Genomic DNA, 72,089 nt, shown 5'->3' on the forward strand with positions numbered 1-72,089 from the left:
TGAATCTTAGCTCTAATACGGCCGGTGGTGACTCCTCATCTGGATCAAGGGAAAGTTGATCCAGATTTTGAGTCACCACTGTCCTCATTTCAAAACACAGATATTCCCAGAAAGAGCTGGCACATTTGATTTGGCTTTAATCTTTTTTTTTCTGCTTTGTTCCCTTGTGGTAGCTGGTAAATTCTAGCAAACACAGATCAATAGCAATTGTCACAGCCAGTCGGGATAATCTACAAGCAAAAAGAACTTCCAGGAAGCCAACATAATTCTCTATATAAACCCTCAAATATTTGATTAATGTACCCTAGACACTGTACAAATAAGCACAATCCTGCATTGCCATCTCCAGCTAGATACAGAACTCTTTTGCTGCTAGTTAGCAATGAAAACTAAAAGTGCATATAATGCAATGTGTGTCCCACATCCTGATCAGCCATTTCTGATAGGCAGTCAGTATCACATGGAGTACTAACAGAAAGACTACATTAATGAGCATTCTTTTCCAGTTTTGAAAAATAACCAGAAAAGCAACTCATGTCCTAGGGATAATGAGTCAACCGTAAAGACTTTTTTCAGTGGTAAATAGAACACTTATTTGGAGCATATTTCTAAAATCTAAAATTCATACCTTCTGGAATGTCAAAGTTAACAGAATTTGAATAAGAGCCTTTGTCGCCTCTTTCTTGATAACTATGGCTGATGTTTTTAAAAAGTTATCCCTAAATATATCCGTGTATAAAATAATAGAGAATAAAGTCATTCTCTAGTTTTTGATAGAGAAACATCCAGTATAAGGATTAAAGGGTTCACTTTAGAAGCAAAGTGAAGGAAATAAGACATGTTCCATGTTCTAGTCTCTATCATAAGAATAAGCTGCCAATCTGAAGCATTTTTTGTTCTATTCTAAACAGAAAGTACAGCCAAACAACAATTCAGAAACATGCTACTTTTTCTCAATACCCATACATTACCCTTTTAAATCATACTTTAAACCATACTTTTGCTCCAGCTGGGCTCAGTGGCTCATGCCTGTAATCCCAACATTTTGGGGGCCAAGGTGGAGGAATCATTTGAGGCCAGGGGTTCAAGACCTGCCTGGGCAACAAAGTGAGAGCCACTCTCTACCAAAAAAAAATTTTTTTTAATTAGTCAGGCATGGTGATTCCTGCTTGTAGAACCAGTTACTCAAGAAGCTGAGGCAGGAGGATTGCTCGAGCCCAGAAATTTGAGCCTGCAGCAAGCTGTGATTGCACCACTGCACTCCAGCCTGGGCAACAGAAGACCCTGTCTCAAAAGAAAAAACAAAGTGTTCCTTGAAACAACGGGGAAAATTTCTTGTAAGGTCAGCATAAAATAAAGCACATGGTGTAACTTCCCCTCAACCAAACCACAAACAATTACAGCATAAACAACCATGTCTTTATAAAGAAACAACCAAAAATGTTACATTCAAAGTTAGGACTATAGAAAAAGGGACAATTTTTTTAAATGCAGCTTGATGTATTTTCTGGCATGGAATATCTTTTCCTGCAAGTCATCAAAATATGAAATACCATTTATCTAGTGGTTGGTTGCTATGTGCAAACTGCAATACTGCATGACATAAATCAGCTCATTCATTCTTTCCCAAATCCTATGAAAAAAATATTATTATTATCCACATTTTACAGGTGAGGAAAATAAGACTTAGAGAATCAGTTTCATGGCTAATAAATGATTAAGCCAAAATTCAAAACCATACTTATCTGACTCCAGAATTAAAGCTCTATTTGTTTTTTTAGCAAGTTCTCTTTCCCTATAGCTATGGATGTTTCCAAAAGAGCTGGCTTAAATATCTTTGCTCTTTTCTCTATATATTCACTCATTTAACTATTGCTTTTAAAAACATTTTCCCAAAATGAGTATGTTAGAATTAGAACGCTGTCTACCTGTAAGACTTTACGACTCTTGCTGTTTCACACATCCTATACTACTTCTGCATGTATGCATCATGTATCCTTAATTTCTGCCTCTCTCTCTCTCTCTCTCTCTCTCTCTCTCTCTCTCTCTCTCTTTTTGAGGTCTCACTCTGTTGCCCAGGCTAGAGTGCAGTGGCATGATCTCGGCTCACTGCTGCAACCTCTGCCTCCTGGGCTCAAGTGATCCTCTCACCTCATCCTCCCAAATAGCTGGAACTACAGTCCATGCCCAGCTATATTTCGTAGAGACGAGGTTTCACCATGTTACTCTGGTCTTGAACTCCTGAGCTCAAGTGACATGCTTGCCTCGGCTTTCCGAAGTGCTGAGATTACAGGCATGAGCCATATCTCCTTAAATTCTAACTGAGAATTTCTATTTTGAATACCATGCTCTGAATTCATAACAGGTAGTATATAAGTTTAGGCAGTCATTTATTTTGGCCTCAGTTTTTTTAAATCCTAGAAATAAGTACATTTAAATGCTCTCTGGTCTACACTGTACAATTCCAGGAGTCTACAAATAGGCCTAAATGCCATCATATTATCAATTATGCCCCCAAAAAGCTCCTTCCCAATGTCCCTGTTTGTCAGTGGGTATTTAAGCAGAGGTTCCTGATGGAAACGAGGAAATGAATTTCATGAGTATCTAGCCAAAAGCAGGTCAAGCAGAGGAAACAGAATGTGAGGTTGGAGCCAGACTGGTATGTTCAAGAAACTCACTAAAGGCCTTAAAACTGGAGCAGAGAAAGCAAAAGAAAAAAATGGCACAAGATGAGGTGCGAACAGGGCTAGCTGTGCAGATGTGCAGTCACAGAAGGCCATGGGCATTAAAGGGAAGCGCACTTTGTTTAATGCTTTGCCATCAGCACCTTGAAATGCTTCATAATATTTTTAATAAGAAGCCCCATATTTTATTTTGTACTGGGAAATGCAAATTATGTAGCCAGTCCTGGGTTTGAGCAGTAGCAAAAAGTCAATTGCTATAGAGTCTTTTAGCCATTGACTATTGTAATGACTTTAACTCTGAATAAGATGAGAAACCATTGAAGGGTTCTGAACAGCAGAATGACAAGTTCAGACTGTTTTTTTCTTTTAAATTACTCTGGTTCCTGCCATTAGGATGGATTTAAGAGGACAAGAGCAAAAACAGAGCGTTTCAGCAAGAAACCAATTAGGAGAAAATGATGATTCGGTCCACCACGGTGCAGTTGAATTGGAAAGAAATGGTCAGAATCCAGGCATATTTTGAAGATGAAGCCAAAAACATATGTTGATGGATATAATGTAGGCTGTAAAAGAAAAAGAGAAGTCAAAGGTGATCTCAAGGTTTTACACCTGAGCATTTGGAAGAAGAGAGGAAGACTGAAAGAGGCAGGCTTGGGGTTATGGGAATCGGAAATTTGGTCATAGATATGTTAAGTTGGAGATGTTTATTAGACATTCAAGGGGAAGCGTTAAGTAGGTAGGTAGATATTCAAGTCTGGGGTCTGAGAAAAAGGTTTGGCCTAGAGATTTAAATATTTAGAGCTGGGGAAGATGAAGAGGAACCAGCAAAGAAGAATAAGAAGGAGCAGCCATTGAAACAAAGGAATCAAGAGGAAGTATAACAGTACCCTAAGATTCAGAGAGGAAAGAGGGGAGCTTCTTGTGCATCAGTTAGCCTGTTTGTCAATATGCTGATAGGTCAAGTAAAATGCAGCTGGGGAAGTGTCTGACCACTGGATTTCGCAAGGCAGGGACTTGTAAAATGTTGTTTCACTGTACTATTGGGATCCTTATCCTTAGCATTTAAATACGAAACTTCAAGCATGTCAACTCCTTATTTACCATCATGTCAATATTCAGCTATTAATTTTGGTAATCCACTCTCTTTATACATTTTTAAAAATTTTATTATATCCAGCCTTTACCAATATTACAACCTAGTTCAGACCCCTGTTATTTCAGGACCAGATTCCTGAATACCCCTGCAAGCTGTCTCCTGGTTTAAGCTCATTAGCAACCTATCCTGCTTAGTCATCTGGAAACAAAGCTTTCCTCAGGAATTTCCCAGGCTCTTTGGCTCCTAAAAGAAACATATTACTGACAGGCTTTTCTCACCCACTTCTCTACCCCAGTGCACAAACACACCCTCACAATGTACAGCACACTCCTAATACTTGTCAACAGCAAAGGTCTACCTGAACTCCAAAGAACCCACAGTTAGAATTGCCACTTAGAGGAAATCCAAGAGGCCCCTTCGATTCATCAGAATTTGATGGACTGATCCAGTCTCTGTTAATCTAAAAGGAAGTGTGAGAGATTGAAACATATCAACAACACTGATTAAGTTGAGCAAAGGACAGATGCTTTCCAAAAAAAAAAATATAAGCTCATATACCTATTAGAATAAAGTAAACTTTTAAAAAACTGATGATATTTTACTGCAAGGACAAGGAGCAAATGGAACTCTCATTTACTGCTGGTAGGAACTGAAAATGGTTCAGCTGCTTTGGAAAATAGTTTGGCAGTTTCTTATAAAGTTAAACAAATTCTTAGCATAAGACCCAGCAGTCCCACCCCTAGGTATTTAGCCCAAAAAAACTAAAATATATGTCCACACACAAAAAAATCTAAAAGCGAATCTTTACAGCAGCTTTATTCATAATCACCAACAACTGGAAACAGCCCAAAAAAATGACCATCAGCTGGTGAACAGGTCAATCCTTCAAAAATGTTGTACATCCATAAAATGGAATCCTGCTCTAGAATAAAGAAGAACCAAGTGTTGTTCTTTTAACGACATGTATGCTTCTCAAAAGCAGTATGCTAAGTGAAGGGGACAGAGACAAAAGGCTACAACCTGAATGATTCTATTTTTATGACATTCAGGAAGAGGCTAAACCTGTACAGATTGAAAACAGATCAGCGTTCATTGAAGGCTGGTGGTGGGTGGAGGTGGGTGAGTCCAAAGGAACCTAAGGGAACTTCCTGTGAATTAACTTGATTGTGGTTGTAGTTCCATGGCTGCACAGGTTGTCAACATCATAAAATGTATGTTGAAAGTGATGCTTTTCACTGCGTACAAATATAAATAATACCTTCATAAACCTGATTTTAGAAATAAGTTAGAATAGTGAAAGAAAATGAGGGCAAGTACTTTGGTTTACTCACTGCTTTCTCCCCAGTACCTACAATGGTAACTGACACATTATAAGTATTTATAGAAAGGAAGGAAGATAGAAAATAAAGAAAGAGAAAAAGTGAAGGAAGGAAGTGGGGGAGGGAAAGAGGGAAGCAAACAAAAGAGAGAAAGAAGAAAAAAGAGAAAGGGGGATAAAGGAAGATCTAATTCTGGGTTTTACATTCTTTAGATTCTCTAATACATAAATTCTGAAAACAGTATGTAGAATGGGCCACGTAATATTTCTAGAATTTATTTATTAAGCATTTAATTCAGATTTCTTTTATAGTCTGAAGTAGAGCATAAAGGTTATGTTTTAGATTTTTATGGGGGTGCATATAGCCCTTTTTCCAAAGTGTAAAACACAAATAAGGATTATTAAGATCATGTACATTTCTACTTGCAATAATACAGATGCAAAACAGAAGAGGAAAACATGCCACACAAAACAGTTTTTTGTTTTGTTTTGTTTTGTTTTGATTGAGAGTCTAAAAGATAAGGACAAGTTTACCTTTGTGTCTAACTGCAGAATTTTCTATCTAAATTGCTTAAGCTAGAAGTTCAAAACCTGTCATTCAAAGATACATTTCTCCACAAAGAATCATGAAAGCAAACATTGGAAAGTTCCAGTAGCAAAAATGAAAATCTTAAAGAGAATTGCCTCTACTTGGCTTTTAAAACTTAACTATTTTAAGTTAAAGCACAAAAGCAGCATGGATTCCAACATAATGGACGCCTCCATTAGGAGCACACTTCGAGAATACCAGCAGCCACCACAGCTGAGACAATGAGAAAAAGAGCACACTAAAAGGCGCACGAAGCTTAATCGTCTCAATATCAATAAATGAGATCGAATTGGCATCTTACAAGATTTTGGAGATTATGTCATAGATTAAATCTTTGGTTTAAAATTGGGTTTTCTTCTTTTGATTAAATTATCTTCCAGGCACTTGGGCCTCGTGGAATTTCTGAGTGGCCCCAGTCATCTAATCACTTGTTATTACCAGCTTCAGTTTTTCGATGTCAACTATGACTGTCCCTATGAAGTCGAGTCACCCCCACTTTCTGGCAGATACTCGACAGTCTTTTATGCCAGATCTCTCCCTCAATCTCTGGATGGAAATAGCAACGCTTACCTTTCTGGAAAAGGTAGTAAGAAATAATACAAACATATAAATCATGGTTAACAAATTGTATAGTGGAACAAATGAATTGAATTGATTTTCTGCAGGAGAAAAAAATACAAATGGTAAGCAAATGTGAGAAAATATTGAAACCTTACTTGGAGGTTGAATGGAATTCTATTAAACCAGAAACCTTTCTAAGTGACATAAAATCACCTGGGCATGGGGGGTTATGTCTATAGTCCCAGGTACTTGGGAGGCTGAGGCAGAGGATTGACTGGTTGAGCACAGGAGTTTGAGGCTGCAGTGAGCTACGATCGCACCACTGCACTACAGTCTGGGTGACAGAGGCAGATCCGTCTCTAAAAATAATAATAGTAACAATAATTTTTAAAAAAATAAATGCTAAAATACAATATTAAGTCAAATACACAGAATTCAAAGTTAAATACTCAGCACACTTAGCTATGTCAATTTTTTAAACATTTAATATAAAAAGTATTAGACACATCCAAAAGCTGTAAAAGGAGGTCTCTATAGGTGATGAGATTATGTTTATTGGCTTTCAGGTTTTTCTTATACTTCCTTGTACATTCTAGGCTTTCTACATGAGAATAAATTGAAGACAGTATAAAAAATAATTTTTTAAAAAATCGATGTTTAGTAAAAGAATCTAGACACTAGAGTACATAAAGTAAGATTCCACTTATATAAGGCACAAAACAGCCAAAACCAAGCTCTGCTATTAGAGGTGAGGACAGGGGGTCCCTTTAGGCTAAAGAGAAAAGAGTAGCAGGGAGTATAAGGAGGACTGGGAGACGCTGGTTACTTAGATATACTGAGTTTTTGAGAATGAATAATTATTTTCACGTACGCACACTTTTCTGCATGTATATTATAATTCACTCAAAGTGATTTTAAGAAAAGATATTATAGTTCCCATGTCAGAAAGAGGCAGCAGTGGATATTTTAAAGATCCTAGAAGTCTTCCTAAAACTATGCCCAAACATAACATTACTCAATTAATTAATCTATTTTCTTGTTTGAGAACTTAATTCATTCCAACAGAGCAAGAAACCAAGTTTCTTTTAAAAAGTTCAGGATTTAGTATACTAACCAGTCCTCCAGATTCTCACAGATCATACTAAATACCCATAAAAACATTGAAAGGCTGGCAATAAAATGTCTCCCAAACAGGTGTAAACAGGTTAAAGAATTGGGTGATAGAGAGTGTGCCACTGCCCTCCAGCCTGGGCAAGAGAGTGAGACTGTCTCAAAAAAAAAAAAAAAATTAGACTCATCTACATGTTTCTACCGATGTAAAAACCCATTGCCATTTCCTTCCTGTCAAGGATGTGAGGACGCCTTTCATAACCCTTTCTCACAGGTGGATGGATGACTAGAGGAGAAAGAGGACAGTGAAGCAGAAAAGAAAAAGAAGAGTGATGAACCTCAGTGGGGTTTGTCCGATTAAAGCCACATCTGAGCATAAGTAAGAAAGGATTCCTGAAAAAAATACATTCTGAAGCATGGGCACCAGCTGCTTATACAGAGGTAGTCAATTAAGGACGTGGTATAGAAAGCAAACTGCAATGTTAAGAAATAAAAAATAATTTTTAACCCAGCGGTATTTTTAACAAAAAGTTATTAAAATTTGTAAGAGATGTGGCAAACGGAAAATATTATAGGAAGAATGTGCATTCAAAGAGAGAAGGGATAATAAATTCTTGGGTGTGCTTTCTTCCCCTCCTCCATGTCCTTGTTTTTACCATCAAGAAACACTGATCCTCCTCCTGAAAAGTCCCTGAGATACAAATCCTTGCTTCCTCAATCATGCAGCAATGACTCATCTTGCTAGTACAGCTCTCCCCTTTCCTTTTCCCACGATTCAAAGTACCTTCAATTGAAAGCAGACTAGGTTATTCGGCAACTTTAGAAGACAAGCTTTCTTTCAGGAGTCAGAGCCAAAGGGATTTCCCTGAGGAAAACACCAACAGGAAATGTGCACCAGTAGACGGAGACTCGGAGACCCGGCCGAGTCCTGCCTGCAGGACAGGCCAACGGAGTCACCTGGCTTGGGACTTTGGGAAGCTCAGTTAGTTGGTCTGTCCCTCTGTGACCACATCTACAAAATGATAATAAACAACATGGGTGCTGCCTACCGCTTACAGTTGTGGGAATCCAATAATGCAATGGTTGTTTAAAAGAACTCCCTAGTACAGCAAACAATGAGTTCCTGTTACTATTGTTACATCAGAAGTCAGTATTAAGAGGCAGCCCATAGGCTCAGGTCAGCTGCAGTGTGAAAGAGTAAAAGAAAGGTTAGATACAGTTCCTAGGCCAGGGCCCCCAGCTGGTGATTGAAAATCAGGTTGTCTCCAAATCTTTTGCCCGGTACTGTGGCTCATGCCTGTAATCCCAGCACTTTGGGAAGCTGAGGCAGGGGGATGACTTGATCTTAGGGGTTTGAGACCAGCCCAGGCAACATGATGAAACCCCAGCTCTACAAAAAATAGAAAAATTAGCTGAGAGCGGTGGTGCACACCTGTAGTCCCTACTAGGGAGGCAGTGGTGGGAGGATCGCTTGAAGCCAGGAGGTGGAGGTTGCAGTGAGCCGAGATCGCACCACTGTATACCAGCCTGGGCAACAGAGTGAGAACCTGTCTCACACACACACACACACACAAAAAAAATAAAATAAAAGAAAGAAAGAAAGAAAAGGAAAAGCAAAAATAAAATAAAATCAGGCTGTGACAAGCATCACTCTCTACATGTAGCAGAAACTGATTCATGGGTAAAAATCAGAAGCTATCCAGTGACTTCTTTAACCATGGACAAGACAGCAGAAAATAAGAAAATAATTGCTCAATAATAAAATGGTGCTCTAGCTCCTGCTTCCTTTCCCAAGGCCCAACCTTCGGAGTCCCTGTTATAAACTGAAATGAGAATGAATTAAAAACAATATCAAAACTACTTTTAAAAAGCATGGATGTTTAGCAAAAGAATCTAGACACAAAAGAATGTATACAGTAAGATTCCACTCATCTCTGCCCCCGCATCCTTCTGAAAAATTTCATTTTTGGACTAAAATAATTTACAATTTCGAAGCCTCATAGTGGTGCAAAGGAGGGCCAGACAGAGGACCTGAAACCTCACACTTCCCAGTGCAATCATTGTCAGTGTGAGGCACTGCAGTGACCTGTTGACTGGGGAAGACTTGGCCAAAAAAAACAGATGATGGAGCCGAGGTGAGGATGATGGAGGATCAGAAGGCAGGCTGCTGCAGTGACCAAGCAGAAGACTCCAAGGCCAACACAGTGACCACAGATACAAGGACAAAATGACGAAGATGAAGGATAACATGTGGTAGTCCCACAGAGTTTAATGCAAGCCACATATATAATTTTACATTTTCTATAAGCCACATTAAATAAGTATAAAAGGTATAAAGAAATAAGTGAAAATAATTTTGTCATATATTTTATTTCACTCAATATATTCAAAATATGATCATTCAATGTATAATCAATATTCTTTAAATATTAATGAAATGTTTTACTTTCATCTTTTGTACGAAGTCTTCCAGATTCATTATGTATTTAACACTTACGGTTCAACACTGTGAGGACTGGCCACCTCTCAAGTGCTCAGAAGACACATGTGGCTAGTTGGTCATCATCATGGACAAGGAAAGTCTAGAGTCTTAAAACACCTTTAGATGTTTTCGTCTATCTCCTTTCACAACCTACAAATTGGACCAGATTTACTGATTTTTAAACCCAAATCCATGACTCGTAAAAATGGATTGTATGTCCAATCCATTTTGTGTTCCAAAATCTTCCACTTTGAAGAGTCGGCTCACATAAACTAAAAGCAATGTTCACCGTGAGTGTTCTAGCGAAAATAACCACAGTTAGAGCTCAATAAAATCTCTAACTCCTCTTCACTGCTGAGACATTAACACACTTCTAACCACAGAGCTGAAAAAGCAAATCTTTTGAAGTGATAATGAAACAATGATTAGAGCTTCACACCTTCTAAAACGGAAGCTCATCTTGACAGCTATTTAAACCTCTAAGCCCTAATTCAAAACCTCTCAATTTTGTTTTTGACAGGGAAAATGAGACTGATTTCTACCATCTAAAAAATTATTATTTCTATAATTTCATTCTCTTTTCCTAGAGGAAACATAAAAATAACTGAAATTTAGTACAATCGTCATCACAATAACCATTTAATAATAAAACTACTCATTAGTGGATAGTTTTAAGACAACAATGAAATATAAACAAAGAATCTGTTTCTCATGAGGTTGGGCACAGCTGACCATGGCTTCAGGAATAGGGGCTTCCTCTTCGCCCTCACCAAGTCAGAAATAGTGTTCATGTCCTGCAAGGCAAGACTGGGGCTCAATTCACCTCCCTAACTTGTCTTCTATCCCAGATGCCCTATCTTCCTAAGGTACCAAGCCTAGAGTGTATATGAAAACTACAATGGACACCATTTTTCTTCTTTCTGAAGCAGATTCCAACTAATCTGCCTTTTTCTGGATGTTTTGCCACTCAGAGGCAGCTGGGACCAAGTTCAACCATGTGGCTAGGTAGTCAGGCCTCCTCTTGTGCAACCAGGCATGTCTCTGGGAACTTGGTTCTATGACAGTCCTTACCTCCTTCTCAGAGACAGGTGCCCCACTCAGAAACAAGCGCTCTAAAACTGCAGTACGACAGAAGAAATTCTGCCAACAGACGACCTTGAGACTTGAACTGCAACACCGGCTTTTCCCTGTCTCCATCCTGGCGGCCCATCCTACAGGTTTTGAACTTACCAGCCTCCATAATCATGTAGGCCAGCTCCTTAAATCTTTCCTCTGTAGATACACATTTTACTGGCTCTGTTTCTCTGGAGAATCTCGACTTATACTATCATGCGCAATGTTTCACAAGTTTATTTGGTGATTTAATGGACGATGCCGCTGGTGATTTCTGACCAAGCCTTGGAGAGTTTGAAGATTCCTCTTGAACACAAGGTTGTCTCTTAAAACGTCCATCTCAGCCCTCCCTGATCGCATAGCAGCTATGGGGTTCAGGTAGAGCGGACCTCACTCCTCACTCCAGGTGGGACCACATTGGTAATCCAGACCTAAGCCATTTCTGCCCCTAATTCCCTGCCCACGGAAAGTGGTCAGAGATAGTCTGTTTGAAATTTGTAGCAAATGCCCTGTCTCCCTCTGAGGGGAAAGGAGGAGTATCTAGGCTCTGTGATTTATGCAATTCACCTTGTGACCATGGGGGAAGTCATCCTTAAGATGAGAAAGGGACAAAACAAGCACAGAAAAGTGGAGCCATGTGAATCGGGCCTAAAACCATCCCACTTCTAGCATATTCGTGCATTTGAACCAGCGTCACACCTGACTGAATGGCAGCCTCATCTAACAGACCGAAGCCGTATTCCCACTGGATGGTGGCTCAGAATATGGACGTGATGCCCTACCTGTGGTCTCTCGTTTGCCCCACTCTAGCATTGCAGTGTTTGCAGAGCTTCAGCCTCTCTGGAATTCTCCATGGTGAAGCTACCTGATCCTTACAACTTCAGTCTGCTCAGCTTCATTTGCTCTCTCATTTCTCACCAGAACTGGAACACTGCCCAGCAAAGCAGCCACCTGGTAGGGGTTCTGAAACCCTGCCTTATCTTAAGTATATATGACTTCCTCAACAACTGTAACAAGCAAGAGCAGAATCCCTCCACTTACCACCACCTCCAGCCCATGCCATGGCATTACCACCCACCTGATGGTTCGTCAGATGAGGACCCTGGGAAAGAGATGCTGCTTGGTCAGAGATTGTTTTCCCACCTTCCGGAACATTTCCTACCTGCCTCAAAGGCCAACTTTAGAGCCCAGTTCTCCCCAGCCCCATCTGTAGCATTTCAATTCCCAGCTAAAGATCCAGCACATTCTGTTAGCACATTTTCTTAGTCTGTAAACTGTGAGAGCATGAGGAGCCATGTGTGACTGTCTCCCTTGAAAATGAGCTGAGAATGGGAACGGGAGGAGGATGAATGGAATGGGGATGTGGTGATCTCCGCCACTGTCTCACACCACCAGCATGCAGCCACACGAGCTCCCTTCTAACTGAAGTCTTGCTATGTGTGTTTAAAGAAATGTAGGCACTTACCCATACCCAAGATATAAGGGGAGTCTAGGAAATATAGTTTTTATTTGTTTGTTTGTTTGTTTGAATTATCCTATGAGCAAGCGAAACTTAAGGAATCATCACAATGAGAGGAAGTGTCAAAATGCATTGAAAGGTTTTAGACCGCAAATGGGACATGTTATCTACACTTGTCCTTACTAAGTGCAGACACTTGGGATGGGAATAAAAGTACAATCAATGGAAAGTCAAGCTCAAGTTCACACTTTACCAGAACCACTGGCCCTCATTCATGCCTGGTGCTGCTGCCCAGAATGGGTCACCCTGCCAGACTTCATTACCACAGTGGCTTTCTTCCAGAGGCCGACTGTCCTTTCTGCCGTCCTTCATATCTGGTTTTGTTTGTTTGTTTTTTTTTTTTTTGAGACGGAGTTTCACTCTTGTTACCCAGGCTGGAGTGCAATGGCACGATCTTGGCTCACCGCAGCTTCTGCCTCCTGGGTTCAGGCAATTCTCCTGCCTCAACCTCCTGAGTAGCTGGGATTACAGGCATGCACCACCATGCCCAGCTAATGTTTTGTATTTTTAGTAGAGACGGGGTTTCACCATGTTGACCAGGATGGTCTCGATCTCTTGACCTCGTGATCCACCTGCCTCGGCCTCCCAAAGTGCTGGGATTACAGGCTTGAGCCACCGCGCCCAGCCATATCTGTTTTTAAATGTCCCTGAGTCTCAGTTGTAGGTGGGGTTCAAGGTCATCTTAAGAGATTCCCAGTCCAGTTCAAATCAGGGGATGTGCCTCAGTACATGGATGTGCCTCTTACACTCCATGGGAGTGTAAGGCTCCCATCCATTTCATGGCAGTGAGGAAGTCCCCCAATATTTTCTAACCATTACTAGATTTGCTTGTCCTGGGCATTCTGAGGAGCTCTAGCTGGTGATTGCGCCAAACACCAGCTGTCTGAGTCTCAGCTTTAGCCCCATGAAGTAACCAGAGTGAAAGTCAGGAATGTCAAAGTGGTGTAGGCTTGTGTATGAAGCATGCTGGGATTCGGGGCCAGAGGAAAGAGAATGAAACTGTGCAAGGACAATACTGACCAAAAAAAAACACTAGCCATGATTTATTCATCCAGCACTTTCTCTGTCCCAGGTGCTGAACAACACATGTGCCTTCACTGAACCCTCACATCTACTCTATTGAGGTGAGTATCACTGTGGCTCCCAATTTACGAATGAGGAAAATGAGGCACACAGGGATATAATACTTACCCCAAGTTCTAAAGCTATTAAATGATGGGGCTGGGATCTGAGGCCAGTGAGTCTGGTTTCCCATACTTCTTCTTTTTCTTTTTAGAGATAGGGGTCTCACTCCGTTACCCAGGCTGGAGTGCAGTGGTGCTGTCATGGCACAATGTAACCTTGAACTCCTGGCCTCAAAAATTCATCCCACCTCAGCCTCCAGAGTAGCTAGGACTACAGGTGCGTGCCACCATACCTGGCTTTTTCTTTTTTTTTATTTTTATTTATTTATTTATTTTGTAGAAACATGGTCTCCCTATGTTGCTCAGGCTTGTCTTTTTTTTTTTCCCATTTATTTATTTTTTTGCATTTTAGGTTTTGGGGTACATGTGAAGAACATGCAAGATTGTTGCATAGGTACACACGTGACAGTGTGATTTGCTGCCTTCCTCCCCATCACCTACATCTGGCGTCTCTCCCCTTGCTATCTCTCCCTAGCTCCCCACCCCCCAACATCCCTCCCCTATTTCCCCCCAACTGACCCCAGTGTGTACTGCTCCCCTCCCTGTGTCCATGTGTTCTCATTGTTCAGCACCCGCCTGTGAGTGAGAACATGCGGTGTTTGATCTTCTGCTCTTCTGTCAGTTTGCTGAGAATGATGGTTTCCAGGTTCATCCATGTCCCTACAAAGGACACAAACTCATCATTTTTGATGGCTGCATAATATTCCACAGTGTATAGATGCCACATTTTCCCTGTCCACTCTATCATCGATGGACATTTGGGTTGGTTCCAGGTCTTTGCTATTGTAAACAGTGCTGCAATGAACACTCGTGTGCACGTGTCCTTATAGTAGAATGATTTATAATCCTTTGGATATATACCCAGTAATGGGATTGCTGGGTCAAATGGAATTTCTATTTCTAGATCCTTAAGGAATCGCCACACTGTCTTCCACAATGGTTGAACTAATTTATACTCCCACCAACAGTGTAAAAGTGTTCCTATTTCTCCACATCCTCTCCAGCATCTGGAGAGGAAAAAAGTCTCCAGATTTTTTAATGATCGCCATTCTAACTGGTGTGAGATGGTATCTCAATGTTGTTTTGATTTGCATTTCTCTGATGACCAGTGATGATGAGCATTTTTTCATATGTTTGTTGGCCTCATGTATGTCTTCTTTTGTAAAGTATCTGTTCATATCCTTTGCCCACTTTTGAATGGGCTTGTTAGTTTTTTTCTTGTAAATCTGTCTTAGTTCTTTGTAAATTCTGGATATCAGCCCTTTGTCAGATGGGTAAACTAAAAAAATTTTTTCCCATTCTGTTGGTTGCCAATTCACTCTAATGCCTGTTTCTTTTGCTGTGCAGAAGCTGTGGAGTTTGATTGGGTCCCATTTGTCTATTTTGGCTTTTGTTGTCAATGCTTTTGGTGTTTTGGTCATGAAGTCCTTGCCTACACCTATGTCCTGAATGGTTTTGCCTAGGTTTTCTTCTAGGGTTTTTATGGTGTTAGGTCTTATATAAGTCTTTAATCCATCTGGAGTTAATTTTAGTGTAAGGTATCAGGAAGGGGTCCAGTTTCTGCTTTCTGCACATGGCTAGCCAGTTTTCCCAGCACCATTTATTAAACAGGGAATCCTTTCCCCATTGCTTGTTTTTGTCTGGTCAGATGGTTGTAGATATGTTGTGTTGCATCCGAGACCTCTGTTCTGTTCCATTGGTCTATATCTCTGTTTTGGTACCAGTACCATACTGTTTTGATTACCGTAGCCTTGTAGTATAGTTTGAAGTCCGGTAGTGTGACGCCTCCCCCTTTGTTCTTTTTGTTTAGAATTGACTTGGCTATGCGGGCTCTCTTTTGGTTTCATATGAAGTTTAAGGTGATTTTTTCCAGTTCTGTGAAGAAGGTCATTGGTAGTTTGATGGGAATAGCATTGAATCTGTAAATTACTTTGGGCAGTATGGCCATTTTCACGATATTGATTCTTCCTAACCATGAACATGGAATGTTTCTCCATCTGTTTGTGTCCTCTCTTATTTCGTTGAGCAGTGGCTTATAGTTCTGCTTGAAGAGGTCCTTTACGTTCCTTGTTAGTTGTATTCCTAGGGATTTTATTCTCTTTGTGGCAATTGTGAATGGAAGTTTGTTCTTGATTTGGCTCTCTTTAAGTCTGTTTTTGGTGTATAGGAATGATTGTGATTTTTGCACATTGATTTTGTATCCTGAGACTTTGCTGAAGTTGCTTAGTTTCAGGAGATTTGGGGCTGAGACGATGCGGTCTTCTAGATATAAAATCATGTTGTCTGCAAATAGAGACAATTTGACTTCCTCCTTTCCTATTTGAATACCCTTTATTTTTTTTTCTTGCCTGATTGCTCTGACTAGAACTTCTAGTACTATATTGCATAGGAGTGGTGAGAGAGGGCATCCTTGTCTGGTGCAACATTTCAAGGGGAATGCTTTCAGTTTTTGCCCATTCAGTATGATATTGGCTGTTGGTTTGTCGTAAATATCTTTTATTATTTTGAGATACGTTCCATCAATAACTAGCTTATTGAGGGTTTTTAGCATAAAGCGCTGTTGAATGTTGTCAAAGGCCTTCTCTGCATCAATTGAGATAATAATGTGGCTTTTGTCTTTGGTTCTGTTTATATGGTGAATTACGTTTATAGACTTGCGTATATTGAACCAGCCTTGCATCCCCGGGATGAAGCCTACTTGATCATGGTGGATAAGCTTTTTGATGTGCTGTTGCAATCGGATTGTCAGTATTTTATTGAAGATTTTTGCATCTATGTTCATCATGGATATTGTCCTGAAGTTTTCTTTTCTTGTTGAGTCTCTGCCGGGTTTTGGAATCAGGATGATGTTGGTCTCATAAAATGATTTGGGAAGAATTCCCTCTTTTTGTATTGTTTGGAATGGTTTCAGAAGGAATGGTACCAGCTCCTCTTTGTATGTCTGGTAGAATTCGGTTGTAAACCTGTCTGGACCTGGGCTTTTTTTGGGTGGTAAGCCCTTAATTGCTGCCTCAACTTCAGACCTTGTTATGGGTCTGTTCAGGGTTTCAGTTTCTTCCTAGTTTAGGCTTGGGAGGAGGCAAGTGTCCAGAAATTTATCCATTTCTTCCAGGTTTGCCAGTTTATGTGTGTAGAGTTGTTTGTAATAATCTCTGATGATGGTTTGAATTTCTGTGGAATCTGTGGTGATATCCCCTTTATCGTTTTTTATTGCATCAATTTGGTTATTCTCTCTTTTCTTTTTTATTAATCTGGCTAGTGGTCTGTCTATTTTGTTGATCTTTTCAAAAAACCAGCTCCTGGATTTATTGATTTTTTGAAGGGTTTTTTGTGTCTCTATCTCTTTCAGTTCTGCTCTGATCTTAGCTATTTCTTGTCTTCTCCTAGACTTTGAGTTTTTTTGATCTTGCTCCTCTAGCTCTTTCAGTTTTGATGATAGGGTGTCAATTTTTGATCTCTCCTTGCTTCTCATGTGGGCACTTATTGCTATATATTTTCCTCTAGAGACTGCTTTAAATGTGTCCCAGAGATTCTGGTATGTTGTGTCTTCGTTCTCATTGGTTTCGAAGAACATCTTTATTTCTGCCTTCATTTCATTGTTTATCCAGTCAACATTCAAGAGCCATTTGTTCAGTTTCCATGAAGCTGTGCGGTTCTGAGTTAGTTTCTGCATTCTGAGTTCTAACTCGATTGCACTGTGGTCTGAGAGACTGTTTGTTACGATTTCCGTTCTTTTGCATTTGCTGAGGAGTGATTTACTCCCAATTATGTGGTCAATTTTAGAGTAGGTGTGATGTGGTGCTGAGAAGAATTTATATTCTGTGGATTTGGGGTGGAGAGTTCTGTAAATGTCTATTAGGTTTCCTTGGTCCAGGTCTGAGTTCAAGTCCTGTATATCCTTGTTAATTTTCTGTCTGGTTGATCTGTCTACTATTGACAATGGGGTGTTAAAGTCTCCCACTATAATTTGTGGGAGTCTAAGTCTCTTTGTAAGTCATTAAGAACTTGCCTTATGTATCTGGGTGCTCCTGTATTGGGTGCGTATATATTTAGGATCGTTAGCTCTTGTTGCATTGATCCTTTTACCATTATGTAATGTCCTTCTTTGTCTCTTTTGATCTTTGTTGCTTTAAAGTCTAATTTATCAGAGATGAGAATTGCAACTCCTGCTTTTTTTTGCTCTCCATTTGCTTGGTAAATCTTCCTCCATCCCTTTATTTTGAGCCTTTGTGTATCCTTGCATGTGAGATGGGTTTCCTGGATACAGGACACCAATGGGTTTTGCCTTTTTATCCAATTTGCCAGTCTGTGTCTTTTGATTGGGGCATTTAGTCCATTTACATTTAGGGTTAATATTGTTATGTGTGAATTTGATACTGCCATTTTGGTGCTAGCTGGCTGTTTTGCCCATTAGTTGATGCAGATTCTTCATTGTGTTGATTCTCTTTACCATTTGGCATGTTTTTGGAGTGGCTGGTACTATTTGCTCCTTTATATGTGTAGAGCCTCTTTCAGGAGCTCTTATAAAGCTGGCCTGGTGGTGACGAAATCTCTGAGTACTTGCATGTTCACAAAGGATTTTATTTTTCCTTCACTTATGAAGCTTAGTTTGGCTGGATAGGAGATTCTGGGTTGAAAGTTCTTTTCTTTAAGGATGTTGAATATTGATCCCCACTCTCTTCTGGCTTATAGGGTTTCTGCTGAGAGATCTGCTGTGAGTCTGATGGGCTTCCCTTTGTGGGTAACCCAACCTTTCTGTCTGGCTGCCCTTAGTATTTTCTCCTTCATTTCAACCCTGGTGAATCTCACAATTATGTCTCTTGGGGTTGCTCTTCTTGACAAATATCTTTGTGGTGTTCTCTGTATTTCCTGGACTTGAATATTTGCCTGCCTTGCTACATTGGGGAAGTTTTCCTGGATAATATCCTGTAGAGTATTTTCCAGCTTGGATTTATTCTCTTCATTGCATTCAGGTACGCCTATCAAACATAGATTAGGTCTTTTCACATAGTCCCACATTTCTTGGAGACTTTGTTCATTCCTTTTTACCCTTTTTTCTCCATTCTTGCCTTCCTGTTTTATTTCATTGAGTTGATCTTCGACCTCTGATATCCTTTCTTCTGCTTGGTCAATTCAGCTGTTGATACTTGTGCATGCTTCGCAAAGTTCTCGTGTTGTGTTTTTCAGCTCCATCAATTAATTTATATTCCTTTCTATTTTGTCCATTCTTGTTAGCATTTCATCAAATCTTTTTTCAAGGTTCTTAGTTTCTTTGCATTGGGTTAGAACATGTTCTTTTAGTTCACAGAAGTTTCTTACTACCCGTGTTCTGAAGTCTGATTCTGTCATTTCATCACACTCGTTCTCCATCCAATCTTGTTCCCTTGCTGGTGAGGAGTTTTGATCCCTTTTAGGAGGAGAGGTGTTCTGGTTTCGAGTGTTTTCATCCTTTTTGCGCTGGTTTCTTCCCATCTTTATGGATTTATCCACCTGTCGTCTTTGTAGTTGCTGGCTTTCAGATTGGGTCTCTGAGTGGACGTTCTGTTTGTTGAGGATGAGGTTATTTCTGTTTCTTGGTTTTCCTTCTGACAGTCTGGCCCCTCTGCTGTAGGTCTGCTGAGGTCCACTCCAGGCCCTGCTTGCCTGGGGATCACCTGCAGCAGCTGCTGAACAGTAAGGGTTGTTACCAGTTTTCTTCTTCTGCTATCTTTGTCCCAGAAGGATACCCACCAAGTGTCAATCTGATCTCTCCTTTATGAGGTGACTCTTTGGAAATACAGACAGAAAAGTCGGGTTACCCACAAAGGGGTCAGGGAGCTGCTTGAGGAGACAGTCTTTTCTTTATAGGAGCTCAAATGCTGAGCTGTGAGTTCTGTTGTTCATTCAGAGCTGCTGGGCAGGTATGTTTAGGTCTGCTGCAGCAGAACTCATAAACCGCTTTTTGTTCCCAAGTGCTCTGTCCCAGGGATTTAGGGCTTTATGAGTTTCCATTATGCTGCTGCCTTCTTTTTTTTTCCTTCAGAGCTGCCCTGCCCAGCAAGGAGGCAGCCTAGTCACTGCCTGTAGAGGCTTTACTGAGCTGCTGTGGGCTCCACCCAGCTGCCGAGTGAACTTCCCTGCAGTCCTGTTTATATGGGTGTAGTTACAACTGCCTTGGCAATGGTGGCCCACCTCTGTTAAGGCGGAGCCTCACTGTGGTGGCGGGTTGCCTTGGCAACGGCGGGCTGCCTCAGCAATGGCGGGTTGCCTTGGCAACGGCGGGCTGCCTCAGCATTGGCTGACTACTTCCATAGTGGCGGGCTGCCTCGGTAATGGCGGACACCCCTCCCCCACAGAGCTGGACCATCCCGGGTTCAGCTGCGCTTGCTGTGAAACTCTCAATCCAGAGAGTTTCTGATTGCTGTTCTTTTGTGAGGGTGGGACCAGCCGAGCCTGATCGCCTGGCTCCCTGCCTCAGAGCCTTTTCTTTTTTTTTTAAGTTGGTGTTCCAGTCACCTGTTGAAAAGGCACCGGGGTCTGTATTTTTTCCTGTGCCGCCACTCACTGTGCTGGCTTAAACAGTGGCACTGAGATTTGTGGCACTTTTTTTGCCCTGGAATCTACTGTCCTGGTTCCCTGCTCAGTCCCCTTTTTAATCAGACGAATGGGCGACTTCCCGTGGCTCCAATCGCCAGCCAAAAGGGCACCCAGACCGGTGTATTTTGTGTGGAGAACCACTGCTCCGGGGCGCCGACAAAGCAGCCGCGCGGGGCAAAGCACCAGTGCTGGCCAGCAGAGCCGCGCTGGCGGAAACAGCCACGCTGGTGACAACAGCCGCGCTGGCGACCCGTGGAGCTCCTCCGCCTGGGAATTGCCTAGTCTGTGGGCAATAAAAATGTGGCGTCCACTCACCCTCTGCACTTTCACTTGGAGCTGCAATCCTGAGCTGTTCCTAAACGGCCATCTTGGATCGTCTCCACTCAGGCTCGTCTTAAACTCCTAGCCTAAAGTGAGCCTCCTGCCTCAAGAGCTAGCGCACCCAGACAGGCTTCTCATACTCTTAATTAACTCCTGCATTCCGTGACAAAGGGACTAGATATGTGCATTATCAGGAAAAGATATCCTTTCTCTTGGATGCTGCTGAGAACATGCTCAACAATTTTGCTTCTCTGAACTCCACATTTTTGCCACGTTTCCATCGTAACTATTCCTTTTTTGGTTCAGTTTTCTAAAAAATACGGTTATGTCCTCAGGTAGATCCCAGTTAAATTGTTCCTCCCTGCTTTGGCCTAAGGAATAGTGCTGCCCTTGTTCTATCTTGATCTTAATAAGTAAGCCCTTCTAGTCTTCTATCGGACTGCTCATATATTTAACTTGCCACAAATGACTAAGGAATGGGGTGGAGGTACAATAGCTGTGGTTGGCAAGTACAGGAGCTACTAAAAGGCAAAGCCAGGAGAAGCACAAGCTGACCGTGCTTAGATTTGTCACATGCAATGATTGGAATCTAAAGCTGTCAACGTGTTTTTCAAAAACAGTCATTTCTTATGAGTCCATAGGAACATACACACTTTCTAAAATTCCTATTGTATTTTCTCTACCACTATTTTGTGGTTGCTAGAAGCCCAAAGTGAGAGTAGAAAGTGGTTTCAAGACTCAGTTCAAAGGTCTTCTCCTACTGTAAAAAATTTCCTAACCACTCCTCACCACTTTGAGTAGAATTCACTGTTCCCAGCGGCGTTCCTGCCAGAGCTGGCCACACTTCCATTACAAGATAAATGTGTGATGCCCTTTTTAGGTTACAAATCTCTCCCTCTCTCTTTCTCTCATTTGCAATTAGAAAATAAATGCTCCTTAAATCACTGAGGAGCAGGGAGGTGATGTAGCAAGTAATAACACAGCTAACGCATTGGGACAAGTCCGACAGTGTATGATAGATTATATTGTTTGCTGAGAATGATGGCAAGGAAAATCTGGCCAGCCCCCACAAGTGGAAAGCTGCTTGGGGCATTCTAAAATAGCAAAATAGTGTATGTATATCACACACCGGTTAAAACAATTCTTTAAGCACAGGTTATGTGAACCTGCCCCCGTGGCTCCTTCATGGAGAATACTTTCTGGTTTGCCTTTGATCAGTGGTAAGCAGGCACCAGGTGCCTGCCTAGTTTATTTTTGTTCTATGAGAAAACACAGAACACCTGCTTGTTAATAATAATCACCTGTTCAGAGAGACTAAATACATGGGTCAGAGTCTGCTCAAGGCCCTCAGCCTGGAATGCTGTCAGCTCCCTGAGGCTCTCCACTCAGAAGACTGTTGGCCCTCAAATAGTCCCACTTTGCTGTACTATCTGTCTGGGTGTCTGCTTCTTAATTCCTTCAGTGCTGCCTGGGCAGGGGTTCTCTATGGCTGAGCTGGTCTCAGTACCAACGTTTATCTAATAACACAGCTAACGTGACTTGTCAGGCAGGGGACTACAAATTTTTCATAACTATCTCATTTCACCTTCATGAAGATCCTATGCTGTATACATTATTCTATCTCCACTTTACAAGTAAGGAAACTGAGGCACAGAGAAGACTAGTCCCATTCCCTAGATCACATGATGAGCCAGTGGTGATGGGCACCCTGAATGCAGGCAGTTCGCGCTTGATCATGGCGCTGCACAGTCTCACCCACAAAATGCCTGACTGGGCCTGGCATGGTGGCTCACCCCTATTATCCCAGCACTTTGGGAGGCTGAGGCCAAGGCTGGTGAGTCACGAAGTCAGGAGTTCAAGGCCAGCCTGACTAACATGGTGAAACTCCATCTCTACTAAAAACACAAAAATTAGCCAGTCATGGTGGTATGTGCCTGTAATCTCAGCTATTCAGGAGGCTGAGGCAGGAGAATCGAATGAACCCAGGAGGCAGAGGTTGAAGTGAGTTGAGGTCGCCCTATTGCACTCCAGCCTGGGGGACAGAGCGAGCCTCTGTCTCAAAAAAAAAAAAAAAATGCCTGCCTGACTAAAGACTGTTTTGCTCACTCCCAACCAGCAACTAGGATTTCTGTGACAAAATGAACACGTTTTTCAGATGGTACATTCCCATGCAGAAAAAAATATTCTCTATGTTCTTAGGAGTATTAAGAAATTACATTTTCATTTTTGTTTGCTTTCTTGTCCGAAAAGTCATGGTATAAATTTTCAATCACACAAACTGAGTGTATTTCAATTCCTTTTTTAAAGGTCTAGATGTTAGCAAATATACATTCTCTGACCAAAGTATTGGTTGTTACAACTTGATGATGTGGGGGAGAAGAGATTCTTTTCTTACCTATTGTTAGGTTCATGGCCAAGGCACCTAGTACAAAAGACAGATTAACAAGAAAGTGCATACAAGTGTATTTAATATAAGTTTTTTTATGCTTAAGTTTGATGAAGAGTGGGCAGCCATACAGAAAGATGCTTGGAGGACAAGGCTGTGATCTAATGTGGTCATAAACTGAGGGGAATTTAGCAAGGTCTGCTTGTCAGCTACTTTACTCTGTCGCTATCATAGACCTCTGGATCAACCTGCACCTTTGAAAGACTCCCCTCTGGAGGAAACCTCAACTGCAGGGCCCCATCTATGCCCCAAACCAGCAGGAAGTAGTTAAAAAGCAATTGATGCTCATGTCCCAACAGCCATTGGACTTCGCTGTTCAGAGGGCGGACTGAGGGACTGTGTTAACTTCTCTTCCCAAGTTAACACAGTCAAAGGCAAGAGCTTCCCAGTGCCATACCTCCATCCACCACGCCCATCTGGGAGCCTAGAGTTCTTTGACTTTCGTGGGCGGGAAAGGTAGACTGCCCAGATGAGCTCCCTTTGTTTAGAAAGCCCACCAAAAGCTACGGGAGGACTGTGGGTCGGGGCAACCAATCCAGCATCAGAGTCAAAAATCAGTCACTTCCAAACTTCCAGACGAAGTTTGGTTGGAAGAACTCTTCTCACAGGATGAGGACTTGAATGGGGCAGGAGTAACTCCCAGATTAAAAGTCCCCCTACCCCTTACCTGTGCGGACTCCATCTCTGGATCCCCTCCCAGGACAGCATGGGAGTCTCTCCCCACCCCCCAACACTTCTCTTTCTCTCTCTCTCTCTCTGCCTAATACATCATTTTTCTGCAAAACTCTTTGGGTACAATATTTACTTGAATGAGCCCACCACACCTCCAGGGCCTCTTCCCCCATTCCTAGGCCAGGGGGGCCAAGAACCTGGAACACCCAGTTACAATCAGAGATAAAAAAAAAAATTCCTTCCTTCCTGATATAGAAAGGGCACTCTGGAACGTGGCCTTATAACCTCCTTCAGACAAAGGCCCAAGAATTCTTTTTTTTTTTTTTTTTGAGAAGGAATCTCACTCCCCTCATGCAGGCTGGAGTGCAGTGGTGTGATCTCAGCTCACTGCAACCTTCGTCTCCCGGGTTCAAGCAATTCTCCTTCCTCAGCCTTCTGAGAAGCTGGGATTTTAGGCATGTGCCACCATACCCAGCTAATTTTTGTATTTGTAGTAGAGACAGGGTTTCACTATGTTGGCCAGACTGGTCCTGAACTCCCGACCTCAGGTGATCCACCTGCCTCGGCCTTCCAAAGTCCTGGGATTACAAGGATGAGCCACCTCACCTGGCCCTGAGAATTCTTTTATAACCTGCTTCAGGGCAGAAGTGTGGTAAAAAGTCAGAGAGTAACCTTCTCACTTCTGCTGTTTCTCCAAATGCCCGAGTACCATATTTTCGGTTGGTATATTCTAAACCCCATCATTGGCAAATGTCTGCATGTAAGAACCAAGAAGGTAACAAAAATCAAGCTGCAGAGTGTAAGACAGTTGAGATGGTGGGCATGTGGTTCAGCTGTGGAATTGTGGGCCATAGAGATAATATTTTTGTTTCTGAGCAGTTAGGATTTTCCGAGCCCAGTTTACTGACTCTTGGAATCTGTGCTCAAACAACAGGCCTGGAATTAACTTCGAAGTGATTAACTAGTGAGAATGCCAGAGAAATTTACCTCCCCAGAGATACCTGTGTTTTCGTTTCAAGGAAGAATTAAACCCCCAGGACCATGGAGACATGTCTTGGGATGTAAAGTCAGAGACACTAGTCTCATCTTTCCAGTGGGGAAATTTATTTACATTCCAAAAGCTAAGCACCCAGGATCCTTCTTTCTTATCCCAAGAAGAATGTGTTTATACCAGGGAGCAAAGGATTTCCCTTCATTTCTCAGAGCGGGAGCGGAAGTTGGTCCTTTCTCCTATATAAATGCCCAGATTCATTTGGGAGGGTATCCTCGCTTACAGTAGACACCATTGCATGTAGGATGACATGTGCAGTCTACATGTACATCTGGCTCTCATTGCATAACCCCAGAGGTAAGAACTGGGACAAAAGAAAGCTGACAAAATGATTTGCTGTAAGTAAAAAAAAAGTGTCCTGCTCTAGAAATCCAGTATTGGCATTCAAGATAATCATATTAAATGTAGACATTTAAAACTTAGCAGGGCTACATGCCCTGCCTAGAACCAATGAAAATGGAATTCTCTCTTCTGGCTAAACAAGACTTATCTGTTGGCTGAATTTAGGCTGTGAGCTGCTAGTTTGTGGTAACTAGTATAAAGTATGCCCTGCCTTTTGAAAAATGAGCCATCATACCATGATTGGAAAGGCACCCAAAAGACCCCTTTGCCCAGGGCCAAGTATCTTATTATGTCCTTTCTTGTCAAGACCTCCAGTGTCACCATTGGACACATTGGTTTTGCTAGGTAAGAACTGTTCAACCTGGGCGCGGTGGCTCATGCCTATAATCTAGCACTTTGGGAGGCCAAGACAGACAGATCACCTGGGTTGAGAGTTCGAGATCAACCTGACCAACATGGAGAAACCCCATCTCTACTAAAAATACAAAAATTGGCCAGGCGTGGTGGCACATGCCTGTAATCCCAGCTACTCAGGAGGCTGAGGCAGGAGAATCGCTTGAACCCCTAGGAGGCAGAGGTTGAGAGATCCGAGATTGCACCATTGCACCCCAACCTGGGCAAGAAGAGCAAGAATCCGTCTCAAAAAAAAAAAAAAAGAACTGTTCGAATGCCAAAATATCTAGGAGTGTCCACCCTAAAATGGTTATCAAATACTGATGTCGATAAATTAATTTGTTCAATTTGTTCATCTATCATTACCTGGAGCCATCTAAGAGCACCTGCCTATGGAATACGAAACCATTGACCTAGATGTTGATGAAAGATCAGGATGGAGAGATGCCTTCAGCTGAAACCTTGTGAACTATGGGAGTTTCTGGTATTCTCCAAGTAGGTGGACTCTGGGCTTCTGAGAAGCAGCAAGAAGTCACTGGGCTTTGGTGTGTGGTGAAGGAAGTATGAAAACTGGAAGGGAAGACGCACTGAAAGAGGAAGTGTGAGGCTCTGAGGACAAACTGCATGCTTCTTTAGATTACTCAGTTCTTTTTAGCAACAGTTTTTTCAGCCTAGTGTTTAGTATGATATTGAGAAATATTTTCTAAAAGAATCAGGTAGCTGCCTTTTGTGATGCTGAAATGGCTAAAAATTTCATGGCTAGAAATGAAATTCATTGCGTTCTTTTTTTTGGACAAGTCTTGCTCTAACACCCAGGCTGGAGTGCAATGGCACAATCTCGGCTCACTGCAACCTCCACCTCCAGGGTTCAAATAACTATCTTGCCTGAGCCTCCCAAGTAGCGGACCACAGGTGTGTGCCACCACGCCCAGCCAATTTTTACATTTTTGTAGAGACAGGGTTTCACCATGTTGGCCAGGCTGGTCTTGAACTCCTGGCGTCGTGATCCACCTCCCAAAGTGCTGGGACTACGGGCATGAGCCACGGTGCCTGGCCCGTTGTGCTCTTTTAGTTGCAAAGGAGCAGAGACTTGTAGGTTACCTTTAGTGACAAGGGATATTGGTAAAGATGTGTGAGAATGTCGGAAGAGGAAAGCCTCGCCAATGAGCTCTTCCCCAGGGAGGACAGCGAGGAGCTCTGTTTGGGGCACACAGTGGTTCTGCTAAGCCTCTGGCTACTGGGCCTCTTGTTCTCCCCTCAACAAGTGATCTTCTTCGTTTATTATTCTAGTCTTCGACATTCTGTACTTGAGTTTGTTGATTCTTCTTTTCTCTTTCCTCCCTTCTGCTCAGTCATCCTCTTCTCCATCATGGATTGCATTCCAACTCTCTGAAACAGTATCTATTTAGGTTGACCTGACATTGAGTAACAAAAAACATTTCAACACAATTAACAGAAAATCAAACGGATAGTGACTTAAATCAACAGGGGTTTATTTTTTTCTCCCATAAGAAGCCAAAGGCAGGTGGTCACAGACACTAGTTCAGAAGCTCAATGCTGATGATGATTCAGGCTTTCTATCTTCCTGTTCTTCCACTGGTAGCTGTTGACTTTTCATCTTCAATCTTGTTGCCTCATGGCTGCAAGATGCCAAGATCTGCTGCAGATCTAGACCTCACTGGATCTACTTTCAAAGCAAGAAGTTTGGAAAAGGGCCAAGGCCAGCAAGCCCTCCCGTTGCATCTGCCCCTTCTATGAGAAAGGAAAGGTTCTCCCAGAATGCTTTCCAGTCCTCTCCCCCATTACACCCTGACACCCACCATGCATACACATACCTTACATAACTCTGCTTGTGTTTCATTGGCCAAAACTACATCACATGCCTATACTTAGATGCGAAAAAGACTGGGAAAGTGAGTAATGAGTCTGTGTAGCCTCTGTAGTAGGGAGGCAGCAAGGTAGAAGGGGACTGAGTGTTAGCAGTCAGCTAATGAGCATCATCTGCCAAGTCACCACGCAGCATGTGGCATCTATCCTAGGCAGTGCACTAAGACAAGCCATCTACTGGAAGACTTGACTGTCTATGGATAACCAACTTCAAGCCAGGGGTTGGTCTGCTATGATCAGATGTCAGCATGAGAGCTAAGAAGGGGTTGAGTGCAGGGCAAGAGCCAAGTGCTTTGTTGAGTACCAGTATGATATCCAAATATCTCGCTAAATTCTTAACAGTGACTCAATTATAGCTTAGTCAGCCATAAATTCAACTATACCTGCTTCAGTCCCACACCTCTTTACAAGTTTGTTTTGTACATCATATATTTATTTAATAGGTGGCCACAGACATTGGTTCAGCTGTTCAATGCTTACATTGATGATTCAGCATTATAAACATAACCATCATGTTGATGATTCAGGGTTATCAATATTCAATAAATATTAATGTAGTAATAGGCACTTGTCTAGGTGCTTGGGATCTGACAGTGAAGAAAACAAATTTTTTAGTGAAAGAAGGAGACTACTGAAACAAAATTTTATATGTGTGTGTATATATACACGTGTATTTATGTATGCACCGACATATAGATGCATTTCCTTAAATCTCAGATTAAGTCCCTGTTTATGCACCTATAATCCTATTATGCTTCTTGGTAACAATTACTACAATTTCAGTAATTATTTGTGAAATATATATGCCTATATGAATATATTCAACATATACAATATATTCGTATTTAATTCATATTTAAAAGCTATATCAATTTTCCAGTAGAATCTCCAGATGGTAATTAGTTCTATGGAATAAACAAAGTTAAATAAGGGACAGTATAAAGGCATGGGTAGCATGTGGCTATAACTGACTGACTAATCAGGGGAATTTAGAGCTATATGCTTCAGCCACAAACCTTTACACTGTCTCCTTTAAAGGGAAGCTGGCAGACATTTCTGCTCTGGAGAAAAGAGGAAGGAAATACACTGTGCTCAGAGCCAAAATGCAGTTTGTGCTGCACACCCAGGCTCTGTTCTCAATGGATCGTATTTCTAGCTTCTTCAATTATTTTATCTGGCCTATTAACTTGAAAGCCATGTGAGTGTGGTTTTCAAAATGTAGCCTTGTTCCTGAGCAGCACTTCAGTATACACTTGGCTTTGGAATGATCTACGATCCTCCCCAACTTGTTTTCTTGATTTAAAAAACTAATCTGAGGCTCTAGTAGGAATCAATGTATGCTTAGATATTTTCCAGCCCTTAGGCACTGGAAATTTACCAGAGAGAGCTGGCACTGCTCATTTGTTTCTGTGTTAGCTGTATGAGATTTTTATACGGGATTTTAAAATACAGTTTATTGATCTTCTTCTTACCTCTCTCTTTAGTCTGTGGCCACCCCCATCTCTTAACTTTATTCAGGCTAATTTTCCCTTATCCTTCAGTCACAACATAATGGTGATTTCCTTAAGTAAGAATTTCCCTAAGTCCAGACACAGTGGCTCACACCTGTAATCCCAGCATTTTGAGAGCCTGAGGAAGGAGAATCATTTGAGCCCAGGAGTTTGAGACCAGTGTGAGCAACACAGCAACAAGATCCCAGCTCTACAAAAAATTTGAAAATTAGCTAAGCATAGGGCCAGGTGTGGTGGCTCATGCCTGTAATCCCAGCACTTTTTGGGAGGACAAGGCAGGCAGATTGCTTAAGCTCAGGAGTTTGAGATCAGCCCGGGCAACATGGCAAACCCCATCTCTACAAAAGACACAAAAAGGTGCCTGTGGTCCCAGCTACTTGGGAGGCTGAGGTGGAAGGATGGCTTGAGCCCGGTAGGTAGAGGTTGCAGTCAGCTGAGATTGTGTCACTATACCCCAGCCTGGGTGATACAGCCAGACCCTGTCTCAAAAAAAAAAAAAAATTAGCCAGGCATGGTGATGTACACCTATAGTCCTAGCCATTTGGGAGGCTGAGGCAAGAGGCTCACCTGAGCCCAGGAGTTCGAGGCTGCAGTAAACTATGATCATGCCACTGCACTGCAGCCTAGGTGACAGAGTGAGACCCTGTCTCGAAAGAAAGAAAAAAGAAAAAAATGAATTTCCTTAAAATGTAGACTAAGTTAAATTCCTGTTTATGCTCCTTTAATCTCTTCCCATTGCCCTCCTTGGGAATGATGACCACATTTTCAGTACTTATTTAACAGCTATCTCTCTCAGTAGACAGTAAGCTCCATGAGGGTAGGGGCCATGTCTGTCTTGCTCAGGTCTTTATCTCAGTGCCTCACCATGTCCATCACACACAGTATCCCTCGATAATATTCAGCCTATTAATAAATATCTTTAGTCTCCAAATGACTAGCACAATCTTCAGAAGAATAGGTAGGGTGGTGGGCGCCGTGATTGTGAAGCTTGCACAGATTCCTCTCAGGACTGAGTTCTGTCCCCTTCCTGATGCTCGGAGCGCTGCTAGTAGACACCCTCAGCTATCAGCTTTCCTCTGGGGAATGCCTCCATGAAAGAAATGGACAGCCCCAGAATCATGTGCCATTTCAGGGACAGTTTGTATTCAATGACTAATCAGTGCTGGGCTTTAAGTCCCAGCCCCTCATACCAACTCGAGGCACTTTGACAAGGCCATCCCAGCTCCAGGGCTCCCCTTGGGAGCCTCTATTGGGATGGCATCACAGATCAACTTCTTCCTCTGCTCTGCTTCCTCCCCTCCCCTTCACAGAGGTTTATTCCAAGAACACTCCCTAATCAATGCCTTATACCTTAATCTCGGCCTCAGAGTTTACCACCAGGGTAACCCAACCTGTGATGAATACTACAAAAATGTTTACAAACTGGATATCATATTTTGTCCTACTCCATAAACTCCTAAACAGTTAAGATCAGTTACTTATCCTTGCATCCTTACAGCAACTAGAAGGTATCTTCCATATAGCAGGCATCAGAAATACGTGAAAGGAAATATTCTCCCTAAACTTAGTCTAGATTGAGCTAAATTCTTCTGATTCAAAGTGTGGAAAGTGCCCCTATTGAAAGGGGCACTGGCATCCCCTGCGTATTTTGTCTAAAATACAAAATCTCAAGACCCAACCTGGTTTAGAACTACTGAATCCAAATCTGCATTTTATCAGATGGTTCACATGTACATCAAAGTTTGAGAAATACTGAGCTAAGGGATTTATTTCTTTTTTCTTTTAGAAATGCTTGTGATTTCTGCACATTGATTTTGTATCCTGAGACTTTGCTGAAGCTGCTTATCGTTTAAGGAGATTTGGGGCTGAGATGATAGGGTCTTCTAAATATACAATCATGACCTGGCTGATAATCCCTCTAGTTTATATAGTGTCTTTATAAAGTTTTCTCTCTTAAAAATTTTCCTTAACACTAGTAATCATGCACTCTTTCACTCAACAAATACTAATTGAGTGCCAAGTAAAGATGTCAGCTCTACGGAGCTTACACTTTAGAAGGAGAAGAAAAAAACAAACACCAAGGTGTATATTATAGTGTGCAGCAAGGTGAAAGGTGCCAGGCAAAAAACAGTAGGCTGGGGTAAGGAGGAGGAGAGGGTGAGCTGCGATTTGAAATTTTTACAGTCATGATACTCAGCAGGTGAGATCATTAGACATAACCATGTTTGCGCACAAGCGCTGAATGACTTAGCAACGTGGCTGCAGTGGCATGGGAGAGTTGCAAAATAACAAAGTCAGAGAGGTAAGAGAGCAGACTTGTTCATGTGAGGCTGCCTAATAAACTGTGATTTGACACCGAATTGCTGAGAAGGTAATGCAAATAGTTTTTTTCTCCAAGAACAAAGTAGTTCTTGGCCAAGCCGATTTGATTTGGGCTGTAGGAATCTGCACAAACCATGTCGCTGGCTAAGCCTTAGCTTCCCCAAATGAAAAGGCAGGGATTGGAAATGGCCTTTGAAGTGGCTTTCTCTTTTAAAAATGTCAGGCTCCAAGACACCTACGTGAAGTCTAAGATGGTAAAACAAAGTTTGTGGTTCGGCTGTGGCCTGATGCAAACTTTCGCAACCCCAGGATACTGAAAAAAACTGGAAGAATTGCGGAATGGGGTGCCAGGCTGAAAGATCTTAACCCTTGCACTCAATCCCTCCCACACCCAGAAACCCAAGTCCCGACAGCTGGGCGCCTTGCTCTCCGCGCGGTGCAGCGCCTGAGCCCGCCTCCCGCCGCTTCGCGGACTTCGCCCCGCCCCCGCCCTGGTCCCGCCTCCCGCCTCCGCCGGCCTAGACCCGGCTACGGAAGTGACGCGAGGCCGAGGCTGGAGGGCCGCGCCGGGCCCGCCGTCGCTCCGGGTGGGACCCGGCGTCTGTCGGTAGCAGCATGGCTTTTCTCGTTCTCCTGACCCTTGCCATGCAGGGTGTGAGTAGGGCTGAGATGGGCACCGCGGATCCAGGGCCGTCCTCAGGTACCATCGCTTGCGGCGGGGCTGCGGCCGTGTCGGGACGGGAGGGACGGGAGGGACGGCGGGATCCGCCCCAGTCGGGAAGCCCCGCCCCGGCTCTCCGCAGTCGCCCTCGCCCGGGACCCCCGCGTCGGGTCCTGAGCTGGTGACTGGGACGCGAGGCGGGATCGCGAGACCGGGTCCCCGTGGCTTGCAGTCGTCGGCTACCTTTCTCCTGCCTCTCCCCTGGTTGCCACCACCACAAATCACGCCTCTTGTTTTTGCGGCTCTTGTAATCCACTTTTAAATACGGTTATGCGCTGCAGAAGGACGTTGCCGGTCTACGCGGGACAGCGTGGTCTCATAAGATGATAATACCGTCTTCTTGCCGTACCGTTTATCTGGTTAGATACGCAGATACTCACTAGTGTGCTGCAGTTAGTTACCTGCAGTGTTCAGTGCAGTAGCAGGTTGTACAGGTTCGTGGCCTGAGAGTCCTAGGCTGTGTCATCTGGGTTTGTCACTGCTGCCCGAAGAAATTGCCTAAGGGGCCATTTCTCCATTTCTCAGAACGGATCTCCGTCGTTAAGTGACGCATGACAGTGAGCGTCGTGGTCAGCAGTGACCTCGCGCTCTCAGTTCGTGGCTTAAATACTTGATGCTTAGCGTAGAAGTGTATACATTCCATCGCCAGCTGAGAAGTAAGTGGCAGTAACTTGTCTTAAACGTCTCAGTCTCGAAGTGGTAGATTGCGAGCACTCACTAGTAGGTTTCTCTGGCAGTAGGTCTTCGTAGAGATTTGTTCTTTGGAGCATTTTATTTCCACCTGCTTATTGACATTTTCTAGGAAACAAATGTTGGGGATGGCTTTTCTGAAACGCAGAGTAATTGTGATTAGGAGCTCCAGTGAAATCAGTAAACCTTTCCATTAAGTTTTTTATTATATCATGATTCATGATTCATACGAACTTTGAAAGGTCCACGTTTTGCTTCTGTTTTCAAAACAGTCGTCTAGAGTAGGCGTTATTTGTCTCTCTCATTATGGATGAGAAATTGAGTTACGGAGAAGTCTGCCCAACTGGCAGAAAGGTTATGGCCACTCAGTAGGGAGCTGCTCAATTTGGCACCAGAGTCCAAGTTCTTAACCGCTCTGCCAGGATCAAGTCAGTTATCTATACTGGTAATTGCAGTACTTTGCTGTAAGAGTTTGAACTTAGGAAAGCAAGGTGGGGTGCTTGTCTCTTCCAGGGAAGTCAGTAAAGCCTTCACAAAGGTGACCCCAGGAACCAGAGGTGCAGAGACTGAGGTGCAGAGGTGTGATAGAGTATGTTGAATTCGTGGAATATTAAGCGTTTTATTGTAAACTGTGTGAGGGAGAGGTTACAAAGGGAGATAGGTTAGGTGGAGAGGCAGAAACCAAATAATGAATTGCCATTTATGTGTACTAGCAAGAAACCTAGCTTTACTAACAACTTAAGCAAAAAGAGGAGTTTATTGTTTCAGAGAAGCCAGAGTTAAACAGGAAATTAGAGATGCCAGCTGCGTCTCAAGAAGCTAGAACCCAGGAACCTGCTGCTAGGACTCTCCATTTCTTATTTCTAACTATCTGGATATTGACTGCTTTCCACACTTGGCAGGAATCATAGATGCTGACAGCTTCTGGGTTTTGACATCTTGCTGCCTCCCCCAGGGAAAAGCTCAGATTTGCTCACCTAGGTTAAGGTGTCAGCTTGCATAGGAAGGACATTCTTGTAGAGGGTGGGGTTAGGGAGTTACCAGAAGAAGCAAAATAGTGTTCCTGAAAGCAGCACAGGTGTCGAGCCAACAAAATAATACACCCACTCTGCCTCACAGAAGTCGGTCATTACTAATGCTGACATCATTGGATTATCTTACAAAGGGAAATGATTTTATGCAGGATCGGATATGCCATTTAGAAAGACCAGTCATCTTATTAAATAGTTTTAGGGTAGACACAAGGCCCATTAGGAATCTGCTGCTTACGTTGGAGTCAATTAGAAGTAGTTTAAATGGAGAAGAGGACAGTTAGAAGGAACATTTAGAAGGAAGAGTCAGTAGGCCTCTGGCTGGATGTCAGCAGAGAAGGAGATCATGCTAGCTCAGGCATAGTGTTACAGCAAGTGCCAGGCTCTTCCTTCTGAGTACAGGGCCCTCCTGAGCATGTGACCCCTATGAGTGCACAATTTGCACGTCCCTGTAGCCTGCCCTGGGAGGAGGATTGCCCGTCTGCCTCCCATGAGAAGATCAACTGCGGCCTTCTATATTCTGCAGAAACTTTAAAATTTGTCTCTGCACCTCTGGCCCTAAAACTGGGGTCACGTTTGTGAAGCCTTTACTGACTCCCCTCGAAGAGATAAGAACCCCTGCCTTGCTTTCTATTCATTTCAGGGAGCCCTCTTTTTAAAGTGCATTTCTAACACATTTCTCTAGATTTTTCAGTGCGTTTCTCTAGATTGTATTGTGCCCCCTGTTCTTTTAAAGTTAATTTAAAACACAAAATCTCAAAGTAGGAAGAATCCCACAATGCTGTGGCTCTTGCTTAGCTTCCCAGCCTTATTCTTACTGTTGCGAAGCTTGACTATATAGTCGAAGTTAGTCTTAGGTGAGAGGACCTGGTAACAACAGGGAAGCAGACAAGAGAATATGGTGATATAAGGGTCAGTCTCCAGGAAGTCCAAGTGTTTAGGAATGTATTGTTTTACATTCATGGGCTTTCATTAATATTTAAGTGAAAATAAAATCTATGTGTGCCACTTAATAATCAGTGGTATTTCATTCTTCATGCACTTTTACACTTAAAAGTAATATATATATTTTTAAGTGAATCAGCGTGAACTGGCTTTCTTGATCCAGGTTGGTGTCCCACGCTGAGTAACAGCTGCAGAGCCAGACTGGACTTTACACCAACTGGAAGGCTCTTCACTGACCTTATACAGTTTATCAGCTATGCCTCCTACTAATTATCTGACTTTAGTATCCTAATGCTCTGGGTACTGTTTAAATTTTTCATTTTTTTTTTTTTTTTTGGATTCTGTAGTTATTTCAAAGATTCAAAATACACAGGATAATATATTTTAATTATATTTATCGAATGGGGCATTGTATTTTCTTTTTCATTTTATTCTGATTCATGATTCTTACAGACTTTGAAAGGACATTTTAGTTCTATATAAAAGAAAATGGGCTGGGGGCAGTGGCTCACACCTGTAATTTTGGCACATTGGCAAATGGATCACTTGAGCCCAGGAGTTCACGACCAGCCTGGGCAACATGGCAAAACCCTATCTCTACAAAAAAAAATACAAAAATTAACCCTATATGGTGGCACGTGCCTGTAGTTATAACTACTGGGGAGGCTGAGGTCGGAGGATCACTTGAGCCCAGGAGGTCAAGGCTGCAGTGAGCCATGATTGCACCATTGCACTCCAGCTTGGGCAACAGAGCGAGACTTTGTCTCGTGTTTGTGTGTGTGTGTGTGTGTGTGTGTGTGTGTGTGTGTGAAAACCTAAAGAAGAGAAAATAATAGTTTTAAACAGCTATCTTACAAAATTTGGCAGCATACCAATAGTGCAGTTGCTTTACAAACTAGATGAGTGTAATTAATGGTTTAATTTTGATTGAACAAAGAATCAAAAAATGAGGTTTGAGCCAGAATGAATTCCTAACAGAAAGGAATTGGTTTACTTGTAATTTTCTTATTAAAGGGATGTCTTTATTTTAGATTATCCTGATGCACAGTAATCAAAACACTAGGTATCTATTTTAGTCTTGTGCATTCTTAAGAAATTATTCATTTTAATACATTGTTCAACTTTTCTAATGGCCATAATGTAATTGAGATAATGTAATAAAATCAGGAAATGTTACTTGAAGTAGGTGCTTGTGAAGTCACCAGAAAATAATCCTCTCCAATTCCAATTTAAATATGGAGGTTATTTACCCCTTATTTTATTAAGTGATCACAAAGAGGTTGGAAGCATTTTTCTTAATTAAAACCAAGAAATCTTTGCATATTGTCAAGTCATTATATAACTTTTCTAAGGCTTTGTTTTCTCATTGGTAAAATATGTGTGATAGTATTGTCTCCCTCATGGGATGGATGTGATGATTACCTGAGAAAATGCATTAAAAAGGTGAGCACATTGTGTGTCTTATACTAAATATTTAATACGTTAGGAATTATTCAATAATGTACATTACTATTTTAACAAATATATCTTTAAATATTAAATTGCCTTAGTCATATGTGAGAAATTGTGCTGGCTTTTAAAAAATCAAACATAACTAGGTCAATATGAGAAATTTAAAATAGGCTCAGCAGCAAACTCATTATTCCATCTGTTAAAACAGACAGAAATGTTTGTTTTTTGTAGATCGAAAAGGCCTGCATTTTTTTTTTTTTATTTTCTAAACTATTTCTCAATTCAGAACGAGTTAGTCCAAAACAGAATTCGTGTTGAGAAATGATGTCTCTCAGGGACTAGATTGGTGTGGTCCAGTCAGAATTAATGCCAAGCCAAACCCAACTAGATGAAATTGGATAAATAGAAGTAAGAATAAATTAGCCCTAGATTTTAAGTCAGAAGAATGGCTGAGCAGATATTTATTAGATAAGCCCCAAGTTGGTGGTGGTGTGAGGGAAAAATATAGGGGAGGTTAGTTACTTACAAGTTTGTTGCAGGCCACTATGTGTTATGCCTGGCTCTTTAAAAAGAAAAATTCCAATTAGATGATTTCTGTGAACACTTGAAACATCATGTGCAAGAATTCTCAAAACGTCCTTCTGTGGCTTAAATCTGGGGGAATGCGGCTCCTTGCTAAGGAGAAAGTTGGAAAACATTAAGAAAAATTGCCATTTTATCAGCACTGGAAGCCATTCTGGAGGTAGATTGTAATCAAATATATCCTGACAGAAATACAAAGGCCTTGATTTGGTACTTTTCGTTTATTCAGTTTGGATTTCTTATGCTGGTTCTGTTTGCCATGCAGACGAAACTTTTCTGTCAGTCTCCATTCGTGTCCCTGTATCTTTAACATGGTGAACGTGTGTTAGATCTTTTCTGAGAGTTGTTTTTTTGGAAAAGATCCAGATCCTTTAATTGGGAACATTTGTTTTGGAGTTGTAGTGTCAGAGGACTTAGATGCAGAACAACAGTTTACTTCATCCTCACTTTCTTATGCTTCTCAGTGTGCTCTTCCCATGGAAGAGGTTGGTGAGCAGGCTGTCGGATGATTTCTGCAGAATCCATAGCCCTGTTGCACCAAAGGTGTACATACCTTTCATACAGTCTTTGTATACTTGTATGTTAAGATGGGTGATGAATTCTTTAGGCTGGTATTTTGTGTGTGTGTGTGTTTTTTTAAGGGGCACAGATGCTTTTGGTGGTTACAGGGTGGAGCACAGATAGCAGCCCTGGTTCCTCTAACCCATCTATGCAAAGGAGATGGCCAGTGTCCTCAAACTATACTCTGCAGGTATCTATAGTTTGCCATCCACCCTACATTCACCAACATTTGTTGCATAGCTATCACAACTGCTATTTTTGGCCCTTTGTGGCATTCCCATCATCCCGTTGGTGGCGCTGCTCTATCACCTGCTGATCTTCCCTGGTCTTTTCTGTGTCTCTTTCTCTCTCTCTTTTGGTATCCTGTTGCTTCTGGCTTATCAGCTTTCTGAGGAAACAGTTGGCTTTAACCAGGGCCTTCCTTTCTTTCTGCATTGTGATTAAAGTGTTAGGAAAAATAAATTCTTCTCTACTGTATTTGGTTTTCTTAAATTCTCAGCTGTGAATTCTAGAGGAGTTCTGGGAATTAGATTTTAAAATAGCCAAACTTTACTCCAGATAGTATGCAGATGTAATACCTAAATAATTCTGAGCCCGTTTCCAAAAGCAACATGAGTTACACAAAACTGTCTATCCCGGCACTTTCAAGAGATGAGAAAATCTGTAAGATTATCTTATTTCATGAAATCACTCCGGTAGGATCTTTTCTTAATCCCCAGAGATAATAATACTCTTTTGCTCTTTCTACATATATTTTTACTTACATAGTGTAAATGTATTAGAAGTTTATTGTGAGCCTTAATTAATTTAATCTGAATATATAGCAATTTAAACCTCACATTACAACATTCTGAAGCTTAAGAAAACTGCTTATGTCTGTCATATGATTTTGGCAATGACAACAAAGGCAGATGTCTAATAACCACATAGTTTCTCTTCTGGTAGCATTAAAAACCACAGGTTACATCTTTTGGTGAAAATTTATGTTTTTCCTTTAACCTAGTAGTAATTTCTTTTTGCTATAAACCATTGAAATCTCTCCCTCCTACCACCTGTCTGTCTTGCTTTGAAAGCTATGATTTAAGTCCTTGTCCTAGTCTAACCATATCAGGCTTTTACTTAAATTATGGGAAACATACTTAGATTTGCATTAAAAATTAATCTAATTCTGCACAAGCCTACTCTTGTTTGTAGTTTTCCATTGTGTGGTTCAGTAGCCCCTTCGTAAGTACAGATGCATTTTGTTTGATATTCTAGTATGCAGATTGACTTCTACATGTCTTTTTCTCAAATACAGGAATTTCAGGTTGAGTATATACTGTTATAAAGCCATTCCTATTGGAAATAACTAAAAAGAGGGGCTTAAAAGGAAGTATTTCCTTAAAAGGATTTCCAGTCTTGGAAACCAGAGGAAGGGGGGTCCTTGCTACGTAGTGGCAGAAAGCTTAGTGACATTGTAGCCGTCAGTGACACCAAAAATAGAGAATGTGTCTGAGGAGCTGTGTGATCTAGCTCAGGAGGTTTCCAAGCGACGTGCTGAAAGTACCACCTAGTTTCTTCTTGCTTCTTATAGTAACATCTGAGACTTCGCTCAATCATGGGAAGAACTGTTAAAAAGAAACCAGGACCTCCTGGTTTGAAAATTCTCAGCCTCTCAAGAGGCAAAAAATGCTATAATGAAGAAATGGCCTCTGAAGGAAGGCTCAGATTTATTATGAGTTTTCTTAGCCTCATGTACCCCTCTTATCTGGTTGCAAAGGTGTGTTTATATGTATGATTGTTATTTGATATTAATGTTGATTCATTCCAGGTGAAGAGGAGTGACTTTTATTTCTACCTGAAACATGGATTGTAAAGTATTTGGGTTGTTTCAGGAGGTTGAGATTCAAACATGCAACATGTGATAGAAAAAGGGCCCTCTTAAGCCTCAGTAACCCCTGCTGTAAATGGCCATGGGAACTCTACCAAAACCAAAGAAGAGCCAGGGCTACCAATGGCAAGAACAGTGCTTTTGGGCTCATCCTACAAGAAGTTGCTTAGAGAACCAGAGATGGCAGGTACCAGCAGCCTTCAGTCGTGCTTCTGGAAGCAGAAGGAGAAAAACTGTAGGTGTCCGGTCACTGGCCACAAAAAGGTCAGATTAGTAGTATGAAGTATTTGAATCTTGAGACCCTCCCAGCTTCATAATCTCTACCTTTTGGCCCAAATTGTTACACCATTTTGGTAAATGATATAAAAGTTAGTTATTTTGGCAATAACCAAATCTAATCCTTTGTTTGAGGGGAATCATGAAATATGCTGGTTGACTATAAAGCATTCTGTTGTTAAGTTAGTTTTTTCTTCCTAAAAATTTTTTTTTTTTTTTAAAGAAAAACACTAAAGTTGTAAACATATAAAGCAGGGTTCGTCAGCCTTGGCACTGCTGGCATTTGGGGCTATATTATTTTTTGTTGTGGAGGCTGTCCTGTGCGTTGTAGGATACTTAGCACTCTTGGCCTCTGCCCTCTAGATGCCAGTAGTACCTCCCCCACCCACTTCCTCTGCAGGTTCTGAGAACGAAAAATGCCTACAGACATTGATGCCTAATGTCTCCTGGGCAACAAAATCACTTCCTACAGAGAACCACTGTGATAAAGGAAAAAATAATCAAAAAGAAAAAAGAAATGATGATAGCATTTAATTGTCCATGTGTTCATATTATTTACCTAAATAACTATTGATCCGTGTTCTGCTTTGAAAACATAATATATGTGTTAAGGAATTGTAAGTTAAGGCAATATACCAGTTTGGTCTTGAATGTTGGAATTTTTGTTTCAGAGAAAATATGGTAGATTTTCCTCACTTGACAAATGAGGAAATCTGAAATATTTAGCAGTGTAGCCAAGAAAGAATCCAGTTTATTAATGTTTGACCCAGGGAGTACTTTTCTTATTTAAGCAGTCTGCTTGATGTAAATATAAATCATCATCATCATTATTATCATCCAAGGCACTTTGAAAAACTATAAACTTCTGGCTCTCTCACAATTTTTGAGGATACTTATAAAGTACGTTTGGAAGCCACTGTTCTTGTTCACATTGCCATTCATTTATTTGTTTTAATTATATAAGTAAATCATGTTTAGTAGAGTCTTCCAGCTAGGTAAGATTGAATAACCATAAATTTGAGGTCACTTTGCTAACTGTATACATTCATGTTTATCTATAAAGAAGTGAAGGGAGAAGGGAGAGGTGTGTGTGTTCAGTTTTCCAAGGGGTGTTGGTCAGCGTTTTACACTGAACAGTGGGGAAAAATGACTACCTTTTTTTTTTCTTTTTTTAAAAGAACGTAATGCAGTGGCACAGTCACAGCTCACTGCAGCCTTGACCTCCTGGGCTCAAGCGATCTTCCTCAGCCTCTCAAATAGCTGGAGCTACAGGCATAGGTTTCCTTACCTGGCTTATTTTTCAATTATTTGCAGAGACAGGGTCTCCAACTCATGAGTTCAAGAGATCCTCCCACGTCAGCCTCCTCAAGTGCTGGGATTACAGGCGTGAGCCACCGCACCTGGCCCATGACTACTTTTAATAACTAGATTTTGGTAGTGTCTGATTAGATGTTAAAATGACCTCTGTCTGTTATCTTACAATGACTCTTTCAAGTCTTACCAACAGATGTTTTCTAAAAGGTTTAAAAGAGTAACAACAAGAAGAAATGTTGGATATGTTTTGTAAAAACTCTGTATGCCCCAGAGAGCAGAATGTTGATGAAACTGTAATGTGTGGCTTCTTTGTTCAATCTCTAGGTATCTATTCCTATACTATAGAAAAAGTGTTGATGGTGTAATAGTATTATGTGTAGAATTGAGAGGTTGGTGGTATTTTAGAGTGAAATTGGCCATCCTTAGCAAAGCCATTTCCTCTGCAGATGTTTGTATTAGTCTGTTTTCATTCTGCTGATAAAGACATACTCAAGACTGGGGAGAAAAAGATGTTTAATTGGACTTACAGTTCCACTTGGCTAGGGAGGCCTCAGAATCATGGCAAGGGCAAAGGGCACTTCTTACATGGCAGTAGCAAGAGAAAAATGAGGAAGAAGCAAAAGCAGAAACCCCTGATAAACCCATCAGGTCTCGTAAGACTTATTCACTATCACAAGACTAGCACAGAAAAGACCAGCCCCCATGATTCACTTACCCACCCCCTTCATCCCTCCCACAACACACGGGAATTCTGGAAGATACAATTCAAGTTGAGATTTGAGTGGGGACACAAAACCAAACCATATCATGCCGCCCCTGGCCCTTCCAAATCTCATGTCCTCACATTTCAAAACCAATCGTGGCTTTCCAACAGTCCCCCAAAGTCTTATTTCAGCATTAACCCAAAAGTCCACAGTCCAGAGTCTCATCTGAGACAAGGCAAGTTCCTTCTGCCTATGAGCCTGTAAAATCAAAAGCAAGTTAGTTACTTCCTAGATACAATGGGGGTACAGCTATTGAGCAAAATACAGCCATTCCAAATGGGAGAAATTGGCCAAAACAAAGGTGTTATAGGGCCCATGCAAGTCCAAAGTCCAGTGGGGCAGTCAAATCTTAAAGCTTCAAAGTGACCTCCTTTGACTCCAAGTCTCACATCCAGGTTATACAGATGCAAGAGGTGGGTGCCCATGATCTTGGGAAGCTCTGCTCCTGTGGCTTTGCAGGGTACAGCTGCCCTCTCAGCTGCTTTGATGGGCTTCTGTCGAATATCTGTGGCTTTTCCAGGAAAGCTGTCAGTGGATCTACGATTCCAGAGTCGGAAGGATGGTGGCCCTCTTCTCACAGCTCCACTAGGCAGTGCTGCAGTGGGGACTCTGTGTGGGGTTGGAAGTGGGGCCCCAACCCCATATTTCCCTTCCATACTGGCCTAGCAGAGGTTCTCCATGAGGGCCCTGCCCCCTGCAGCAAACTTTTGCCTAGGTATCCAGGTGTTTCCATACCTCATCTGAAATCTAAGCAGAGGTTCCAAAACCCCAGTTCCTGACTTCTGTGTACCCGCAGGCTCAACACCTCGTGGAAGCTGCCAATGCTTGGGGCTTCCACCCTCGGAAGCCACAGCTGGAGCAGCTGGGACACAGGACACCAAGTCCCTAGGCTGCATACAGCCCAGGGGCCTGGCCCAGGAAACCACTTTTTCCTCCTAGGCCTCTGGGCTTGTGATGGGAGGGGCTGCCGAGAAGGTCTTTGACATGGCCTGGAGACATTTTCTCCATGGCCTTGGGGATTAACATTAGGCTCCTTGCTACTTATGTACATTTCTGCAGCCAGCTTGAATTTCTCCCCGGAAAATGTGTTTTTCTTTTCTAATTCATAGTCAGGCTACAAATTTTCCATTATGCTCTGCTTCCTCTATAAAACTGAATGCCTTTAACAGCACCCAAGTCACCTCTTGAATGCTTTGCTGCTTAGTAATTTCTTCCACCAGATGCCCTACATCATCTCTCTCAAGTTCAATGTTCCACAGATCTCTAGGGCAGGGGCAAAATGCCACCAGTCTCTTTGCTAAAACATAGCAAGAGTCACCTTTGCTTCAGTTCCCAACAGGTTCCTAATCTCCATCTGATACCACCTCAGCCCAGATTTTATTGTCCACATCGCTATCAGCATTTTGCACAAAGCCATTCAAGAAGTCTCTAGGAAGTTCCAAACTTTCCCACATTTTTCTGTGTTCTTCTGAGCCCTCCAAACTGTTCCAATCTCTGCCTGTTACCGGTTCCAAAGTTGCTTTTCATTTTCTGATATCTTTTTAGCAACACCTCACTCTACTGGTACTAATTTACTTTATTAGTCTGTTTTCATTCTGCTGATAAAGACATACCCAAGACTGGGAAGAAAAAGATGTTTAATTGTGCTTACAGTTCCACATGGTTGGGGAGGCCCCAGAATCATCGGGGGAGGCCCCAGAATCATGGGGGGAGGCTAAAGGCACTTCTTACGTGACAGTGGCAAGAGAAAATGAGGAAGAAGCAAAGTGGAAACCTCAGTAAACTCATCAGCTCTCATGAGACTTACTCACTATCACGAGAATAGGACAGGAAAGACCGGCCCCCGGTTCAATTACCTCCCCCTGGGTCCATCCCACAACACATGGGAATCCTGAGAGATACAATTCAAGTTGAGATTTGGATGGGGACACAGCCAAACCATGTTAATGTTGAATACAATCTGTATTATCAAATATTGAAAATTCTAGTGATGAAATGAATTGAGGATTATTGTTACAGTAGTCAGTGCATTTGATTATAAAATTTCTATTATGGGAATGTATTGCTTCATGCTGTATTTGTGTTTCTTTTATATTGCAATAATATTTCCATAATTTAAAATGAATCAGAATTCTTCTATAGATTTTTCAATAAAATTAATTTCTAGATAACTATTCTTGATTTAAATAATTTTGGTATCCTGGTGAATTCTACTGTTCTTCAAATATGCATATCTGACTAATGTGGCCTCTTATAATAAGGTTTTCCAATGTGAATGTAACTTTCTTACAATTGTCCATTTTACTTTTGAATCTCTTACAGTACCTATACCAACTAATGTTACAATTGAGTCCTATAACATGAAACCTATCGTATATTGGGAGTACCAGATCATGCCACAGGTTCCTGTTTTTACCGTAGAGGTAAAGACGTATGGGTGAGTGTCAGTCTTTTATTTATCCATTTTATTCCGTTTCTGTCTAGGTCCCTGCAAGTTTGGCAACCATCTGTGTTACTGTTTTATCATCCTTCCCACATGGCAAAACATCCTGAACTGCTTGTAGATGTCCAAAAGTGCTAAAGATGCAAATTCTTTGCAAAATATTTCTTGCCTCTTACTTCCTCTTCCTATCAGTATTGAAGTAGAGAAATATCACTAACTTCTGGGATTAGCATGACAAATAAAGCTAATAGTTACTGTGTCATCTTCCTGTAGTGTATGTACTTTTTAGTAGAACAATATACATTTCAAAAAAAATTTTGACAACTGTTAGTTTTTGTAGTGTGCTTAATCCCATAATTAACGTGTATACTGAGGGAATCCAGAGTTGTTTAAAAAGTATTGGTAGTACTTCTAACTAAAGAGTAAGGGCTTCCTACTTTCTCTAGTGTCTCCATCCTATTCTTACTCTGCCCTTTCTCCCGCTCTGTGCTGTGAATGAAAAGCAAAGCACAGACAGAAATGGTTTGAGTTTATTTGATAACAATAAAAGTTATCTTTGTGTTTTTTTATTCTTTTTAGTTATGGAGACTGGATTGTTGCCTGCACCAATATTTCTCATCGTTATTGTAATATTTCTGACCATGTTAATGATCCATTAAATTCTCTTTGGGTCAGAGTTAAAGCTAGAGTTGGACAAAAAGAATCTGCCTATGCAAAGTCAGAAGAATTTACTGTATGCCAACATGGTGAGTAGAATGTGTACACATGTAAATTTTAAAGAGGAAAATATTTATACATGTCTTCTGTATATATTTGCTTTTATTAGCAGTTGCTGAAAATTATCACAGCAATGCTTAAGAAAGATTTGGAGGAAGGCCGGGCGCGGTGGCTCACGCCTGTAATCCCAGCACTTTGGGAGGCCGAGGCGGGTGGATCACGAGGTCAAGAGATCGAGACCATCCTGGTCAACATGGTGAAACCCCGTCTCTACTAAAAATACAAAAAATCAGCTGGGCATGGTGGCGCATGCCTGTAATCCCAGCTACTCAGGAGGCTGAGGCAGGAGAATTGCCTGAACCCAGGACGCGGAGGTTGCGGTGAGCCGAGATTGCGCCATTGCACTCCAGCCTGGGTAACAAGAGTGAAACTCCGTCTCAAAAAAAAAAAAAGATTTGGAGGAATTTAGGGAGTCAGTACAGGCTGAGCATCCCAAGTCTGCAAACCCAGAATGCTCCAAAATCTGAAACTTTATGAATGCCAGCATGGCACTCAAAGGAAATACTCACTGGAGCATTTCGGATGTTCAGATTTGGAAAGTTCAGCTGGTAAGTATAATTCAGATATTCCAGAATCCAGAAAAACTCAGAAACTGAAAACACTGCTGATCTCAAAGATTTCGGATAAGGGATACTCAACCTGTATGCTCCCCTTCTTTCAAGCCCCACAAAATAGGGCTAACAGGTGGCCATCGCTTTGCTGCTTCTAAGCCAAATATATGACATTTCCACTTCATACAGATAAGGGTCTGTGCTGCCCACCTGTCCTCTGCACCACCCTTTCCTTTCCCATCTTTTGTCATTAATTTCTAAGTTATATTCACTGAGGACTTTGGCAGCTAACTCTTATTCTTAATGCCTGTGGGAGTTTGAACACCACCTTAATGCATTAAAAAATTGTAGAGTTCCTTATTCTCTTCAGCCACCGTGATTTTTAGGTCTTCATTCTTCCAGCATCCCACTCACATAGTGTACCTGATGTTTGCTGTCACCTCAAACTCCAGAATCTTTAGTGCCAGTTCCTATTTTCTGACTTTGACGTCCTACCTTAGCTCTCAGACCCTCACTCCTGGGTAAAAAAACTTTTAGTCACTTGACTCCTTCCTGGTCTTCTAGCTCTTGGGTACCTTCTCTTTTAGCTTCACTTCCTTGCTCTGCTGCGGCCTTTCAGATTGTGCCTCCTTGATCTCTTCTACAGGCTGTTCCTCTCCTTTGTCTTTAAATACTTTTCTTCCCCAGAGTCCACACGTTTGTCATCTGATTACCACACCATCTGCATGTTAGATGTTTTTCCATACAGATTTATCAAGGGCCTACTATGTGCCAGAAAGTATACTGGGCCCTGAGAATATGTTGATGTGTAAAAACAGACCTGCCTGGCACACAGTAAATATGTGAAGACTAGATAAATCGTTCACCAACAAACTCAAACGTCAAAGACCTAATAAATATGTATTGAATAAGTTCTGATTTTTCACAGTAAAAAGAGTTTTGGTTAGGGATGATAACGAATGCCATTTCTGAAACGTTTTTTAGAAACTAGGGTCCTTAATCTACAAAAGCAAAGATAAAGGAAAAATTACTTAATAGAGTTTATATTATGTGAAGTCTTTTTAACCAAAATCTATAACTATTTTTGTTTACAACTAGAAATGAAATTAAACTGCTAAAGAGGCAATTTAGATTAAACAACAGTACTTCTTGCCTGAGATATATGAAACATTTGTTTGTTAAGGACACTTAGTCTATCTTCTAGATATCTGTGGAGTGGTTTAAATGTGGTTCTGCTTTAGAACAACCAGAACAAAAAAAGAGTAGGTCGATTTATAGATTCTGGTAATTTTATGAAATGTACCATGAAGTTCCAAGGCCAGGACTTATTATACTTCCTCCTCCTCCTTCCCCAGGAAAAATTGAACCACCTAAATTGGGTATCAGAAAGGAAGAGAAGCAAATCACAATTGACATATTTCACCCTTCAGTTTTTGTAAATGGAGAAGGGCAGGAAGTGGATTATTATGATGAAATTACCTGTTACATTATTGTGTACAATGTCTATGTGAGAGTGAACAAAAGTGAGGTATGTGTTTCTGTTTCAGATTTTTCATAAAGGGAATTCTTGTGTAGCTGGTAAAAGTTGTTTCTTTCTGTAGTGTAATGAAAATAGAATGATTATAAATATTCAAGCAAGACTCACAGAGCATAGATTTGGATAAGAAAAAAATATGTGGATTGTATTAAAGCAGCAATGTTAGGGAGCTAGCCACTAACACTGACCATGTGAATACATTTTAAGTTTTCATTTGCTTCATTAAGTGGAATGGCCCGAATCTAGGATTTTTCCCAGTACACCTCCGTTGCTCCACCTGTTAAATGGGGATTTTCTTCCTCATTGGCGGTGATGTAAAGTAATAATAGCACTTCTGCCTCTCACCAGCTAAATTCCTGGTACTCTAAGAATAGGACAAATGAACATTTGTTAGTTTAACAACTAACAATAAACATTCCTGCAATTTGAGTTTTTAAATTTACAGTCTTTATAAGGAATATTTGAACAGATGCATAGTATCGTGCTATGCTGAAGTAACAAGTTGACTTATTTGGTATCAAAGCTATTTTTAGACATGTTCAACGTCAGTCATATATGTTTTCTTCAGTCGTATATGTTTTCTTCAGTTGTGGTCAGGACTAATAGGGTGATTTTTTTTTTTTTTTTGCAGATTAAAAGAAGCTATGCATTTTCACTGTTTTCTTTTTCCATCCAGATCCTGTATAAAGTATCCACAAAGATGGAAGATGATTGCAACGAGATTCAGTGCCAGTTAACAGTTCCAGTGCCCTCACTGAATTCCCAGTACTGTGTTTCAGCAGAAGGAGTCTTAAATGTATGGGGTGTTACAACTGAAAAGTCAGAAGAAATTTGTGTTACCATTTCCAATAGCAGCATAAAAGGTAAGTTCTTGCCATTTTCTTAATATACAGGGAGGAGTAACTAAAATAGGATCATGTGGAAAACAAATTTATTTGCAGTTTCAAAAGATCTGTTTTAACAATATTCAGTTCTATTAGTTCCATCCCTTAGAGAAGTTCAAAATTAAAAATAAGGCAATTTCTCACTCATTAAAAGATGTGGAGCAACCAATTAGGAAAGCCATGTGATGGCCCCTTGACCCAGGAAAGAAAAAAATCATAATATAAGTACATAAAACTATGCAAATGTTTACATTTCAGGATTATGGATTATAAGTCAGTTTGTTACTTCAGCATAGTAAGATGCTATGAATCCACTAAAATGTTCTTTATGGAGATTGTAATTTAAAGACTGAAGAACAGGAACCTTCACTGATTATAACTGTATGGCATGAACTGGACAGAGACTTGCGATTAATATCCAAAAAAGTATATAGATGGGTTTGAATAATGGATAACGGGTCATTTTTATAACATTTTATAATAATTAATTTTATTTCATCTTTTAATGTGGGAGTGGGGAGATATGTATTTATATGTATACATATAGACACACACACATACACACTAGAACTTGAACTTGAGAACTATTACTCTCAGCTGTCAGTTACCTTAAAAAAGTTTGGATTTTTCTTTGCAGTTATGAAATGTAAGTGTTCATTATAGATAATTTATAAAATATGAAAAGCTGGAAGAAAACAAAACAATCTGTAGTTCTATCATGCAAAAACACCCCATTATTCACAGTTTGGTATTTTCTTTAGTTTTTCTACATAGACGTGATCATATTGTATAGTGTATATGATTTTATGTATTGCTTTAAGCATGTATTATAAATATTTTTCCATTTTATTTCAGATACTTCATTAATATTAATGTCTGTAGAATATTTCACTATGTAAATTATATTTTTATTCAATGTTTTATTATTTTTTGAACTTTTAAGATAGGAGTTTTCACTATGATAAATCATGCTTTGATGATTATCTTTGTGTGTATGGTATATATATATATATTTTTTTTCTTATTAGGATTTTTTTAGACTATATTTTATAGGTTTAAAACTTTACTAAAATTTTATGATATGAGTATATTTTTGAAGAATGGAAATATAGGCTGCAGAGTCAGAACAAACACCTAAAATTTAATACTAATAACTTCAGGCCATTACATGAAGGTTTCAAATAGGTGACTTAAAGCAGTGCAATGCATTTTATGCTAATTTTCATTATACTATTGGAAAAATAAAACCCTTCATAATGCTCAAACTTTGAAATAATGCAAATGCCCCAGATTTGTTTGAAGCCTGAATTCTAAACTGTACTGATGCTCTGGCCACACGGTGGCGTCACGGTGGCTCCTGAGCAGCAGCCCCAATGCCTTGCAGCCAGCACTTGCTCAGCCCGTGGGACTTCTAACACAGCACGAGTGTTGGTTTTGTAGTTGTTTTCTTTTTTACTATTATAATGATTTAACTTTTTTCACATCCTGTAGTAAGCATAATAGAAGCATTCATTAACTAGTAACTTCCACAGTTAGAAAATTCGAGATAATAAAATGCCCTAAAGGATGCCAGACATTGCCACAATATGTAGAGTGCTGTTAATTTGGAAGAGAGGACTGTGGAAAAAAAAACAAAAAACTAAAGGTTGTGCTACAGAAATAAAAGCAGAATTCGAGCAAAATACACAATGGTAATTCTAGATGTATGTGCTTGGAAACAAATCTTTCCTATTTATATTATTTATGTCTGATTTATAATTAAGAGGGCTTTATTCTTGTGCAGCATTCCTATGTGTGTGTACATCTGTGAAGCTTTATAAGTATTTGCAATTGTGAAATAAATAAATGTAATAGAAAATTCTGAGGAGTGGGGCTAAATCATTTTAAGAGCTGTAAACATTACCACAGCTTATTTCTAACGAGAGATTTTTTTAAATTATTTTTTTGCATTTTTAACTAAAAGAAATGCATAACCCTGGAAACACACTGTATGTAGGGCTGTAAGGAAATTACTGTGGAAAGCTATTTTAACTATATTGTGTCATAGCAGAATAGTCCCAGAAAGTTCTAGAATTGCACAGCTGGAAGAATCGTATTGCTATCTAAGACAGATACCTAATTTTTTACTCAAATTTTCTAACTTCTGCTTTCTTCAGTGTTCTTTAAAACTCTAGTCATATTAACTAATGTGTAAATCTATTCAAGAATGGCACTAAGACTTTCTGATAGATAATAGCAGTATTCCATCTTAATTGTAATTTGTGATTTTTGCCTTTTTTTAAGGTTCTCTTTGGATTCCAGCTGTGGCTGTTTTACTATTTCTAGTACTTACCCTGGTACTGATCTGTTTTTATATTAAGAAGATTAATCCATTGAAGGAAAAAAGCATAATATTACCCAAGTCCTTGGTAATGTATTTAATTTTTTTTATTATATACACTAAAAGGTTCACTTGAACCTTTTTTTGATAGCTTCTTAAATTATGTTTTAAAGCAGAATGATGCTCAGCAGCATGTCACCTGCCATTAATCGGTCAGTCTACCACATACTGTGTCTTTTGCTCTGCAGCAGTATTTTTAGTTCTCAGGGCAAAAACACAGTGAGACATTTCTCTTAAAGATCTTAAAGTCTAGTGGAAAGAAAATATAATTATACAATGGATAGATAGTGTGATAGGTTCAAAGGTAAAAGTTTATACATAAGCCAGTGAAGACTTTGTCCAGCTTTGCGGGTGGGGTTAGTCATGGTTTTTCCAGAGGCAATGTCTTAGCAGTCTTGAGTGACATACAGGAGGAGTTTATTCAGGCACTAAGGGACAGAATGTGGAAAGGTCCAGAGCCAAAGATAACAAAATAGTATCTATTTGAATGAAATATGACAGGAATAATATCTGTGATGCTCAAAGGGCACATTAAAATTTGCTATTAAAAAAACTGTCTTTAAGTAAAGTGGATAAGAACTATCAACAGTTAGTGGTCAACTCACAAATGAATTGTAATATTTTATCCTTAAACACAAAGCAACCTTGCAGTATGCCATTTTACACACACTAGAAAAGGAAAAAGAAACCTGGATATCCAGTAGTACCAGCAGTAATGGGTAAATGTGGTGAAAAATAATCTAGCCCTGGTAAAAGGAAAAGCACACTGGGTATTCAGTGGAATAGTGCCCTAAACATGCCATTGCTTTGAAGTAACATGTAGTTACTTCACTCTTAAAAATGTACTGTAAGGAAAGAATTTCATAAATAAAAAGATGTGCAGGATATTTAACATGCTCTATAGCTAGAAAGAATTGGAAACATTTCAACATCTGCTATTAGAGAAATTATCAGTATGAAGAAATATGAGCCACTCAAAATTATAATGATGAAGGCAAGTAATGAGAATATTAAGTAGATGTGCTCACTTTGCAAAAATGATATGCATACATGTGGAAGGTAATTGAATTAGGGTTTCCTAGAGGGACAGAACTATATATATATATTTAAAGGGGAGTTCATTTAGTATTAACTCACACAGTCAAAGGTCCCACAACAGGCCATCTGCAGGCTGAGGAGCAAGGAGAGCCAGCCCGAGCTCCAAAACTGAAGAACTTGGACTCTGATGTTGGAGGGCAGGAAGCATCCCACATGGAAGAAAGATGTAGGCTGGGAGGCCAGGCCAGTCTCTCCTTTCACATTTTTCTGCCTGCTTATATTCTAGCCACACTGGCAGCTGATTAGATTGTGCACACCCAGATTAAGGGTGGGCCAGCTTTTCCCAGCCCACAGACTCCAGTGTTAATCTCCTTTGGCAAAACCCTCACAGACATACCCAGGATCAGTATTTTGTATACTTCAGTCCAATCAAGTTGACACGCAATATTAACCATCATGGTAATGTACAGAAAGCAACATATATTAATAAGTTATCAGGTGGCTTTTTAAAAATCTGAAAACTTTGTTTTTAATCTTACTGTAGTATCTTTCATTAAAAAGAAAAGGCAACTATCTGTTCACCTGTTACCCTACATGTGCCGTTTGGTGGTCCATTACCTTTAGACCTTCGTTTTTTCGAGGGTAGGCACTTAAGCCTAACAGTGTTTTATCTTTAATCAATCCATTTTTCTCCCCATAGATCTCTGTGGTAAGAAGTGCCACTACAGAGACAAAACCTGAATCAAAATACATGTCACGCATTACATCATACCAGCCATTTTTCTTAGAAAAGGAGGTGGATTGTGAAGAGCCATTGTCTCCAGTTCCAGACATGCATACCGAAGACAATCCAGGAAAAGAAGAACATACAGAAGAACTTTCTAGTATAACAGAAGTGGTGACTACTGAAGAAGACATTCCTGACATGGTCCCGGGCAGCCATCTGACTCCAATAGAGAGAGAGAGTTCTTCAGTTTTAAGTAGTAACCAGTCTGAACCCTGCAGCATCACTTTAAACTCATATCACTCCAGAAATTGTTCTGATAGTGATCACTCCAGAAATGGTTCTGATACTGATTCCAGCTGTCTGGAATCCCATAGCCCCTTATCTGACTCAGAATTTCCCCCAAGTAAGAAAGCTGAAATAAAAACAGAAGAACAAGAGCTCATAACAGTAATAAAAGCCCCCACCTCCTTTGGTTACGATAAACCACATGTGCTAGTGGATCTACTTGTCGATGATAACGGTAAAGAATCCTTGATTGGTTATAGACCAACAAAAGATTCCAGAGAATTTTCATGAGATCAGCTAAGATGCGCCAACTTTGAAGTCTGAGTTTCCTGGACAGTTTTTCTACTTTAGATAGAGTGACTTACTTTAGATAAAAGTCTAAAGAGGACGTTTGGCAGTCTCACTTTTGGCAAGACATTTTCTTTTTTTAACAAAAAAAGCATTGTAACTTATGAACCTTTACATCGAGATAGGCTAGCAGGTGAACAGTATCCAGTACTCCTGGTTCTTAGATGAGCAGGCGATGTCCCAGGGACCTTTGTAGCCACTTTACTCTTTTTCTTTTCTCTGCCTTGGTATACCATTTGTTTTTGTAAGTTCTATGTATACAGTAAATTTAAGTGCTTACTTTCAGAAGAAATTCTGCAAGCTTTTCAAAATTGGACTTAAATTCTAATTCAAACTAATAGAATTAATGAACTATGTAAATAGAAACATTTTTTATGAAACATTATAGTTATTTTTAAATAAAGAATTTTGAAACTCATTTTTATATTCATTTATTCAAGCACTTAGGCAGTCTTTCATAGTTAAGCAGAATATTTTTATATCCACTGCTTGTTTTCATGCATTAATGCTATAGAATTATTTGATAATTGTTCATATTTAGTATTTAAGACAACACTAAAAATAATATTTTAAAATTGTCCTTATAGGTCTTTATTTCAGTGTTTAACACCCAACGTGCAAGAACACTGTTCCAAGTGGTTTGAAAAGAAAAGATTTAGCTGTGGAGCATGTGGATTGAGGAGTCCTTAGTATAAAAGTGGGGAGCAGAACCGTGGAAGTAGATGAAGGAACCTTGAGAATTACATGGTATGGAAAGAAATCCCCAGTGAAAGGCAAACCAAGAGTTAATATATATGTTACACAAGGATTTCTTGGAATTACTACGATGATAGAAATATTCAGAAATATGAATCTGTTAATTAATAATGGACAAAAAATTGAAATACAATTTACATGAGTAAATTAGCAAAGAAACCATATTTCTGGAAAGATTTCTGGTTTCTGGAAAGATTTTGGTTTCTGGAAAGATTTCTCTTCATTTCAAAATGCAAGTTACAAATGAGATATTAGTGAGAAAAGTAGTGGTGTGGTTTGCAGTGAAACTGGTATACTCACTTATTTTGGGGGCAATGTCTTATGAATTGCTTTTTAAACTGATATCCCAGTACATACCACATTCCACAAAAGTAGATATCCTTCAACAGACTTTGATCTCTCTTGTGGGAAATTACAAAAAAAAATAAAACTTTACATGAACAATGCACACATTAGAATGGGAAAAGCAAAAATGTGAAAATAATTGAAATAGCCAAGGAAGAGGTGACACTTACTGCCTCCCAAAAGGATTATACCAACGTGTACTCCCATCAAATGTGAATGATGTACCTGTTTTTATACCCTAGCTAATTGACTTAGATCAATCTTTAATCTCTGTCGTCTGTAAGTAAAATTATACATTAAATGCATTTCTTTAATTAGTAAAGGAGCATGTTTTCACATTTTCATATTTTCATGCCAGCTCATCTTGTTCTTTGTTCATTTTTTTATGGGCTGTTTATATCTTTCTTACTGGCTACCCTTTATTTGCCATGAGTTACAGATTTCTTTTATAATTTCTTGCCTTTTGAATTACCACACAGATGTTTAAGATGTTTATAAAGTCAAATTTATTCATTTTCTTCCATTTTTAAAAAGCCCTTCCCCTTTTCCCAAAAGATACACATTTTCAGCCATGTTTCCTTCTGGTCTTTGGTGGTGATTGTTTTACATTTAATTCTTTTAACCATCTAGATTTTTTTTTTTCATATAAGGACAGAGATAGGGATCCAAGTTTACTATTTGTTTTAGTTTCCTGCAGCTGCCATAATAAATTACCATAAACTTGGGTGGCTTAAAACAAGACAGAAATTTGTTATCTCAGTTCAGAGGCTAGAGGTCTGAAATCAAGGTTTCAACAGGGCCAGATTCTATCTGAAAGCTCTAAGGGAAGAGTACCCCTTCCTAATTTCTACTGATTGTTGCCAATCCTTGATATTCCCTGACTTACAGTTGCATGATTCCAATTTCTGCCTCTTCTTACCTGGCACTTTTCCCTGTATGTTTCTATGTCCAGATCTTTATACAGATACGAGTCAATTGGATTGATTAGACCCACTCTAATCCAGTATGAACTCCTCTTAACTTGATCATGCCTGTAAAGACACTGTTTCCAGTTAAGAACATATTCATAGGTACCAGGGATTAATACTTAAATACATCTTTTTAAGAACACAACTCATGTATTTCCCCTAACAAATTAGTGATCCCAAATACTATTTATTAAATTGTCTAACTTTTCTCTGCTGATTTCAAATATCACATGCCAAATTCTCAGCACTCCTGGAACAGTTTTGTTGTTCAGTCTTTTCCTGTCTGTGTATCACACTATTTTAATACACCATGCACTGGGATATATTTTATTTTATTTTATTTTATTTTGAGATACAGTCTCGCTTTGTCACCCATGCTGAAGTGCAGTGGCACAAACATGGCTCACTGCAGCCTCGACCTCCTGTGCTCAAGCAATCCTCCCACCTCAGCCCCCCAAGTAGCTAGTACTGCAGGTGCCCATGATCACGCCTGGCTAATTTTCTGTATTGTTTCTTAGGCACGGGATTTTGCCACATTGCTCAAGCTGGCTTCAAACTCCTGTGCTCAAGCAATCCGCCCACCTCAGCCTCCCAAAGTCCTGGAATTACAGGCTATTTTGACTTTTGAGGCTTTACTGAATACTTTCAGCCAATGTTCATCGCTCATATTTCTTAGCAATAATATTTTTCAGGTGAACTATAACCTGAATTTTTTTGGACAGTTTTCCCCCAAATTTTAAACTCCTTTGAGATTTATGTTGGCATTGTGTTGACTTTATAAAATGTTTAGGAGTAACTAATATTTTCAAGGGTCGAATGTTCTGCAAGACTGGAGACTATTTCTCTCCTCAAGTCTTCTATCCCTCATTAGAATTTTACTTCATACAAGTGTAGGGCACTTCTTGAAATGTTATGTTTTGTGTTGCTGATGAGAATGTCATCTCACATTGTGGCTCCTAAATGGCTGTCTATATGTACATGCACACAAACTTGTTACAAATTATTTTTTATTTAGCCAACATGTAAACTTTTTTTTTCATGATTTTCATTTGATTGAGTTTTCCAATATACAAATGTACTATCTATAAATGTACCCTATAAATAAGGGTAATCCTGCCTTCTCATTGCCAATATTATACTTTGCTTTTTATTCCCTTGTCCTCAAACTTTGATGAATTGGTGTAGCCTGTTTCCCAAGAGTGACTGACCAAACCTAGTGACTGTGGGAAAATCACTTAGCCTCATGAGAGAGTTGGATTACACTCTACCTTTTGGCTCTTGAGTCATTGCTTCCATTTGTGTTAATTAGTAAGGGCATCATCTTTCCAACACAGTTTTGTGTCTAAACTTAATTTTTTCCCCTATATTATTTCTGGTTGCCAGAAATTCATGTTATTGAACCATTACCCATGCCAAATTACATTGTCTTAATTTAAGGTACCATTTCTTTTGCCTGATAATATAAGTGGATGATTTAGATAATACATGCCAGCTTTGTTTGTATAGTCATTAGCTTCTTTTATGAGATGCGATACTTAATCTACCTTCCACCTCCCCTACTGCCGCAAATAATAATTTGTCTTTCCATTGATACGTTTACAGGGCTTTAAGGTTTAGTCACATACCTCAAGCTCTCTTTGCTCCAGTAGCTCCTCTGCTCAGGAGGTAAGTGTCAGATATTTAACTGAGACAAAAGAGTGACAGAGATAGGTTCTAACTACCACATTTCCAGAGTATCCTTTCTACAGCTAATAATAAAATTCTGTAACACTCACAACGTATCTCCAAAATTAAATATTGAGCAGATGTCTATCAATAAAAGGTGAATGGTGGAGAGCACTCACAGATTGGCTTCTCAGCCTTTTTAAGGAAAATTCATGGAACTGAACCACACAGGTATGTAGTCAGACTGGATGTCAGACCCCAACCCTTGGGCTATGGAAAATTTATGCTGCATAACCAGAGATGTGCCAGTCCCTTTCCTGGTATAAAAAGAGGTGGGGGTCAAAGGGATCAGTAGGTACCACACTCAATTTGAGGGGCCACTGATTCATCTGAGGTGAAGCCACTTTTATTCCACTTCTGACACCATTTTGTGAGCCTAAATAACAGCAGGAGTCTCGCTAAAAAAAAAATAGTATTTGGGAATGGATATTGCAATGGGAAAATGTAAACTGTGTGTATTCAGGGAGATAAAGGAAGACAAAGATTTTTAAAAGAAAAATGAGGGTTACCTAATTGCTTTGAGATAATTAACCTTGACTACGTAAGCCAAAAATAAAATTGTAAGCACCCCCACCCAAACCATCTGAATGGACCCCTCCTCTTGGCCAAGTGCATTCTAAAGTTAACCTAAAAACTAGTTTGGGCCATGATGGGAAGGGAGAGTTGGACGTAACTCATTATACCCTCTTCCCTTTTGGAATTCAGGAAAAACTGACCAGCATTACACTTAAGTCTGATAAGAAATATTTACAATCTATTATCTCTGAAGTCTGCTACCTGGAGGCTTGATCTGCCTGATAAACTTTAGTCTCCACAATTCCTTATCATCATAACCCAGGCATTTCTATTGATTCTGGGTCTTTAGATAACTTTTTCAACTGACTGCCAATCAGAAAATTCTTAAATCTACCTACAACCCGGAGACTACTTCAAGTTGTCCTGCCTTTCCACATTGAACTAGTGTGCATCTTACAGGTATTGATCGATATGTCTCCCTAAAAAAATATAAAAGCAAGTTGTATCCTGACCACCTTGGGTACATGTCATCAGGACCTCCTGAGGCTGTGTCAGGGGCACATCCTTAACCTTGGCAAAATAAACTTTCTAAATTTATTGAAAGTTTGTTTATTCATTACCATGTATTGGTAATGATGAAGGGATTCTTCTTTTTTCTTTTGAGATGGAGTCTCGCTCTGTTGCCCAGGCTGGAGTGTAGTGGCGTGATCTTGGCTCACTGCAACCTCCACCTCTTGGGTTCAAGCAATTCTCTGCCTCAGCCTCCCAAATAGCTGGGATTACAAGTCCCTTCCACCATGCCTGGCTAATTTCTTTTTGTGTTAGTAGAGACAGGGTTTCACCATACTGGCCAGGCTGGTCATGAACTCCTGAGCTCATGATCCACTCAACTTAGCCTCCCAAAGTGCTGGGATTACAGATGTGAGCCACCATGCCCAGCCTGATGAAAGGATTCTGAGTAAAGATGGCCCTGACTTTTGATAAATCTATTGATAAATCTGTTGGTGCTTGGGACCAGCTTGAGCTATCCTTATGGCTCAAACCAAGAGGAAAATTTGCTGAGGCCTGGGAACTCCCCCTCCAGAAAATCCCTGATCTCTCAAAATTTGGTTGAGATCTAAAGCTTATTTTGCTGTACAACTCCTTTTCTAGAGTTTTACTTGCTTCCAACAGGGAAAGCAAGTTTTCCTGTTTCCATGATGGTGGATAGCAGTTAACTCCTTTCTGGAGTTTCAGCTAGTTTCCGACAGGGAGGGCAAGAATATTACGTCTGTTGTTCTTCACATTTCCAGGTTTTTTTTCCTGCTTCTAAGATGGTAAAGAGCAATCTTATGTCTGGGCTCTATTCCTAAGTATATAGCAGAATTGGGATTTTTTTTTTGCCTTGGAAATTCTCCTTAATGACTAAAAGTTGAAATTGACAAGCAGCTGGTTTTAATTTCTCCTTACCATTAGAGCACTCAGTAATCATATTGTTGGGATTTTTTGTTGTGCTGACCTTTCTCCCACAGGATTTGATCAACTATAACAGACTTGGTCAAATTTGAATGAGAATTCCAAATTAGAAGAAACAACGCCTCTGAATTGGCTAAAATTTCTGACAGCTGCAAAAACAAAAACAAAACCTGGTGCTTGGTTTCTGTGTTCACTTCCTTTCTTAAAAAAAAAAAAAAAATTGTTATTTTGCTTACTTTTGTTCCACGCTATTCTTCCTTCCCCTTTCACCACCTCCAGTTCCAAGAAAAATCTAGAGGAGGGTTCTAATGACTCAGACCCCTTACAGAACTCAGAACAAAGCCGCTACTCAAACCCCCTTTTGGGATATTCTGTTTTCTTCATAGAGTTTCAAGAGTCATGGGCAGATTCTTCTTAGATTTAAAGCTCTGCTTACCTGCATTGCATACCTGATCTTTTTGGCTTTTGGGGTCACCAGAGATTACCTTGTGCTGTGAGAAGATTTGACCTTGGAGTGTGTAATGGCAGATAATAGAAACAACGTTAGGAGTGGCTGAGGACAGTTTACAGCTTGTCTTAGCTGGTTTTTTTTTTCTTTTTCTCTCCAAGAAGAAGTTGTTTAGGATCCTAATTCTAGTTCAGAAGTGCATTCTAAAGAGCTTTCTCCATTGCCTTTTCTCCCAAAATTAATCTTGATTGGCTTATCTGTGTGTTTGTGAGGGCAACTGAACTGTTGTTTTTGTAGATAAATGTCAGACTGAGTATCCTAAGCTCTGAAAAGAAAGGGCATTTTGCTCCTTCCCCCACCCAAAAGGCATCCCTGAGTGACTGGGGTGGAGCCTGATGGGTTGACTACCACCCCCATGAAATGCAGCTGCCGTGCAGGAAATCCCCAGCAAAATTAGTTGTTTTTTTTTTTTTTTTTGAGACGGAGTTTTGCTCTTGTTACCCAGGCTGGAGTGCAATGGCGCTATCTCGGCTCACCGCAACCTCCGCCTCCTGGATTCAGGCAATTCTCCTGCCTCAGCCTCCTGAGTAGCTGGGATTACAGGCACCCGCCACCATGCCCAGCTAATTTTTTGCAGTTTTAGTGGAGACAGGGTTTCACCATGTTGACCAGGATGGTCTTGATCTCTTGACCTTGTGATCCACCTGCCTCGGCCTCCCAAAGTGCTGGGATTACAGGCGTGAGCCACCGTGCCCGGCCGCAAAATTAGTTTTAAAAAGCTCATCCAGGAAGCACATATAGGAACTGCATGTTTTGAGCCCTTGGAGGACTAGACCTCCAGAGAGAGAAACTGAGACACGTAAGAGGGCAGCAACAATTCGGTGTGACACACTGTAGAGCCCCACCCAGAATCAGAATGTTTTGATCCACTACACTAAACCCTAGGCCACGGCTCAGTTCCTCCTTTTAGGAAAAAGTGTTGGGAACAAATTTTCTAAGAATATGGGAAAACGAGGAGAACGATGCCTCTCATGCACCTCCTTTGGTTTTATGGGGCCTCTACTTGCAAGTGGTTGCATAAATGGAAGGGCATGCCAAGTTTTCTAGTACTCCAGCCGGTTACACATTAGGTCTATTCTTGTGCGCATTTTAAACCCATGGGCAAATTACATCAGGGAAAATTCAGAACCTAAAGTTCAACCTGCAACTCTAAAGATTCTAAGTTCTCTATCTACCTCTCTACTTTCTTTTCCATCTGCTTCGTCTGCTATTATTAGCACATTTCTACTGAGATAAAACCCACTGTTTGCATCCAACCAAAAAGATGTTATTGTTTTTGCAAACTGGTAAGTTTGTATTAATATCTCATGGAGAAAATTTTGAAGTGAAGGCTATGTGATCTTTATATGACTGTGTGTGTGTTTATGTATACAAACATGTATTTTTTCATGTGTTTTTGGCCAAAAGGTACTACATTGGCTTAAAGTTGAATGGGTACTCATACATTAAATAATAAGCCCAAATGCTTTTCAAGTTCATGTGACAAGTAAAATCTTTTATAAATAAGCTGGCTTTAAAATTATTGGTAAAGTAATTGTAAGGTTTATTGCCAATGTAAAATGAGGAAACTGAGGCAAGTATGAGAAAATGAGAAGCCAATTTATTCAGCTCCCGGGCGAGGTTCTGTGGTCCAGGAAGGGGCCAAAGAAGTCGAGCCCGGCTGTTTAGGTCATGGGGTTTTATGGGAAGGGAAGGTGATTGATTGGCTATTAAGAAGCAAGCAATGCCTGGAGCTAGTGGTTATGGGTAGGCGGGCGGGACCTTGGGTAAGCGGGCCTTCCGGGGGCATACAGAGCAGACTGCTACCAGGCAGGGTCTGATGGGGCTTCGTTTAAAAAATTTTCCTGCAGGGTTTATCAACAGCGGGCTGGGGGTTGAATGTATAATTTAGTGCTGAATGTGGGCTTGGGTCTGGTATGTGGAGGCGGGTGCGGGGAAGCCGTGCGGTAAGGCCAGATAACGAGCTTGGGTGATGACGCAGTTATCAGGCGCGGAGAGAGATGGATGTGTCCATTTAACCCTCTGTGAGGCAGCTGGCCTTACAGTAATATTAGAAATGTCTTATGAATTGTCAGCATACGTTTTTGTTTGCATTTATTGATTAGCAATTTCATACTTATTCCTGCCAAATACTGTAAAATGTCAAAATTTGGCATAAGGGTTACAAAACTGTAAACCCAAGTGTTATGGTTGGATCTGTATCACTGCCAAATCTCATGTCAAATTGTAATCCCCAGTGTTGGAAGAGGAGCCTGGTGGAAGGTGATTGGATCATGGGGTAGCTTCTCATGGATTTACACCATCCCCCTTGGTGTCATGGCGATAGTAAGTTCTTGTGAAATCTGGTTGTTTAAAAGTGTGTGGTACCTCCCTGACAATCTTCTCTTCCTCCTTCTCTGGCCATGTAAGACATGCTTGCTTCCCCCTCAGCTTCCACCATGATTATAAGTTTCCAAGCAGAAGCCACTGTGCTTCCTATACAGTCAGCAGAACCATGAGCAAGTTAAACCTCTTTTCTTTATAGATTACCCAAGTTTAAGGTATTTTTTAAAGCAATGTAAGAGCAGACGAATACACCAACCCAAAATAGAATGATCTTTGCTTGTGTACTTTTTGATAAATAAGAGATTAAATGTTGTTGGTTTAAAGAAAACAGCTGAATTTGGAATTATTGGTAAAATACCCATATATTTAATCTTAAGTTTCTTACTTAGGTAAACACCTGAACTTCACAGGCTATAAAAATGGTTGACAGGGAAATAACTTTAAATGATAACTACCACAGTTTTAATAAATAATCTAGGTAAAATATTAAAATAATTAGGTAAATATAAAGGGATAAATACTTGTAAACAAACTTGTCATAATTTAGACCATAAAGTTATATTAAATTCAATAATAGATAGTTCATTAAATATCTGAGTATTTTCTAATTTAAAAAATTCTATTTATTGTTTTAAGAAATGTGTTCTTATTAAAAGGTAAATAATTTTTGTCTTGAAAATTCAAAGCTTATTTAAAGGTCCTGTGTAAAACAATAAAAAGAACCAGAACATAGAGCAATATAAAAAAATATATAGTTACAAGGAGATATTTTTGGTAAGAAAGCTTAAAAGTAATTTTATATGAGAAAATTATTGTTTGGTGAATTTTTGTCCTAAGATAAAATGACTGGGTTGTTCAAGAAAGAGTGATACTTAGATCAAAGCAGAAAGTCCAAGCATATTGTGAATGGCCTGTGTAAGTCAAAATAAGGTTAATAAAGGAATTTATAAAAATGTTATATGATTAAGTTGGCTATAATTACAGAAAATTTTAATATTTTTTAAAAATTGAACTTTTATGTTAAAAATACACTAGATTAGGCATGGTGACTCATGCCTGTAATCCCAGCACTTTGGGAGGCCGATCTGGCATATCGTCTGAGGTCAGGAGTTCAAGACCAGCCTGGCCAACATGGTGAAACCCCATCTCTACTAAAAATACAAGAACTAGCTGGGTGTGGTGGCAGGTGCCTATAATCCTGGCTGCTTGGGAGGCTGAGGCAGGAGAATCACTTGAGCCTAAGAGGCAGAGGTTACAGTGAGCCAAGATTGTGCCATTGCACTCCAGCCTGGGCAACAAGAGTGAGACTCTGTCTCAAAAAAAGACACACTAATACAAAACTAAAGAATTGGTTAGAACAATATTTTATTTAAAATATTGAGTTACTCTTAATGCACAAACTTTTTAATTTTTAAATTCTGTAATGTTTCTTTTTTAAATTATTCAGATTGATATCTCAGTCCTTTTCTCTCTTTTGAGAAGGCCTAGGATGGTAACTCTCCTTCAACTTCTGTTTGGTCTTATAACTTTTTTTCAGTTAATAATCTAAAGTAGGGGAGAGAATTTTTGAAAATAGGCAAATAAAAAATCTTTTGGACTTGACTTGTCTATATACCTGTTATATCTATATGTTTACTTGTGTCATCTGGAAGTGATATTTTGCTAACAAGCTGTATGAAAGGGCTCTAATCAATTGGCTTAAAGAATGTTAATGCTTATCAGACTGATAGAAGCTGGCCCAGAAGCCTTTTAGCTCACATCACTAGTAATCTTTGGTAAGATTAATTTGGTAAATTTAATCTCAATTATTTCCAGTGACTTAAAATCTTAAAGTCATGTTAGGTTTAAAGGAAGTAAACTTAGGGTTTTTTTGTTTTTTGTTTTTTGTTTTTTTGCAGGGGGACATCTGTATTTATTTGAGGTGCCAAAGCACTAGGACTCCAATGTGGGGCTGGGCTGGGGCAGGGCTGGCTGGATTTGGGGCATGGGCCTAGAATGGGGTGGAACCACCAGGAATTTGTGCCTTATGCCAGAGAGGAGCCTGGCCTCTTCAACTTGTGTGTGGTGACCTGATATTCAATTTTGTGACATGGAAAACCTCTGTGCAGGACCCCTCTTTTGGTTAAGAACTTTCCTTTTGCTTAATAAGTTCTACCTCCTCACCACTCAATGTGTCTGCATACCTAATTTTTCTTGGCTGTGAGATAAGAACCCAGCATTAAGCTCAACTAAGGAGCAAAACATCTTTCATCATTTTGGTGGCCATATCAGGACACGTGGAAGGGTGAGTAAAATGTGGTCCCAAAATATCTCTTTTTCTTTTGTTTCTGAGATTCCTTGTCCTCAGGTGTTTTCTAAGGACAAGGAAAATTGTACCCCACCACCACTCGGTCCAACAGCAGTTAAAAGTTTCTCTCCCTGTTGGAGAAATCCATTTGCATAAGAATAAGAGGTTTCTTACCCAGGCATCTTTTTCTTTTTTCCACCTTGTCAGCAGCTGACACAGCCCTGCATTTAAGCTGCTTTCTTCTCCTTTTGTCCACCAGATCAGGAGTTAGTAGGCTGGTGCAAAAGTAGTTGTGGTTTTAGCCATTACTTAGAATGGTGGGGACCACGATTACTTTTGCACTGACTTAATAACACAAGCCCTGTGAGTAGAGAGGGCTTCTTTATGCCAGAGGTTGTTTTCCTTTTGGAAGTCATCTTATTAGACCAGGACCCTAATTCACAGAACTACCTGCACCAGGCAGTTCTTTTGTCCCAAACTCAATTCTATGCTTCAGGTTGAAGCCCCAGAAAGAAAAACTGGATCTGAGGGATCCAGAGACAGACGACAACAACAAAAATTAAAAAGCACAGCACAGGTGAGCATGACTAATTCCTGCTGATTAAGCCAAGCCTCCTGTTTCACAGATAAAGGTCATGCTAGTATCAATGGAATAAATGAGGTCTAGAGCACTTGAAGGCTACTGACAGCAGGGGGAGAGGCAGTTTGGGGTAATAGTGGATAATTCCACCCCCTAAGCCACCGTTAGTATGGGTGAAAGCTGCATTGGCACCCATGGGTGGCATCCTGTTGAGGTTGCCAGGACTTGGGACATAAAGACGGAAGAAGAAAAAAGGATGCTTTTTTCTTCTCTACCTCATGTACCCCAGCTATTTCCTGGAAAGTGAAAGGAACCAGGCATGCCTAGCTCCCTGCTTTCTAGACAAGTAGCCATTCATCTTTAGTCTGTCCCCCTTTCAAATGCATCCTGAACCCCTCAGGAGCCTTCTTCTTTGTCCTCTCTTCGCAAATGGGTAATTGTGTTCCCGCATGAAAGGACACTCCCCTAGGATGCATCCTCCAAACTGAGAAAAGTTAATGTCCCAAACCTTAAACTGGTTGGCTTAGAATTGAGCTCAGGGGAAGGGAACCCAGAAGCCTGACATGCCAGCAAAAGGATAAGTTTTTTTAAGCAGTCAGACTTTTGGCATCTCTCTCCTTGTGCAAACTGGCAAAAAGAATAAGAATCAGTGTTTATACTCCCTGTAAAGTTTTGATAAGTGAAAAAGGATTTATGAGGTTGGTCTTAAGCTATAGCCAATCTGGTGTGTGTCTTAATTGAGGCTTATTGGTTTCACCTGTGAGGTTACTTGTGATAATGTTCCAAAGCGAGAAATACTGGCCGCTTGGCATGGCTAAAGTCAGGTAATGTGGGATTTAAAAGAACTTTCTTAAAGAGCGCTTGGCTTAATTAAAAGTGGATATTCAAGTTACAGGTATATTTGAAAGGCCTTTATGTTTTTCTTTTCTTGGATCTTGTTCTTATGGAAAAATGATTTTTTTCTCAGTCGGCTAAATTACTTTTCTCCACCTTGTATTGCCACTTTTAATATACACATAAGAGGCCCTAACATAATTTCTGATGGCCTAGGACACCTTGGGAGAAATAGAAAAGGCACCACAAATTCCATTTTGGGAGAAACCTCTGTTTTCCTCATGGAACTCCAGGAATTAGAGGCAAATAGAACCTCTCAAAATCTGTTTTCGTCTTCCAGCTATGCCTGTTTATTAGGCTCTGGAAACTAATTGGCTATAAGTCTTTTGACTCTGAGTCCCTCAGCTCCAGAGAGTCCCACTGACGGACAGGATGAACCCAGGGCAGGCAGCCGTGCCACCCTGACAATACTATGGGAAAAAATTAAAATTTGGTGCAATTGTTGTTGCCTCTTCTCATTATTTTTGGGGGGTGGAAGGGACAGAGTCTTACTCTATTGCCCCGGCTGGAGTACAGTGGCACAATTATGGCTCACTGCAACCTCCACCTCCCAGGTTCAAGCAATTCTCCTGCCTCAGCCTCCCAAGTAGCTGGGATTACAGGCATATGCCATTACACCTGGCTAATTGTTTTGTATTGTTAGTAGAGATGAGGTTTCACCATGTCAACCAGGCTTGTCTCGAACTCCTGACCTCAGTTGATCCACCTGCGTTGGCCTCCCAAAGTGCTGAGGTTACAGGCATGAGCCACTGCATGGACAGCATTGAGTATTGCTGGAGGAATCCTTTTATGGGACTCTTACATGATTATTCATAAGAGGGTGGGAAAAAGTGTTGCTAGTAAGCATGCTCTCGGTGGTCCTCTGGGTGCACATGTGCAGTAGCTGTACAAGCTTTTTCATATATCACACAATTCATTAGCATCTTAAATCTCCACCTAGGGGTGTGTTTTTTACTATTACACTGAGAACAGGGTCAGTTTGAGAAGTAATAAAATCAAAGCACAAATGCTATCTATGCAAAATATTTCTGGCTGAAGATAGCTGTTCTTGCCTGAGCTGGATTACAATGCAAATGCTGGGGCTTATCGTGTTAACTGTCCTTACTTCCTTACTACCTATCCTGCCTCATCAGTCACCCCATTGTGACTCCAACTTTCACATATAATTACTCTCACTTGCAATTTTTTCTACTTAAAGCCTTCCAGTGGCTTCCCCTTCCTCTGAATGCACCCAAAGTCCTTCCATCATGTTGAAGGCCGCTGGATCAGGCTGCTGGGCCCCTGACCTCCCCACCAACACTGTCCCTTCCTCCCTTCTCTCCAGCCACAGGGCCTCTTGCTCCTTCATCTGGCCTCAGCCTTGGGACTTTGCTGTGCCCTCTGCTCAGATTTTCCTCCCCTGATGTCTGTGTGGCTCCCTGCCTCACCCAACTCAGACCTCTGCTCACATGTCCCTGGCCAGCGAGGCTATTCCTCACCCCCTACCTGCAATGGTGTCTTCCCATTATTCTCTCTCCCTGTACCTACTGTGTCTCTATGGTGCTTAACATCCCTAAAAAAATAGTGATGTGTCAGTTTATTATCTGCGTCCCCTTGACAGGCCCTAGGATATCAGCTCTACGAGAACAAGAACTTGTCTAATCCCTGAATATTCCCAGCACTTCAGATGGTGCCTGGCTCAGGACAAGTGCTCAGTAAATATTTGTCAACTAAATGTATTGTCTATACAACCCCCTCTATTTCACTTATGTTTGTGTCAGTTTTACTCCTTTATTATGGTTTTACAGCTTATAAATAAATGTGTACTTACAAAAGTAATATATATTTCTATATTTACTTATAAAATATAATTTATTATATTTGTTTATTATAACCAATAATATTAATATAATTTATTTTATATATTAGAGGGAGAGAAACATGTCTGTTTTCTGTGATTCCAGAAATTCTGAAAACTTCTACAGAACAATTGCAGAAACTTTTGCAAGCAAGAACTGACTGAAAGTCAATAAATTTATGAAGAAAAATACAGGATTATAGTCAGATTGCAAAAAACTAGATAAAATCAAAAACAAAAAACCAGCTATAACAGCTTGCCAAATTCAGTGAATTGACGTTACCGCAACAATTCTACCTATGTTATAGCATCTGTAGAACTGCTCATTTCCCATTATTTTAATTTCCCCTCTGTAGGACTCAGAATCAGGTATGACTCTCTCCTGGGACCCATGGAGACTCATCTCTCTCCACACACCTTGATTCCTGCTTTCAAGTTTGGGAAACATTAAAGCAGCTATGAGTAGCCTGCAATTTAGCCATGTAACCAAAAACCACTTGCACTATTGCATAGTTATTGAAATAAAAGCTCCGGCAGGAAGGGGAAAGAAATGGAAGGGAGAACTAATGTTCATGAGCCTCTGCTATAGGCAGATGATTGGCAAAGTTTCTTGCATTGGCCTTCGTAACTATCTGGTAAAACTAGTATTCTGCTTTTTTCAAGTGAGGAAACTGAGACACAGCCTTTTCTCATACTGCTAATAAAGACATACCCGAGACTGGGTAATTTATAAAGAAAAAGAGGTTTAATCGATTCACAGTTACACATGACTGGAAAGGCCTCACAATCATGGTGGAAGGTGAAGGAGGAGCAAAGGCACTTCTTACATGGTGGCAGGCAAGAGAGCATGTGCAGGGGAACTGCCCTTTATAAAATCATCAGATCTTGTGAAATGTATTCACTACCATGAGAACAGCATGGGGAAAAAACTGGCCCCATGATTCAGTTACCTCCCACCGGGTCCCTTTCACAATACATGAGCATTATAGGAGTTACAATGCAAGATGAGATTTGGGTAGGGACAGTCAAACCATATCACACATGAAATTTAGAAGTTGTTTTACCCTAATTTAGAAATTTAGAAGATATATGTCTTGGGAATACAACATAGTAGGAACTCAGAAAGCAAATAAAACATTGAGGAGGCAGGGCTGGGGCCTTATGGATGAGGGAGGGATGCCTCAGGCAGGAACAAGTGCAGCTCGGAAGCCAAGGAGTCAGCTAAGGGCCAACAGGGCAGCCCAAGGCGCAGCATGGCCCTTGGGCAGGAGCCCCTGCCAGGATCTTGTTGGGCTAAGCAGGGAACATGAATGTGGAAGAAGGTTGGAATTTTTCCCATAGCTGAGGTAGAGCCCCTATTTTAAGGCATATGGGATGTTAAGTGGGTTCAGTTAAAGATCCCAGAGACCCCAGAAATTAAATGAAGTTAGTGAATACCCTGGATTTGTGTGGGAGCATTCGAGGGGAATGAGAAATGGCATCCTACATGACTTTAAGTACCAGGATGGGGACCCCATTGCATATGTATGAAACTCGAAGAAGTACATTTTGAGAGAATTGAACTCAGGTTTCAACTTTCTCCAAAGTCCATGCTTTTCCACTGTAACCTGATGTCTCCAGTTTCCTATATTTCAAAAAGAAACATTAGACCTTCCACTTGTCTTTGAACAATATGTGTCATGCTTTATTTAACTTTGATAAACCAGCAGACACATCTAGAAATAGCCTTAAGTAAAGCTAGAAATACAAAATAAGTTATTTATGGTGGCTGCTCATATGCTACAACAAAAAATAATAAGTCACAATTTTAAAATGTAAAAGGTAATTTTCTAATTCTAAGGCTCATGAAGATTTTTAAATTTTGTTTAGAAGCTCAGTGTACATCTTGTTGGACTGATACACCCCTAAGCCATTGTCTGGCTACATTTTATCTTTGCTCTTAAAGAGTAAATTAAACAGTGAATCTAATAGTGAATGCTAATCCACCTCCCAGAAATCAAATCAATAAGAGAGGGTATTTCCAAATTGAGCATGGTTACGTAAGTCAAGCATCTTTTTTCTTCTCTGGAAATCATGACAAAGCAAAAATGAGAATTGTTAAATAGCCCTTCACTTTGAAATTTTTGCTTTTTATTCTTTCCTTAAAAACTTTTGGGTGAGAAAAAGAAATCTAAATTGCAGAATTGCTAAAAAAAAAAAAAAAAAAAAAAGAAAGAAAGAAAGAAAACATCACATTTTAGAGCCAATGAAGGAAATTACACATTTCAGAGAAATTCCTAGTGTAAATATTGTATTGGTATAAAAGAATAAAACAAATGAAATAAACGTCTGACTCAGGAGTTTTTATTTTTTTAAAATCCAACAAATTAACAGAAAAACAAAAGGAAGGAATTTTTAAAGATAAAGGAGATAAAAATAAGACATGACTGTTTTTAAATAGAATACATAACTACAAAATCTGGTTCCTTGAAAAGAAATTTAAAGATAAATAACCAGCCAACTTACTAAGAAAAAAAAAGTAAGAAAACAAGGGGAAAAATCATTCCTCAAAACAGGAAATTATAAAAGGGGAAGCCACAGAAACAGGAGAATTGAATAAATCATAAAGGAATAACTTATACAACTCTGTACCAATAAATTTAAAGGCATGAATAAAAAGGATAGTCTTCTAAAGAAAATACACTTTGTAGAAACTGAACCTAGATGAGATAAAAATATAAACACACTAATTCTAGAATTAATTCTAATTCTAATTAATTAGAATTAATTAATTAGAATTAATTAGAATTAATTAATTTGAATTAATTCTAATTCTAGAAGAATTAGAATTAGAAAATTATCAAAGAAATACTACCCTGTATTTTCCACCCCCAACTTCCAAAAGCACCCAGATGATTTCTCAGGGAAATCTATCCATCCTTAAGAAGCAGGAAATTCCCAAGTCACAGAGATTAATTTATCCAGCTGACAAGTTGACTGCAACATTGCATGATTTTGCAAATGTCAGTGTTCCCCTTGAGTGTCTGAGCTTGTGAGACTCTGACCATAGTAACCTCATGGTCCTGAGAATTTCAACCCCTTCTCCTCAGGACTCCCACTTCAGACCATAAAAAGCAAAAAGCCCCTTCTGGTTCCTTTAGCTTAAATCTTGTAAATTCATGGCAGTTGCTAAAATTGCATTCCTTTTTATTGATTCACTGGACCTGTGAAAAGTGCTTACCGTGTCCACAGCCTTGTCCTAAGTTCTGGAGTTAAAGCAGTGAACAAAATACATAGCATCCCTGACCTCGTGGAGCTTATATTCTAGTTGGGGAGACAGACAGCAACGATAAAATAAAACATAGCCTACCAAGTGATGATAAATGTTTGGAAAACAAACAAACAAAGCTGCTAGGAAAAGCTGGCAGGGAGAAGTGCTGCTATTTTGGGTGTCATAGATAAGGTAATATTTGAGCAGAGATATGATGGAGGTGAGGGAGTGAGCCTGGATGTCTCAGGGAGGGCATCAGACAGAGGGCACCTTGCTAGTGTGGAGATGCGCCTTGTATGTTCGAGAAACAGCAACATACCAGGCACATCTCCAAACTGGCAAGGAGGGAGGGAGCACCACGGGTTGGGAGGAGAGTTGTAGGAAACAAATTGAGAGATAATGGGGCCTGATTACACAGGGCTGGTTACATAGTAAGGAACTGTAAAAATGTTGACTTTCAATCTGAGTGAGATGGGAAGACATTGCAGGGTTCTAAGTAAAAGGCTCTATTCTGGCATTGAATAGGAATACTCCATCTGATACAGAGGACAGTGACACAGGCCGGGGGACCAGTCAGGAGGCTGTGCACAGGCCACATGAGAGGTGACAATAGCAGGTTACCCAAGTGAGTGCCGTGGAAGTGACAATCAGTTGGATTCTGGTTATGCCACGAAGATCTTTTCAGGATCAAACAATACACACGAACTTACTGGTGCATGGGCATGATTGATGATATCTGGTAAGGGTTTCAAGGTGACCTTGGGTGAAGAATAATCAAAGCTACACACTGGGTACAATGTACATTACTCGAGTAAGAGGTGCACTAATATTTCAGACTTCACCACTGTGCAATTCATCCATGTAGCCAAAAACCACTTGCGGGATTGAATAGCTATTGAAATAAAAAACATAAATATATTTCAAAAGTTACCACTCCTTTCTGTTTTGGTTTTCAGAAATAAATTTAAATTTGTTTGTTTGTTTGTTTGTTTTGTTTCTTTTGAGATAGAGTCTCGCTGTCACCCAGGCTAGAGTACAGTGGCGCAGTCTCAGCTCACTGCAAACTCTGCCTTCTGGGTTCTAGTGATTCTCCTCCCTCAGGCTCCCAAATAGCTGGGATTACAGGCACACACCACCATGTTTGGCTAATTTTTGTATTTTTAGTAGAGATGGGGTTTCACCATGTTGGCCAGGATAGCCTCAATCTCCTAACCTTGTGATCTACCCACCTTGGCCTTCCAAAGGGCTGGAATTACAGGGGTGAGCCACTGTACTTGGCCAAAAAACAATTTTTTTTAAAGAATAGTCAAAACAAAATAAATAGCATCTTTTATCCAGAAAAATAAGAGTGAAGAGCAGGAAAGGTTAACCTCATGAAGCCCTGTGTCCTATGAGTGGGATTTTAAATAACATATTAGTGTTCACAGTCCAAAAATTAATCCGAATTAAACTTACACAGATCAGTCATTGTGCTTATCACCTGTGTTTGAATAACAATGTTCCTTTTTCTTTTTTGAATTCAAGTTCGAAAATTATTTTGCATTTTTGCATGCCAATCATTTCCGGAATGCAGAGTTGCTTACAGGACACAGGTGTTACTCGGTGGAGTTACTGAGGGCCCAGCAAATAAGAAAGAACAAGCTGTTTCCCTGTTGTTGGCTCTATAGCTCTATAGTTTTCCAGAGAGGGAGAACGGTGGTGTTCAGATTGTCATTCATGATGAAGCTTTTAAAAGACGTCAGCTGCCCACCACATCATAGGATGAAGGAAAGGGCCTAGGAGAAATACAGTTGCTCTGACTTCCTTTCAATGAACAGCACCAAGGTCATACTGAACACCAGTTTTTAAACACTTTTCTGAAAAAGAATAAGAAGCATTTAGCTCTTTGCTACAAAGACCTGGTTGAAGAAAATGCTGTCAGCTCCCCGAGGGCTGGCTCTGCCATCTTGTTCATTTCTGCATCCCTGATGTCCAGCACAGTGCCCGGCATACAGCAGATGCTCAATAAACATTTGTCTGAGTGAATAAACGTTTCAAGAAGCCAATGGACAAATCTTTGACATCACTCTATCCCTTTATGGGATGTCTACTACAGTGAAGAATAACACAACAGTGGTTTTATAATACTCCTCAGGCCCTGAGGCTAGGCAGATCTGATTTCAGCCCTCACTTTATCGCTACTCGCTATAGAGCCCTGGTCAAGTTCTCTCCATCTCTCTGTCTATGTCTCAGTTTCTTCATCTGTAACTTCAAATGAATAATGACACCAACCTCCCAGGCTTCTTAAGAG

General features: G+C 40.4%; 1 protein-coding gene across 4 annotated transcripts; it reads left to right on the forward strand.

The window, feature by feature from the left end:
* The first annotated feature begins 31,695 nt into the window (after positions 1 to 31,695).
* On the forward strand, positions 31,696 to 52,767 carry IFNGR1 (interferon gamma receptor 1). Of its 4 annotated transcripts, none has more exons than XM_032274653.1 (7): positions 31,698 to 31,877; positions 43,706 to 43,820; positions 44,406 to 44,572; positions 46,510 to 46,682; positions 47,368 to 47,554; positions 49,859 to 49,983; positions 51,694 to 52,767. In XM_032274653.1, exons 1-7 carry the CDS (start codon positions 31,793 to 31,795, stop codon positions 52,294 to 52,296), a joined length of 1,455 nt encoding a protein of 484 aa, XP_032130544.1. In that variant the 5' UTR covers positions 31,698 to 31,792; the 3' UTR covers positions 52,297 to 52,767. The 4 variants fall into 4 exon arrangements, with proteins under 4 accessions (XP_032130547.1, XP_032130544.1, XP_032130546.1 ...); XM_032274655.1 differs by lacking the exon at positions 31,698 to 31,877 and adding an exon at positions 31,996 to 32,455; XM_032274654.1 differs by lacking the exon at positions 31,698 to 31,877 and adding an exon at positions 38,734 to 38,918.
* Positions 52,768 to 72,089: the final 19,322 nt, after the last annotated feature.

The sequence above is a fragment of the Sapajus apella genome, unplaced genomic scaffold (genome assembly GCF_009761245.1).
Source record: "Sapajus apella isolate SASKATOON/1434 unplaced genomic scaffold, GSC_monkey_1.0 scaffold6, whole genome shotgun sequence".
NCBI lineage: Eukaryota > Metazoa > Chordata > Mammalia > Primates > Cebidae > Sapajus > Sapajus apella.

What these genes read in the sequence shown, in the direction of transcription:
- IFNGR1 (XM_032274653.1), top strand. Translation starts at nt 31,793, where the DNA reads ATGGCTTTTCTCGTTCTCCTGACCCTTGCCATGCAGGGTGTGAGTAGG. An exon ending in ATTTACTGTATGCCAACATG is followed by an intron (nt 44,573 to 46,509) that starts GTGAGTAGAATG and finishes CTCCTTCCCCAG; the next exon opens with GAAAAATTGAACCACCTAAA. An exon ending in TGAGAGTGAACAAAAGTGAG is followed by an intron (nt 46,683 to 47,367) that starts GTATGTGTTTCT and finishes TTTTCCATCCAG; the next exon opens with ATCCTGTATAAAGTATCCAC.